General features: G+C 37.5%; 1 protein-coding gene across 3 annotated transcripts; it reads left to right on the plus strand.

Annotated features, from left to right (window-relative positions):
* The first annotated feature begins 12,884 nt into the window (after nt 1-12,884).
* On the plus strand, nt 12,885-54,446 carry LOC145982076 (uncharacterized). Of its 3 annotated transcripts, none has more exons than XM_083115671.1 (7): nt 12,885-13,140; nt 18,119-18,332; nt 20,956-21,165; nt 23,160-23,437; nt 41,889-42,163; nt 44,411-44,930; nt 53,644-54,446. In XM_083115671.1, the coding sequence occupies exons 1-7, from the start codon at nt 13,036-13,038 to the stop codon at nt 54,196-54,198; spliced, it is 2,157 nt and encodes a 718-aa protein (XP_082971797.1). In that variant the 5' UTR covers nt 12,885-13,035; the 3' UTR covers nt 54,199-54,446. The 3 variants fall into 3 exon arrangements, with proteins under 3 accessions (XP_082971797.1, XP_082971798.1, XP_082971799.1); XM_083115672.1 differs by having other exon boundaries at nt 44,411-44,885; XM_083115673.1 differs by lacking the exons at nt 41,889-42,163; nt 44,411-44,930; nt 53,644-54,446 and adding an exon at nt 29,410-30,616.
* Nucleotides 54,447-72,089: the final 17,643 nt, after the last annotated feature.

Raw genomic sequence — 72,089 nt, forward strand, 5'->3', positions numbered from 1 at the left:
TCCACACGGGAGTACGGTGCACTGGAGTTGTGGGTCTGGGCAGGTTTCTTTGCTTGTGGTTCCATTATAGTTTGTGGACTGGTAGCATCCTCTCCTTGTAATCAAGGGGTCCCGGGTTCGATATCTGGTGGAGGCACATAGTGGTTTGGATCCCACTTTAAACTGTAGGTCCATTCCCGATTAGCCTTATTGTGCATAAACTGCACTTAAAACACCAAATCAATCCAATCCAAAAGTTTGTGTACTGGTTTGCTCGAACCCACGTAAGCTGCGAATTTTTCAACCTGCCCTCGTACAATGTTACATTTTGTGTGTGGTTCTTTCATTAACTCAAACAAATATTAGATTTCATTTGCAATTATGGAAAAGAATGATCTCATACAACTTTCCATACTGCTAGAAAATACTAGAAAATATAGCACATTGTACAAATTTTAGAAAAAAGTCTCATTCAGGATTTCATACACAATGAAGTAATTGTAGCACTATATTTTAAATTGTTTCTACAACTACTTCTCAACCACAGCAACAGCAGACAGTGGTTACTAAAGTTATGAAGGGGTATCAGTCATACCGATTTCCTTTTAAAATCTGGATAAGAGTGTGAGTTGAGTGATGAACACCTCCTCCCTTTTATCATTTATCCCCGAATCCAGATTTTTCTTTTGCGTTTGGGGTGATAAGTGAGTATGATCAGGGTGCAATAAGATGCGTAAACAATTCAAGACAACTATTTTCATTAATTGATCTCGTCCATTCTGAGCATGTTTATAGAATTGGATTGTTCTGATGCTGGTGTAAAGATTCTGAACTGATTGTACTACATTTTGCTTCAATTCTTGAACTTGGGGTGTCTACCAGTCAAGAAAGTCATGGAAGTAGAGAAAAAGTAAAGAAATCAACAAGAAGTCAATAAAAGTCAAGGAATTGTACTTGTGGTCAAGAATTTTTGCTATCGCAATGACTGACTGATTGATTTAGTTTATTTTACTTCATTTTTCTGCCCCTGTGGCTAATCAAGAAGATGATGATGAATGGCAGTAAGATGAGATGAGTGAAGGGACAATCACAAATATCTATAGAGACGACAACATAAGCCCCACGTAAGATTATACTGGCTGCGAGTGCAGATGCCACCAGCTCCCTAGTCTGCCAAATACAATCCAGGTTGCCTTAATAGATAAAGCAAGTCCAATCCTCTTGTTAAATACAACTTCAGTTTTCATCTTAATTGGCCTTTTGGTAGAAGTTTTTCATCAAATAAATACCTATTTTCTTAATTGCTAATTTCAAACGTTACCAAGGTAGGGGACGTTTAAGAAATATGAAAAAAGGGCAGGAAAAAGTCAAGAATTTGGCTTTGTTATTTTGGTAGAAACCCTGGAGCTGCAAAATAAATCAATATGACCATCAACAATTTACCTAGTACTTGCATTCAGCTATACAGTAAGGAGAAAAGTGCTGCTATGTAATCATTAAAACCCCAAAAATGTAATGTAATGTAATGTCATGGCTGTTGGGAGGGGGAGACAAACTGGTCCATTGATCGATCTCCCCTGGAAATTTGCATCCTTCATTTCAAGTCACAAATAAGCAGAAAACTTGTTACTTTTATTGTTAATAACATAAAGTTAGTTAGTATTTGAACAGAATAACCATGAAAACTGCATTGATTGAAAATTCAGTGCAAAATACAAGAACCAGGTTATATGTCTCTATTCTGTCATTTAATCCAAAGAATAAATGAATCCACAATTGAAGGGTTTGCTGCAAGAAGGAGGTAGCTCCAATTTTTTAAATTATTGGCAAAGTGAAAAAAAACGTTTAGAAATCTGAAATGGAGAGTTATTTGAACAAAAGTTGTTTCAATACATTCTGTAGGTCTTTCTTCAGAATGGGGACAATATGTTCACCCAAAACATATATTCTAGATGACCTGGCACACGTTTTGTTGGTGTAGCTACCTCTTTTTTGCCACAAAACAGATGATCTGCTGATTTCTAGGGAAAAGACTGGTGCAAACAACTGATACCATGTGTAATGTTGTATTGGAAATAGATAAGAATACAGTTGAATAATGAAGTCAGAACAGAAAATAACACTCTTTCAGTCATCCAATTCATCCATTTGGCGCAAAACACAGGCAGCTCGAAGGAGGTATCTCCTTCGTGCACCAAACAAACAAGACAGTCAGCTCCATCTCGTGACTAACGCAGAACTGCCACTTGGAGCTACATATTTCTTGCACCAACTGAAAGCGGTGGTTTTATTGCACACAATAAGGTACAGAACACTAAAACCTCCAAAAGTGGAGCTTCCTCCTTTTTGCAGCAAACCCTTCAATAATTACAAAATTTAGTTTTGTATGAGAGGTCAAACAACATAAACTTCAGGAGTAAAATTTCCAGGTAACTTTTAAAGCTTTTTCTTGAATGATGTATGTTAAAATTAATAATAGTGGAATAACTGTACATTCCAGTAGACTAATTGTGTAAAATGTAATGAATATTAATTGTACTAGTTGTAGTGGATCAAGTAGGAGAGTATCCGCAAAGACACTTCTTTTCACATTACTTATTAACGACTTGCCTGATTCATTTGAAAATTCACACAAATTGCTGTTTGCAGATGACCTGAAATTCTACAGGAAAATAAGCAAACAAGATGACAGTGTTCAACTTCAAAATGATATTACAAAGTTAGAAATGTGGACAATAAACAATGATTTAACACTAACTATCAATAAATGCCATTTTGTAACATATACTCGAAAGAAAAACCCAGTTGAATTTCAGTATCAAATATACAACCATACTCTACCAAGAAATTTTATAGTCAAAGATTTAGGGGTTAGTTTTGATTCAAATCTTACTTTTAATAAACACGTAGAACAAATAATGAGTGAAGCGTTCAAGAACCTTGGGTTTATTCTTAGAATGGGGAGGGATTTCAAGAGTATAGAAAGACTAAAAGTTTTGTATTATTCATATGTAAGATCAAAACTCGAATATGCATCTGTTATGTGGAATACAGACACCAAAGTACAGTTTAGCAATTGAAAGAGTCCAATCAAAATTTCTTAGATTTTTAAAATACAAATTTCAGAAAGTTTACCCCACATTTGAACACTACGACAACCTAATATATGAAAGTCGGTTTACAAAGCTGTGTCATAGAAGAACGTTACAGGAAATAGTATTCTTATGGAAGTTGTTAAATAACGAAGTACATGCTGAACATCTACTCTGCCAGATAAATTTTCGAATCCCGTCGTCGGAAACTAGACTCAAAAATGAAGTGTTTCTTACAAAGAAGGCTAGATCGGAAATTAAAAAGAAATCTCCATTGTGGAGAATGTGCACCAGTTACAATAAATTGCTAATCAAGAATAACACCATTGACATCTTTTCTATGAACCTAAAGGACCTCGGTAAAGCCACTTTTAACACAATGACCTAAGCTTCAACACATAATTTCATAATGAATTGATGCGATAAAGTGTGTGTATATATATATAGAAAATAATTATAAATGTATTTTTATGTATGTGTATATATATAATATCTATCTATATTACAGAAATATATGTAATTGTATTCACTATGTGTCCTTCATATGGGCTCTGTAATTAGGTATGTACCTGTTGAGTTCAATACATAAATAAATAATAATAATAATAAAAATTGGAATGAAATACAGGGTCCGGCAGAGGAGTTAGACTGTTTTGAAATGTGAATAACACATAATTTTCAAAGCTACAGAAATACAGGTTATTGTATGCCATTTTAAGTTATTGTATGCCAATTGCCATGGCAATTCTTTATGATTTAAAAATGATGTCCTTCAAATGACTTCCATTTACGTGTACACGCATTCGAAGCCTCTCCCAAAAGTTGCGGACGGCACATTGCAATATTTCACCATCAATGTTTGCAATTTCATCTCTAATTGCAAGCTTCAGGTCTTCTAATGTGGGAGGTTTATTTATTTTATTTTAGATTTGAGGAATCCCCACAGACAAAAAATCACAGATTGTAAGGTCTGGTGACCGAGGAGGCCAGGGTATATCACCAAGCCGGGAAATGATATGTCCTGGAAGAAGTTGACGAACAACAGCTATAGAGGATCTAGATGTGTGAGCCGATGCTCCAACTTGTTGGAACCATATGTCTTGCTGATTTATCCTATGCCGAAGCCGACAAATTTCTGGTAAAACAAAAGATTCATCATTGCGGTATTGCGTTCAGAGTTCACCGCCACACAATCCCCATCTTCATCTTCGAAGAAATTCGGGCCGATGACGCCAAATGCAGCTACACCACACCACACCATACCATCACTCGTGAACTGTGAAGCAGCCGTTCATGAAGCTCCTACGGGTTTTCGTTTGACCAATATCTAAAGTTTTGCTTGTTTACGGATCCATTTAAATGGAAATGTGCTTCGTCACTCATAAGAATAATCGTTTCCTCAGACATTTGAAGCATCCGTTCAGCAAATCTTTTACGATTGACAAAGTCATCATCATGCAGCTCTTGCACAAACATAATCTTGTAAGGGTGAAATTTTAGATCCAGATGTAACATTCGTCGTACAAAGCGATCTGAAATCCCCAACGCTACAGCATGCTGGCTGGCAGACCGTCTTGGGCTCCTAACGATAGCTTCCCTTACTCGTCCTATGTTTTCTGGTGTCCTTACGGTTCGAACATGGCCAGGTGGTGGTGACCTATCCATAGCTGATGCTGTCAATCTGAAGTTCTGCACCCACCTGAGGATATTGTTGCAGCTTGGTACACACCCATGGCATGCCACATGAAAATGACGTCAAGAAAGACGCTGCTAAAAATACAGAACATTTTGTTCGCTGAGGCCTCATTTCAACACAGTCCAGCTCAAATTGTAATTTCTATCCTGTATGTATGCACCCATGCAACACAAATTCATGGTTTCCAGTCAGTAGCAGCTATCGGGTGCCAAAATTGGTAAGAGGCCAAGGACATTTTACTTATCTTTGTAGACAACTCTTAACATCAAGAGGCCGACTGGCCCCACATGCTCCCTCTAATCGCCACCACTGTTGCCAGGATAAGAAACTAATGTTAGGGACTTTTTGGAAGAACCCTAAAAAACAGCTTTGGATTTTGGATTGCCTCTTGATTTTTTTTTTGTATTATCTGACTTGTCTGCCAGCAAGGAATGTAATTGTAGGAATTTTAACTGACATGACAATTTCAGTTTTCTCCTGAGTGAACATATGTGTGTGAGATTCATGCAGGGGTGCACACAGAGGAAATTTATGATACATCCTGTGTCATGAATTTTGAAGCCCAAAAATAACAGAACATAAAGTAATAAACAATTTGAAATGTATTCTGCCATATTCTGTTATCTTAATACATAAATTTTGGAGGGATGGGCCTTTTGTTGCACCATGGGTTATGTTATAAACATCACATTTCGTGGAGAAAGTATTGGTGCTCGAATTAGTATTGTCAGTTTGCAGAGAAGTCTAAAAAAATTCTTACTCTTGCTCGCTCCACTCTTTATCTTGTAAGAGTTGCTGTTGCATCAAGTTTATAGTTATTCCTTAAAATAATTTTGTCTATGATTTTTTTTACCAATCATACCATGCCTTTAAAACCAAATAATGTGACTTCAATGTATGAGGGGCCATAGCAAATATTTTGGGATAACCCTGAGTCCCGAGGGAAAAAGCTGATCTAGCCACAAAACCTTCAGAAAGGAGTAAAATCACAGCTACTAATGAAAGCCTTGACGTTCTATTAAGTTAGCCATGTTGTAAGTTTACAAAGAAATAGAAATGCAGTGTCAACCAGGGAATGGGATATTATGATCCCACCAACTCCCCTTGAGTACTGTACCAATTGATTTTAGTATTTTTCATAAGACCGTGCTGCATGGCTGCATACATACAGGATAAAAATGTCATTCAAAACTTTTATTCTCAAATTGTTATATGGCATGTGAACACTGACGTACACAGAGGGGGGCTGAAGGGGTTACAACTGCCCCGAAATTGTGAGAAAATCAACATTTTCAAATAAATGCAACCCCTGACCTTCAAATGACCATTAATTGCCATTTTTGAGAGTGGGAAGTTATACATTTACGAAATATCTTATTGAGTATGCCACCCCCATAGAAAGTAGCTATGCAATATCCACCTTTACGACTTCAGCCCCTCCCGAAAGAAAATCCTGCATACGCCAGTGCGTGTGAATATGTCAAGACAGAATCTAAAAAAATGCTACCCGATTACTGAATTGGTGTATTTCGTGAAAAATATACAAAGCTGCCACGTTCTTTTTCTGCTGGAACCTCAAAAAAGATGCGCGTGGAAGTAGACTCGGTCTTTGTTTTATTGTGATTTCATCATGCTATGTATGCAATTACGTCTGTAACACATACTGTGAAGTTGTAGCGATTACTTTCACAAAAATGTTTTAAGATTAGGACCCTCAGCATTCTTCTAATAATAAACCTAAATGCTCTCGTAGTTAGGTTAGGTTCTGTTAGCATTAAAATAATATCGCTAAATGCTTTCTAAAGAAGAATGTTCTAAATTACCTGTACATTCATTCCCACTAATCATAAACTTTCATTTCTCTCGTCTTAATCTGTTCTTAAGATTTGTAATTTCCTCTTAGCAGACGAATTACGTGGCAGGAGCAAATTTGAAGTTTATTCTTACTGCTGACACGTACGTGGCAGCAGACTCGACCAATATTTTTTGCCTAAGTCGGGAAATTGCACATGACCGTGTTTTAAAATTGTTAATTCTCGATGTATTGATCTATGAATGTCTCAAATTTCTTGAAATGAGCTGTTTTTATTCCCGAAATGCAAAATTGGTCACAAGATAATGGGGAATTGCGATTTTTGAACAGTACACTATAAATACAAAAGTTGACGAATCTGGCAACTGTGCTAAGTAAGAAACAGTTAACAGATGACTGTGCAGACGACTCCTTTGCTTGGGTTTCTGTAATCCGTATTTGGAGATAATCTGTGATTCGAGTCTGTGAAAATGGAACTTCAAGTTGTACTTTTCTGGAAGTGTCTATTTTACATGGTTTTTTAATAATTGTGGACTTGAAAGTTATTTGTTATTAGAAGTGAAAGGTTCAGGATTCGATAAATACATACGTGATAGGTTTTGAACGCGAAAAGCGTAAGAAAGTGTGACTATCGAGTGCTACGATTGTGTTGTGACAGACATTTTTCTAGTTGTTTCAAAAGGATACCGGGAAACAATTAGATCGTCCCAACATGGAAGAAAGTAGTAATGAACTTAACGCAGCAAATGCTATGTTAGCTTTGGCTGACGTAACGGAAAACCAGAATGACTGGGCAGATATAAATGATCGAGAAGAAGACATGACGGATCACAAAAGCAAACGTGTTCCCAAAAGGCAAAGAGAGGAAAACAATGAAGTAGGCCAGGAAAAAGTAGCTAAATCACCCACATCTGCTATACCTAACTTTAATTATTCTAGAGATCAATCGGGACCATACATTGTTTTATTAGAAGGAGTGGATAAAAATATTGGCAAACTAAATGGGGGAAGTTTGGGCAATTTTTTTCGTAAAAACGAAATCCCAGTTGATCTAGTAGAGCAATGTGGACGAAATCGGGTGAGAGTCACATTTGCTAGTGCACAAGCAGCCAACACGTTCGTTAATGACCGAACACTACACACACAACTAGCCGTACTGGCCCGCGTACCCCAATCATTAGTTCAAAGAGAGGGTTTAATTTTTGGCGTGGCCATAGACTTAACAGAAACAGATATTCTGGAAGGAATTGATGCTGGTCCCATACAGGCAATAAGTGCCAAACGACAACAAAAGAAAATTTGGAACTCCGATGCGAATTTCACACTCAGAGATTCCACTGTAGTGTGTGTCACTTTTCGCGGAAACAGACTTCCAGAAAAAATTATATTAAATCTCGAAATCAAGGACGTACAACCTCGTATTAGACCTGTCTTGCAGTGCAAATGCTGTTACAGACTGTCTCATGGTGCAAATCAGTGCAAATCGAAAGCAAATTGCCCACAATGTGGATCCCCAAAGCATGGGGAATTTTGCAACAAACCACCCCAATGCATAAATTGCAAAGAACAACACAATGCTCTAGATAAGAATTGTCCAGCTAGGAGGGAAGCTCATGCCATACATACTCGTATGGCAATAGAAAATATTTCTTACTTTGAGGCTAGCCACAAAATACGGGGTACATATGTAGCCCCTCTCACAAAGGCGGAGGTATTACGATCACTACACGATCCACATACATACCCAACCTTACCTACCCTGGAAGCAGGTACCTCTTTTGGGGGACCACCGGCCTCTACAAGAAGAAACACTTATTCCAACATCGTGAGACAAGAACCTCCTACAAATAACAAAGCTAACTCTACCCAGGACTGTACACCTCTGGTGCGCCCTACACGTGGAAGAAGACGTAAGAAGAAAAATAATAAGAAAACCTCTGACACCTCGGACTCTTCTACCAGTGCCTCAGATGATGATATTTTCCATCCCTCACCCCCAATAGGATCCCGAGCCTTTCCTCCGCCTCGTAGTACAGGAGCTGGTGCACTTGGGAGAATTCCACCCAAGAGTACACCAGAAAGTATCACGATTCGTACGGACGAGAAGGTTCAAGGTCAACAAGGCCTAACAGAGACTCGTTCCGATAACACTTTACCTCCTATGCGGACATATGGTGCCAGAGACACATTATCTCCCGAACAGCGATCAATATATCGTTCTCTACTTGATCTTATTCCGGATCTATGGGCCTCTGTAGTTAATATACCAGAAATACACGAACAGGAGAAAATAATTAGAAGAATACAAGAACTTACGTCCCACCTCTTGTCTATTATGTCGGGTCGTTAATACGCCCCGATATCTTTCATATTTATCTCTATCACCTCCCCTCCCCTATCCTAAAAAAATGTCCTTGCCTGTTACTCTACAATGGAACGTGCGCAGTCTATCGGCACGTAAATGCGAAATTCAAGATCTGTTGGCGGATTACCGTCCACAACTTATCTGCCTACAGGAGGTGAAAGGTACTCATCATGAGAACTATCGGTTACCCCACTACATAATGTACGGCCCTCCCTTTGACCAAAATCAACGGGGAGTTGCTGTATATGTCCATGAAAATATACCCCATTCCGTAATTAACATTCCACATTCCCTCCCAATAATAAAAAAATACCAAGGTGAAATAGCTGCCGCCCGAATTAAATATGCTCATTATTTATTTACGCTTATATCTATGTACCTTCCACCACATCCTCTTTCTCAGAATATCCCACTCTCAGCCTTGAACGAACTTTTTACAATCATTCCGGGTCCATATTTGATAACAGGAGATTTTAATGCACATAATCACATATGGGGTAACTCTCGGACGGATCGGCTGGGAACCACAATAGAAAATTGGGTTACTGAAAATAACCTTATTATTCTGAATGATGGTTCCCCCACACATTATCCTCATAACGGATCCAGCCCGACGAGTATAGACCTCACTTTAGTATCACCACATATATTCAATAACATCAATTGGTTTAACGACATGGATTTAAGAGGGAGTGATCATACCCCAATTTTCCTTTCTTTACCGGCTAATTTATCGACTACAAGCACACCTGTACCTCCGGTTCGCCGCTGGAAACGCGATTCCATAAACTGGGAAAATTTCCGCAGTTCTTTCCTCCGTTTATATTATAGTGATGATTCGGCTTCAGTAAGGACCATTACATATACCCAATTCTTGCAAATGCTAACAATCGCACTCGATGACAGCGGAACGAGACAAAAGTTTTACTCTTTTGACCGTTTTCCAAAACTCTATTGGTGGAACCCAACCTGTGCCTCAATTAAAAAAAGAAAGAAAATATTAGCAAAATTATACGCCAGATATCCTATGCCGGATACCTGGCGAGAACTAAAGAATGCCCAGGCGATAGCGAAAAAAACATATATCAAAGCTAAACGTCAGGCATGGAAATCATATTGTCAGTCTCTTGACCTTAACGTGCCAATTAGTATAATTTGGCGGAAATTCAATTCTCTCCGACATCCCCATGTTTCCCATCCACGTCCAATTGATACTTCCTGGGAATCAGATTTTATGGATCTTCTCACCCCCCCATCCGTTCCTATGCCTTCCCCCTGTTATGACCGTGAACCTACCGAATTTACTGATGACTTCCCAGCTATTTCAGTTAAAGAACTAAAAAATATCCTTGATAAAATCAAATCCACGGCACCTGGCTACGATGGTATTACCTATGAAATTCTAAAGCACTTACCAGTTCAAGGGTTCGAAATTCTTGCTGCGATTTATAATTATGTATATCGCAGAGGAAGAATACCACGTGGCTGGACCCAACATATTGTGATACCTATTTTAAAACCAAACAAACCAACCATGCAAGCCTCTTCATATCGACCTATAGTTTTGATACCAGTTATGGCTAAACTATTCGAACGTACCCTCCAACATAGAATTGTTTGGACACTAGAAAAACGCCAATTTTTCCCATCCACACAATTAGGATTTCGCATCGGTCTTGGTAGTCAGGATGCTATTGCTACACTCACTGTTGCTATTCAAAATAGCCAACTCCTGAGACAATTTTGCTTCAGCTTATTTGTTGACATCGCTAAAGCATATGACTCCGTTGACATTTCAATATTATGCAATCTTCTTGATTCAATAAACATTCACCCGATTGTGGCTAAAATAGCTTGGAATCTATATCAGGAACGTATTCTGGTCTTCTGGTTTCATAATGATGTGAAGGGCCCGAGACTGGTTCGGAGCGGAATACCACAGGGCTCCCCTCTGAGTCCCCTCCTCTTTAACATTTACACCAAATATATACATCAAATACCAAGGGCCACTCAAAACATCATTCAATATGCTGACGATTTTTGTTTTTATCAAAGTACATCAGACAGCACACAAGGAATTTTAGAAATGCGCAACCTGATTCATACTCTACGTGTTCAATTATTATCTCGCGGTTTATCTTTTTCTGCCGAGAAATCAAAAATTATAATATTTAACCCTTATACATCAAACCGACACCCTAACAATCTGACACATATACTACAGATTCCGGTAGTATCTTCCTGTACTTACCTGGGGGTTTCCTTTGATAGAAAATTAGATTGGAAAGTCCATATTAACAAACTGCTAGCAAAAGGAAAACAAATAATCAATATTCTAAAAGGTTTGGCGAACACGAAATGGGGTGGACACCCGTCCATTATGACTTTGTTCTACAAAAATTGCTTTCGCTCTTTATTCGAGTATTCGGCACCCGTTTATGGTGGGACGATTGATACTTGGGCCGATAAAATAGACATTTTACAGAGACAGGCACTCCGTGTTTGTCTAGGATTAATGAAATCTAGTCCAAATATTAGTGTCTACAACGAGAGCGCTGAACAGGCCCTTTCATTTAGACGCCAGTATTCTACTACGAAATTTCTATTTAAAATATGGGAAAGACACAACCATCCTTTCAATAAAGCATTTGCAATACAACGACAACTGGGTGAAACTTTACCCTTGGATAGATCATGTTCTAGATATTATTTTTTGTATTGTTACAACATAGATAGAGAAGCATATCACTTAAGTTACACTATAGAAAATCCCTTGATTTACAATTTGAGGATTCCTACCGAGTCACCTGTCAATGTCAATTATGTTGATTTCGGTCGACATGAATATTATAAAGAAATTTGGCCAGACTATGACTTCATATACACTGACGGATCAAAAGATGACGAACATGTCGGCTGCGCATTCTACGCACCCTGCCAAAACATAGTCAGACAATTCTCCTTACCGCAAGACATGTCCATATTTTCGGCAGAATGTTATGCCATACACCAGGCATTGCTCTATGCCCGTGGAGCGGGATTTAAAAAAACTCTAATTCTAACTGACGCAATGAGTGTTTTATTTACACTCGATCGTTGTGGAAAAGATGCATACCGCATGCCCATTCTCCCGTCCCTGATCTTACAAACTACATTAAATCTCCGCCAAAATGATCAACGAGTGCAATTTACGTACGTAAAAGCTCATAGCAATCTTAATATATATCAGGATTTAGTGGACCAATACGCAAAAAAGGCAAAGAACACTCCTTTTCCTACTCCCCTTCGTTTATCCTATACTGATCTTCTACCCCGAGTTAAAATGAAACTTAATTCCCAATGGGAAGCTCGGGCACTTAATCAAATTGCAAATACGACTACTTATAAATGGTACGCAGAAAAAGTAGTCAGTCGACCCTGGTTTCATAAACTGAAACTTCCTCGTGAAGTGATAACTTTCACACTTCGCCTACGAACGGGACACGTTTGCACAAACGAACACCTAGCAAGACTGCATCAAAATCCCTCCCCTGCTTGTGATTGCGGAGAAAACAAACAAACGCCAGTTCATCTCTTCTTCCATTGCCCGTTAAGAAGCAAATACAGACACGCTCTTTTTAACTGTTTACACAGAGCCAAAATACCATTTCCCATATCCATACCATCCCTATTATCGTCTCCTTCACCGCGTACGATGTGGATATTATATAGTTTTGCCAGACAGAATGGTATTCAATTTTGAAATTTGTGTGTATGTTCAAGCTTCTGATCAGTACTAAAATACAGTGAAGTGTAATATTACAATATCTTTACGACCACAACTTACACTGACTTCGATTCAATGGTACTTCTGCTCACAAGTGTACTACATCGCAGACCTTTGACCAAAACTGCCATATACCCGGCGGTAAGGGTCACGAAGAAGAAGAAGAAGTAATCCGTATTTTGGGTGAATGTTGTTATGAAACAGGTTCGTTTTCAGAGGATTAGGTAGTTTCACGTACGAGCAAGTTACTTTACTACGAAGTTAGATGCTATCAATTTTCTTCTGACATGTGTTGTTTTTACTGCACATAAAACTTTACGAAGTATGACTCAAGAAGCATCCACAGCTAGTGCCGAAGGAAAGAAGGGGTCAACTATTGAACATGTCAAGATTAAAGAGAAGAAAGATCGTACTCTTCCACCCAGTAAGGTGAGTAGTCAGCACTACAATAATTAACTTTTTCGATGTAATATAATGAATGTTTCTGCACTTTACTGCCATGAAAACTGATTACCGGCCACAACCAAGTAGTTCTTCAGCTAAAAGTGTACGTCTTTTGGACTCGAACACTCGTTCATTTTCCACGGTGCTTGGCCAATAAGCTCTTGATTGAAGCCAATTAATAATTGTTTAATTTTGAACTAAGCAGCTGTAGTAATCTTCATGCGCAACTAGGGTGACAGTTTTTATTAAATGTTAAGTATCCCCGAAACGGCTGGAATTTCTTTATTTTCTTCTTTTTCATATTGGTACTTACGTATTCTGCATTCCTAAATATTCTGGAAGGTGCCATTTGTTTTTTTTTTTCATGCAAATAATCTCGACATATCGAGTAATTATTGTTTGTTCGTTTTCGCTTGCGTTATACTCAATATGGCGGAGAAATCTTGACTAGCGTTGTCGATGATCAGTGGTTAGACAGTGTTGCAACCTTCTTCATCGAAAAATACTTATGGTAGTAGTTTACTATTGTGGGGTCAGGTGACTCCGGCCAATTTCTAACATGCCTTTAACAGGGAGTCTATAGAAAAAGCCGGAGCGGAGGCGAGGCCGCGTTAGCGGTGGTGGGTCAATTGCCCCAGGGGTGGAGCCCGGAATCGGTGGGAAATTTCGACTCGAAAATTTCAAATGAAAATAGTGAAGAATAAATTCAACTGGACACTGTGCAATTTCACCACGCATCCTGTGCACGTCATCTTCTCACAAGTTCGTATTCAGAAATGATGCAAAGTTACATACATTCATTGACGTTACACTACTGTTACACAGCAGGAAAACCGCGTGTTTGGACCGGTAGTTACGTCATCAAGTGCACACATAATTTGGTTCACGTAGTAGAAGGACATTAATGGAACAGGTTTTGTGCATCGGAGAGACATTAATATTAAAAAAATAGATGATTTTCCGTGAAAATTCATTGAGTGAGGCGAAAAAACACTTCCCAGACCTTCATAGAATATACAGAAACTCTTTTTGGTAAGTACTTTCTCCTGTAAAATTGAAGAAATGTGTTTCGGGGAAACTTGAATTTTACTGCAGGCTCGTCTTGAAAATTGAAAATAACCCATTCTGGGGATTTTGCATGTTTGATGCATTGATGAGATGATGATTACGAGGGTCACTATTTATATTTTGAGCCTTGGCAACACTGATTGAAGTTAGGTGCGATTTGACGTTTGCACGGAATCGTCTGGCATTATTGACCATAACATACTTCAAATGTTTTGTCAATAGCTTCATTTGTGTTGTTTATGTTGCCTTGGAGATTGCGCGACAACAATAAAATGGAATTAACTTGTGAACATTTTCGTGCGATGATTTTTACGATTTTCAACGTGGATTATCAAGACAAGAGTGCATCGATCAACTTACTTCCACATTTGGCAATGAAGCCCCATCCTTTGCCACTGTGAAACGCTGGTATAACGAATTTAATCGTGGCCGCCATTCGCTCACCGACGAGATTCGCGAAGGTCGTCCAAAATCAGTTGTTGTTCAAGGAAACATTGATGCTGTGCAAAACCTAATACTGCAAGATCGTCATGTGACATACTGTGAGATTGAGGCAACCATAGGCATTAGTTCCACCAGCATATATAAAATATTACATGATCATTTAGCTGTGAGAAAGGTATGTCCTCGTTGGATCCCACACAATTTGAGAGAAACTCAAAAAGACGCTCGCTTCAATTGGTGCAAACAAATGCTCAATAAATACAATCGTGGTGCTTCAAAAGACGTATATAAGATTGTAAGAGGTGACGAATCATGGATATATGCATATGAGCCGGAACGTAAACAGCAGTCGACTGTATAGGTGTTTCAAGATGAACCCAATCCAACAAAAGTTGTTCGCGCAAAAAGCACATCGAATCAAATGGTCGCCTGTTTTTTCGGGAAAACTGGTCATGTGGCAACTGTGCCTTTAGAACGGTCAACTCTGAATGGTACACAACAATTTGTTTGCCAGAGGTCTTCGGTTAAATACGGAAAACAAACAAACGCCGTTGGATCATTCTTCATCAAGACAATGCTAGCTGTTACACATCTCGTCTAACAACCGACTTTATGAACAGTCAAAAAATCTAATTGATGGGTCATCTGCCGTACAGTCCTGATTTGGCACCCAATGACTTCTTCTTGTTCCCGAATGTCAAGAATAAATTGCGTGGACAACAATTTTCCTCGGCTGAAGATGACGTTGATGCATTCAAAAACCATATTATGGAGGTGTCTCAAGAAGATTGGAAGAACTGCTTTGACAAATGGTTCGAACGAATGCAAAAGTGTATTGACCATAAAGGAGAATACTTCGAAAAACAATAAAGCAGTTTTCAATGCCAAATTCCTGTTTTTTCATTGTTAGGCTCAAAATATAAATAGTGACCCTCGTACAGCTGCAGCAAGAGAATTTAATAGTATTATTTCACAATGTAGGATGTTTTATGGTAAGAAGGAATAAAAAAAGCAGTAAAAACGAGGGAGGTTAATCTGTAAAATTTAAATGATAAGCAAAAGGACAAACATAGGAGAGAGAAATGAAAATGAAAATATATGAGAAGGGAAAACCTTCTTGGCGGAGTGGTTGAATGAATACCAGCCTGGGCATGGATGTTCTTTGCGAGTGTCCATTCATGAATTTACTCAGGTATGAATGCACAATATAGAGAATGGCTCCAATTCCTTTTCTACTTCTTTTACTCATTAAATATGCAGTCCTGGTAGCATATCTGGATTTGGGGGTCACGTGTAAAAATTGTACACTTACGTCTATATATGTTGCAAAATTACGTTCTTCATTACCACTATCATTCACCATACATCAACATAAGGTAAAAATTACCAATACGTAGATTGTGTCCAATTTCATAGATTTTTGGTATACTAACTACATTTGGCCTAATCACGACTCTGTTGTTAAAATGCGGGGGTCACGTGAAAAAATTGTACATTTATGTATATATATATATATATATGTTGCCACAAACCATGCACGGGTAGCCCCACAAATTATTTCCGGTAAGGTTAGGTTAGGCAAGCTTAGTTAAAATTTTGTTCGTAAAACAATGCGATACAGCTTTTTAAAAAAAATAATTCTGAACTTGCGGTGGCTCAGTCGGTAATGCATCTGACTACCATGCTAAAGGTCCCGAGTTCGATCCCCGGCCGGTTCAAATCCTGAAACTTTTCTAATGTTGGAAGCTGCCCTGGCACCCACCCAGCATCGAATAACATGGGTACCTAGGGGAAACCCTAGGGGGTAAAGGTGGTCAGGGGTGTGTTGCTGATCACATCACCCCCACTCACGACAGGATGAAGAAAGTGTGGGGCATTACCCCCACACCCCCTATTTGCCTTCATGGCGTGGTGCTAAGCACTAGAGATGGCCAAACGGATCTGATAGTTTCGTGTATCAATCCCATTATAATATTACCACACCTTAAAAGGTATTATGACCTTCGATTACAAAGAAATTTTTCATTGTTAGTCCTACAAGATTTTTTTCAAGTGTTGTTCCTAAAATAATTTGCTACTCATCGGCTAACACACTCATGCACAAAAATAATCTTACTTGTTTAACATAAAATGTCAGAGGTGATTTTGTAAATTCCATTGAAACGAATATGTATTCATTCAAATGTATTGGAGATGGAAACACATAAATGTGAGACATTCCATTCCAGGATGAAAACTTTAACACATTTAACAAGATAGAAATGTTATACAAAAATTATAAAATTGTTCTACAGTTAGTTTTAAAAATTAAAATAAAACATTATAATATATGCAGTGTTATATAATTACAAAGTGTAAGACTAACAAGGGAGGTTATCTAAGTGTCCCCCTCTGATTTCCATGAAACTTGGCAGGTGTATAGAGGGGCCCAAAGGAAGAAATGTGTTTTTTTGTTTCCGCTAAAAAAAAACTGTTCTAGGGGCACCCCCCCTCAAATGTTAAGATGAGGACAAATTGAAGTGGGATCTGACCCCTGTGTCCCCCTCCGATTTCCATGAAACTTGACAGGTGTATAGAGGGGCCCAAAGGAAGGATACGTGTTTTTTTGTTTCGGCTAAAAAAAAACTGTTATGGGGTGCAACCCCCCCTCAAATGTTAAGATGAGGACAAATTGAAGTGGGGATGCATATATGAATTATATTTAAATTGAGAGTTGACAACGTTTTAAACTCGAAAAATCATTTTAAAAAAGGGTGTTTCCCAACCTTGCCTGGAGAGTGTTTTTAGACCATGCTGGTAGGAAATTCCTTTTTTTACATAAAAAACTTGACTATTTTGCATTTGAATCTACATATAACAATATTACACGTTATTGTATACAGTCTTTGAGAAAATGATTTAGTGGGCTTAGTTGTTGAATGCTTTCGTGAGTAGGTTAGGCCTGTAAGATTTGGTTGTGCCACTGTGAAATTCTCGGAAATTTCACAGATAGTTTTAAAACATTCTTACAGGTCATAAAAATGTTAATATAACTATGAGAATTTGCTGGGTTGAAAATTATGTGAGAGATACATACTTTATATATATTTGGAATATGTTCTCATGAGCAATTGCTCTTTTACCTGTTGATTACACTAGATAAGCTTGTTTGGCTGCCATAGTGTGCCTGAATTTTCCTTCCTCCTATTCATGTGTAACATGAAAAACAATACTTTTATGAGGACTTCTACATCTTTTTCAGGAACAAATATTTGTAGAATAGTTTTTGCTATTACCAAATGCTGGAATTTGTGTCAAAGCTTCCCAAACTATTAATAGTTTCTTCATCCTCCTTTACACCCTGTAAAAACCATTCAGCATACGGAAGTCAGGCCTTGCAATGTTAATAAAGTAGGACTTTGTGTGCTATTGAATGCATGTTTGTGATAATTACCAAAGTTTTGTGTTGCAGGTCGTGGTACGAAGGCTGCCACCAACGATGACGCAGGAAACCTTTATCGAGCAAGTCTCACCCCTCCCAGAGAATGATTACATGTATTTCGTCAAAGGTGACATGAGCCTTGGCCAGTACGCATTCTCAAGAGCATACCTAAATTTTATTCACCAAGAGGACATATTTATCTTTAAGGATAAGTTTGATGGCTATGTGTTTGTTGACCAGAAAGGTACAAGTACTTTTTAGAAGTTATTACAATGTAGCACATTGCACTAGTGTATTGTCTTGTTTGATGCCAGTTTTTTTTGTTTTTTGCATTATATTTCTTACCCATCTGCAGAACATATTCAATTGAAGGAAAGGATTAAGTGGCGACCCTTTACGGAAACACCCAAATGCCAACCTCATTTCTGGGTTCGATACCCGGTGGTGGCACATAGTGGTTCAGATTCCACTTTAAACTGTAGGTCCAGTCCCGATTAGCCTTACTGTGCATAAAGTGGACTTAAAACACCAAATCAATCAATCAACCTCATTTCCACGTAGTACACCCCAGACTGCATTTTGCAGGCTAATGAGGCTCTGGCGTCTGGACCCATGGCCAGTATAACCGTCTATGGGAATATTAAGTTAATAAATTTTGATAATTGATGGAGTAAAAACATATACACTGAAGATGTTTATGTGTTTAGTCTTTTGGGTAGTGGTATTTCTTTAAGGCACCATTAATTTGGATACCATTTCAAGTAAATCATGTTTGTGCAAGGTGTAAGGAAGCTTTCAGTCTGACATGACAACCCACAAGACCCACTTACCACTTGGAAAGGAATCATTTATTTATTTATTTATTGCAATTTCCAGTACAGCAGAAGCCATTTTAAACCGGAAAGACACAACAATAAAACAGTACCCTAGTGTTAAAAAGAACACACGAAACAAAATATAAACATAAACAAGCCAAGACAGTACCAAGGTAAACAGATTACTTTCACAATGCATTACTTATGTACAATTTTTTCTAAGTTGGTGATAAATAACGAATATGAACTGAAAATATCTACTTGGTTTGAGATGATATTGAATTGGTTCGGTAGCCTATACAACCTTTCGTTCTGGAATGACACGACTAGCTGCACATGTTGCTTGTCCCTTGTATGGATTATTTTCTCAATAGTGTGCATTGTAATTAACTCTGATAAACTTACTTTTCATTTTTCTGTGTAAATTTCTTTTGCGATCGATTTCGCCACCCATCTGGTGGCTTCGTCAGGTGTGTACTGTCTTGCTGCGGGCAGCGTGGTTCTTTCTTCTTCTGCTTGTGCTCGTGGTGGTGCTAGTTGAAGCAGTCCTTTCATTTTCTGCCGTTCCCGGGTGGGCGTAGTGCTTCCTTTCTTTTACCGCACAACGCGCTGCTCCACAAAAGCAGACGACGCGAGTGGGAACTGCTGCTTACAGCGCCAAAACCCCGTTGTTCTTTTGACTTTATTATTTCTGTTTGTGACCTTTGGATATTTGGGACATGAATACAGCATTATAGCCACTCTATTGTTTAAGCTTGTGATTTTATTCAGGCTATGGTTGTAGTTTGTTACTTTGGTGTGTAATAGGGTGAACAACTTTGAGGGAGATTTCCAACTTTTGCCACTGAATGTACAGGAGATTTAGTCGCAACAAATTTTGTGAATTTTTAGTAGTGCAGTGTCACTCCAGCAAATTTCATGGAATGGATAATATTAAATAAATGAATTAAGTTATATTTTATGTATGAGGCTCAGTCAATAAATAACTAGGCAGAGGATATTTCACAGTACTTACGTAACGAACCTCAGAAGTATTGTCCACCACTGTTTAGGCATTTATCCCATTGAGACACCAGTCACGAAATGGCATGCTTGTAGAACTCCTTTGGCTGCTGTTGGTACCAATTGCACACATACTCCTTGATGTCATTGTCCAATTGAAACCGTTGTCTACACAGTGCTTTTTTGAGCTCACCGTAGATGTGGAAGTTGCAGATCTGGACTATAAGGAGGGTGGCTCAGGACTTCCCACTTAGCGTTGTCGTGCAATAGGGCGAGAAAGGTGACTGGGACATTTTGATTTGATTGCCTTCCTGAGCTTGTTAACATTTCACAATACCACTGGGCATTGACAGTAGCTTTGCACATACCTTGCTAGACACGGAACGCCATCTAGCGAGAAAGCGTGTGCCAAACAGTTTCGTCACACCTGCACCTCCATTTCGGGCCCGTCAACCTATTTCTAACTACCATAGTTTTGGTGTAATATCCTCTGCCTCATTATTTATTGACTGAGCTTAATGAAATACAGATCACAACACGGAATAATAATTGACAAATTTTCTTAGTCTTAACCTATGCATTTGTCCACTTATGCTGCGGAACCAAGCATCTAGCATCAATCAATTACTGCAAGGTATGATGTCATTTCCACCCACCGAAGGCTAAACTTGCAATATCTTGCAGCCAATTTGAACTTGAAATTCGGCGAGACATACAAAACACAATAAAACTCCCGTATTTCATCGGAATGATTTAAAATTTTGCAATCTTGACTTAATGAAATATACAGGAGAAATAGAATGTAAATCCAGGAGGATACAAAAAAAATAGTTCTAATATGGGAGTTTCCAGGAAATATGGGGGAGTTGGTCACCATAGTGTGAAACCCCCATGTCGCTTTGGTGTTCACTCACCGTAAGCTATACTTTGACAATATTATTTTAACAGTTAGCTTTTCAGGTCTGTACACGGTGCATGCTCTCTGTCTGTCTGTCTCTTTCTTAATTTTTTTCCACTCACACACTCACTCATGCCAGAGTGTTGTTTCAGGGAACGAATATCCAGCTGTCGTTGAATTTGCTCCATTTCAAAAGATTCCAAAGCGGCGAGCAAAGAAGCGAGATGCCAAGTGTGGTACCTTAGAAACCGATCCCGAGTATGTCAAGTTCTTAGAAACATTCCAAGAGACACAGGATGTTACTCTTCCTTCCACCCAGGATTGCTTAGAAGAAATAGAAGCCAAAGAGAGAGAATTAAAAGGTAAGCATGTGTGATCAGTAGAGCCCGGAAGTTCAGGCATTTATTTTCGTTAAAATAGGCAGGCAAAAAGGCATTTATAATGTGGAAAATAGGCACTAAAATGAAAAAAAGGCAAAATAAACCGAAAAAAGGCACATTTGGAAGTCTCTTACTTTTATCCATAATTTCTGGCAAAATGTTAAAATCTAAATTGGGAAGAGCATTTCAATTTTTTCCGGCTTGATTGCACATAACTACAAGGTGCTTTTTAAGTTCTCAACATTCATTGCTAGTCGTCTGTCAGAGAGAATGTTTTTCATAATAGAAAATGATCTTTCACGAATTGAAGCCGCTTCATTTTATGGAAGAGCATCGATTACCTCACTGATTTTTTGAAGGTTGTTAGCATAATATATAGCTGCCCATCTCGTCAAGACTGGTTGTGGAGGTAAACTAAGCTCTATCGCAACTTCCTGAAATTTTCGGGTTTGAGAGGGAGATTTCAGAAATATCTTTTGTGTTCGAAATCAACCTGTCCACTTCAGCAGTCAATCATGCACAAGAAATGTTAACCGATAGGCAATATCCTGACTCAGCATGAAATACTTTTTTCTCACACTTTTCTCCTTCAGCAATGTTGAAACATGCATGAGTTCAATATTACTTAAATAAGGCAAAAATTATTCACATAGTAAACGGAAGAAAAATAAATGCCAACAACGTTTTTTGGGAGAAAAATAATTTATATACACATTTTTTTAAAAAAATTGTCATATTTCATTGAAAAAAGCAAAAAAGGCATTATAATTAAAAATAGGCAGTGGGATCCCAAATAGGATCAGAAACGTATATCCAGAAATTTTTTATCAATATATGCAGTAGATGAAAAGAGGCATTTTGCCAAACTTCCGGGCTCTGGTGATCAGTCTTCACTGTTATGTAACCTGAATCAGGGTACACGATATTCTTAATTACATTCTTCATTATTTGCTTGAGAATAGCATGTGAACACTTGTACTGTTGAGTGTTACACATCCGTTTTCAAAATTGTTAGGTATGAAACTTAACATGTTTTCCCAAAAGTCAAAGGTTAAAAAAATTCCACGGCTTAGACCTGGAATAGTGGAAAAAAAAATTAAATATCTTTAAAACTTGTAAAAGACGAATTTTTTTTAGCATGCCATGAAGAAAGGTACAAAAAGTTTCACTTTTTTCTCATTGGTCTTCTTGACTTGAGATATTTTGTTTAACAATATTATTACATTCTTGCGGTGGTTTAGTCAGTAGGGCATCTGACTGCCATGCTGGAGACCCAGGTTCGATTTCCAGTGTGGGTGATCTGTTGGAATTTTTCCAGCCTTGTCCCTGCATAAAGTGGCTCCAGGGTTCACCCACCCGGGATACCGATGGGGGGGGGGGGGGGGGTAAAGACAGCCAGAACATGGTGCTGATAACATCACCTCGAAAATGGCTGAGATGGAGAAAGTGTGTGGCCCTTCCCCCGCATCCCCTAAATGTGTCTCCATGGCACTGTGCTGTATGCACAAGAAACCTTTGCCTGTGTTGATTTATTTTCAGCATTGTCAAATAAACTTCATTCATTTAAATAGCATACAAAGTTGAAAGCGTAACACTTTTTATTACTATGTTCAGTGTTGGAAGTGGAAAATGTTCGAGGTGGTTTGGTCTGGCCTTAAGGTTAACGTGGGGGATGTTCCTATGGTTTAATACAGCGACAATGAGACAGCAGGGTGTGGGTGCCTTGCGAAAATTTTGCTAACTGGGGGGATACCATTCCCTTGCATCCCCCTTCACTTCAAGCACCAACTATGTTATAGCATTGTAGAGCAGGATATCTACTGATTGGGAATCCTTAAATTGCATGAATTGTCATTACAGACTTGGAAAATGACTATAGTTGTAGCCAGAAAATATAACTGGTATTTCCAGAGACTGGTACACACACATCTATTTTTCACAATCATGTTGATTTATTTTTTGCCTTTATCTTATAGCAAACAACGGAGTCCTAAAAGTAACCACTCCACTGATTGAATTTATTAAACAAAGGAAAGCAGAAAGACAGAGAATCAAGGAGGAGAAAAGAGAGGAGCGCAAGAGAAGGGAGCTTGAGAGGAAAAAGTCGAAAGAGGAAGAAAGGAAGAAGAGAAAGGAAGCTAAGGAGAAGGAAATCAAGGATAGAGAAAGAAGGGAAAGGGAAAGAAGAGAAATGAGAAAGGACCTCAAAGATAAAGATTCCAAGGAGAAGGGTGATAAACAGCCTGTTATGAAGGTGAGTGTTGCCTTAAATTGGCTGAACAATGTCTGTTACAGTGTGTTTCAAGTCGTGCAACTCAAACTTTGGTCGCCTATAATATGAAATCTGTAAGAGATATTTACACTGTTTTTTCTGTAGTATGTAGCCACATCCATTGAGATATTGGGTTGATGCATAAGTTCGTAACGTTTGTGTTTTGTATGGTAGCACTGCGGTGTTAGGAGTTTGTTTAATGTTCATAAATTGGGGTGACATTGTTGTGCTTGTGAATACACATTGAATTTTACAGATTTGAAGAAAGACTGTGTTATTTATGGGCTAAAGAACAATAAGTGTCCGGTGGGGGAAAAAATACATTTCCGACATATTCTCCTGTCAGAGTCTAACATAGGGGCAAAGGCAGCGGAGGCAGCTCAAAACATTTGTCTCTTGTACGGGGAGAATGCTAACTGGGAAAGCAGGGCAAGAAAATGGTTTTGTCATTACAAAGAGGGCATTTTTGACTAAAGCGTTTCTCCACATTCAGGAAAACCATCGAGCTTTACAGACAGTTTAGATCCACGAGGATCCATATCAGTCAACTCGAGAATTACAGCTGGGAAGGAATAACCTGGCAGTGACGTCACTCCCTGCTAAGTCAGCGTTGCCAACTGGTATGAAAGAAATCATGGCATGAGTAAGAGTACGAGCAGTAAAGATCGCGGTGCAAACTACCAATCTTCAATTTAATGTTAGCACTGCTAGATGAAATCGTCATAATGATAATAATACAATGATAAATAAATAAGTAAATAATAATAGAAACATTAACATTAATTAATTAAACAATTGCTGAAAGAACATGTTATATATTATTGCGTAAGTCAAGTCAAAACAGGAAAGTGCAAAAAACTTCACTCAAAAATCATCGCCGCAAAGCAACGATGCTGTTTTGTTCAAGGAGATTCTTCCTGCTGCCTCCGCTGTGCTTTTTAAATCTGAACCCTAATTATCTTACGATCATATGCAACGACCAAGGCGAACCCTTAAAATTAATATTTTCTTGCAGTTCCTTCATCAGTTTATCTATGGTGACAACAATGCCTTTCGTGTATAAATCATGGATTGTTCGGCGCACGACTGCTTCATCAAAAGAATGCAGATTTGTGACAAGTTGCTGGGCATCGGTCGGTTTTTGCCCGGCATTGTAAAAGGTTTCCCCTCTCGCACTCGCAAAACACTTTTGTCTTTCTCCTTCAAAATTCTCCACACAGATCTTTCACTGACACCTGTCACCAGAGACGTTCTGTGAACAGCTGTTGTTTTGTTTTCATCGCAATAAAAGTACTTATATACATTTAATTCTCTTGCATTGCTGTGCAAGGGCTTGCCTTTCCTTACGCCACCGCTCATTGTACAACAATGACAAAACCAGCAAAAAAACAACTCTCTAACAAAGAAAACAAAATAGCCTGCAATCACTCGCTCATAGCTGCGGGTTGTTTCAAAAGACTAATGTATCAGTGTGGGGGTTTGCACGCCTGCCTCATCCCTTTCGGAATGTTTTCGATTGGTTTGCATGTCATCTTCTCGTCCGCTCTAGCGAATGAGCCTTCGTTTCTGGGAGGAGACATAAAGATGGGAGATGACGTCACTGCCAAGTTATTCCTTCTGCGCTGTAGCAAATGTGATGAACTATGACCATTCAACCATCGTATGATATTTGCATTCCATGGGTAAAGTTCAGGATACCGCATGCTTTAAATGAAAACAACCAAATCGGCGAGTAGGCCAGGAGGACAGCATCAATTGCACACCCACACTCCACTAACATCCAGGAGCTTGGTTGGGTAGTTATTCCACATCCTCCTTACTCCCCCTATCTTGCATCCTCGGATTGCTACCGTTTCAGCTCTCAATACATCAATCTTCAAGGAAGCTCCTTTGGTGATGAAAATGCTCTTAAAACTTGGCTTCACAACCCCAAATCAGCTGGTTGCGTTGAATTGCAAAACTGCCCCATCATTGATACAGGACAATGAAGGAAAATATGTAACTGATTCATTTATGTCTATTGTTAATCTCAAATTAGTATAAAATAAAAATACTTTTGCCACAGTGAAAGGAACACTACAAAGTTATGCATCAACCTGATATTTTTTACATGAACTGTAAGAAAACCTTGTGGTACAAACAGCCTGTTGAGAGCCAAAGTTTGCCTTGCAGCTTTGTCATTGATCAATCCATGGTCAGCACATTCTGTCCCATCACTATTTTCTGGCTTTCGACACCAGAATCTGCAGCTGTTTCCTCCAAGTAATCTCCTATTATCTTGATGATGGTGGGTCAATAATGGGAATCGAACCTTTGACCACATGCACCAAAGCTGAAGTTGTTAACCACCAGGTTATGCCTTAAATCTTTATATTCGTAAAAATAACAAAATTATAGAATTATGCACTGTCACAAGCAGCTATTTTGAGAGATGTAAGATCAGTTAAATTATTGAAAATTTTACTGATTATCCAGTATACTGATATGCTTTATTAGTCTCTGTCTCCCTGATGGTATAGTGGTAATGATATCACCTAGTGATCCTCCACTAGGACACTACAGTTGTTTGTATCTCACTGCAAGTCCAGTGCTGACTAGCATATCTGAGCATAAAGTAGACTTGAAAACAAGCTTATTTGTTTATTTGCTTGCCTTGGTTGATACCAGTAAAAGTACCGATTAATCTGCCTCATCACTAACATATGCAGAGTGATTGAAAATTCTGAGAATTGAGCATGAGTTTATGACACCCGGAATTATTAATGTAAATTTTCTTCACAGACATGAAAAATGTTTTTGGTCACCCTCTAGCTTCATATAAAGTTTTGTATTAACACTTTAATACATCATCTTGATTGGGATGGTCATTCTATTTTCGACAACCAAAAGAAAAGAGAGGGAGGGATTCTTGCTATGAACTCTGTCCTGTTTCCCTTTCTTATAACTTGCATGTTTCGGGATAATTGATTAAATCTAAATTCCACCAACTTATCAGCATTAATATCAATTGATTATTTCTTGTTGTAAGGCATGTCCAGCAAGTAGTACCACTTTGGTAATAAAGAACAAAAGAAGTTAGGTGAACATAACTTTTTTACTCTGAAAGTACATACTTTGAGCATTGTATCTAAAGATATCTGTTTGGCTGAGTTCAAGTTTCATTTTTCGCCGTAGTTTTGATTCGCAATCAATTTGACAACCTGTCGGATGGCTTCGTCAGGCATGCACTGTCTTTCCTCTGGTGCTGTGGTTCCTTTTTTCCCCCGCTTGCATTCATGGTGACGCTGGTCGACGCGGGCCTTTCACTTTCTAATGCTCCAACGTGGTTGTAGTAGTTCCTTCTTTTGCCACACATTGATATTTTGGCGCTGTCAGTTCCTGATCTTGTCATCTGCATCTGTAGGATAGGCATTCGCTTTTGTTTGCATGTGCAGGCAAGCTTTTTTACAGTTGCTTAAGATCCGTGCTTGATTTTTGGCTGTGGAGGGTGTATGGGTTGGGTGGGTATGCATATTCTTGATGGCAGGAAGCCAGGTTTTGTTGAGGTCTGCAGGAGTGGTCACTAGGTTTCTTTTGACAGCCTTTCCAATGTGGATTTCACTTGCATGATTATTTTAGTACAGTTTTATGAGCTGGTGGTCAGCATCATGCTCCTGGAGCCTATCCTCTAGTCTGCACTTCGTCATACCTATACTTGTGCTTCCACAAGTGCAAGTGATCATGTAGATGCCACTTCTTGCATTGGGGTGGTTGTTGTATCGCTTGAAATTGGTTATGTGGGAAGCTATAGAGTGGAGGGGTGTGGGGGGGGGGGGCTGGTCCACTATCTTGAAGAAAGTGTGCCAAGTTAGGACTTTTTGGATTTTCTTGGTTAGATCCAAATGCCAAGGGAAGCTGATCCATTTTTTCTATTGTCTTTTTCGCTGGTTCTTTTTTCTTTTGGTTGCATCTAGGAGGCAGAGTTCCTGTCGGATGTACCCATTGTTGATGCCAAGGGAGATGATACTGTCGAATCCTCTCTGGAAGAAGTTGGCCCAAATGTTTTTTTTTTGTCGTGCGGAGTGGCCAGAAAGGTTTTGAATGTATTGTGTTCCAGGGTTGGGTTTTCCTGTATATGTTGGTTTTGAACTTGTTATTCTTTGTGCTTATGATTGAGATGCAGGTACTTGAGTGTGTTGTCCTTAGTACAAAATGGATATTCGACTACCGTCTCTGAAGAAGTATAATGAGTTTTTGCACAGACAACTTGCACGAAAGTTCATGTGCAAATGTATCATAACAGGTGATCTTGGATGGCACCTGTGTATCCTTCAGCCAACAGACTGAGGACAGAAGCATATGATGAGGGTATACCAAAACTTGTCTCTTGGTACGATAAATGTGTCAATCCCATGGGTGCCTATGTAGAAAAATAGCTCAAGGTATATACATTCAGAGTAAAAGGTTTGTTCAGCTAACTTATATCGTTCCTTTTTTTATCATCAAAAAATGGGTACTACTTTTTTTTATGTGCCTCGTAGTTTTAGATGACTCAGTTCAATTGGTTGATTAATTTTTTATGTGAGGGAGAGATGATATATTTAGTTCTCCAAGAGGAAATTAATTTTTATTATTCTATTCACTGAGTTTTAAAGGGACCATAAATTATTCACATAGTAGGAACTATTTTTTAAAGTTTAGTGTACAATGTTCATACAACTTATTTTTTTTAGGAATGGGACAGATTACCGTATTTACGCGTGCATGTATAATGCTCACTCTGGTTTTGGATGGGTAAAAGTGACAAAAATTATATCTCGTATATAATGCGCAGTACAATCCAGTTTCAAGAAATGGCTTTCTTAGTTGTAGGTGTGAATGATGTCATACCTATTCAATTGCTCATTCCTTCTTTTTTCAAAATATATACCGTTTCTTTCCGTGACTAATGTAACATTTATACGAGGCACATTCAGGACCTTCCAAATAGCAGTTAGCAGCACAAGATTTCTTCCATTAAGGAATTTACACTCTCCATGTGTGTCATATTATTTGGCCAGTAATACATTTTCAATATCTTTTTCCTTATGTTTTCTTTCATCCAAAGTACCATAAAAATCAGAATGTTTCTTCATTTTTTGATGAACTTATGTCAACCGTATTTCACATTAGTGTCGTTATCTTTTGTGGAATACTGTTTCCATATTCAGAAACTGCAAGATTCAAGCTTTACAATGATATATAACATGATACGGTTCCGTAAACATGAAAAATCAATGCAAGTGTCCCAAAATCATGGAATGACCCTGTATGGTTTCATGTTGGCTGTCTGAATTATTCTGTGCATAATACGCACCACAGTTTTTTTGGCCAAAAATTTTGGAAAAAAGTGTGCATTATACATTAAATACGGTAATCGGTATCACCCAATATAGGCATATTGGTGTGTCAGTAAAATTACCGATTATTTTACTGATCCGTTACATCTATAAATATCTTATAATTTAGTGTGAAATTCCACCATTTCGGTATAATTTTTATGGATAATCTCCAAGCCCTACTTTAAAAAAAAGCAAATGTCTGAATATGGAACTTATTTTGCACTGCAGTTACCTTGAAACACATTTATTAAGGGGGTAAATGATCCATTCAGGTTCTTCAAGCACATGGAACTTTATATCGTATCGGTAGAATATCAGTTATCAGTTTTGGTAAATTTTATATCAGTAGTTTATCGGTATCAGCCAAAATTTCATATCGGCCCATCCCTAATTTTTATTATAACAATTCTTATTTGGTACCTTGAATTTTTGGAAAGTTGGCCTTGGAAAACCTGGAATTGGGCCATATAGTACCCACCATGACATGTAAGAATCATGGCAGAAAGTTTCCAGTAGTAATACCTAACATTAAATCCTTGTTTTTCCTCTTGTTCATATCCAATACCCATTCCCTGTATTCCTATCCTTTTCCAGACCTATGGCGACTGTGAATCTGACAGCCAAAATGTGAACTCTTCTGACTCACAATGGGATAGTAGTTCAACGGAAGAGTCGGATAATACTTCATTATCTGATAATGAGCAGTTACCGTCAGTTACTTACAAGCCCTCATGGAAATACTCAAATGTCAACTATCAATCCAAGCATACGAAGGATACGTTTTCTATAAAATGTGAAGAGATTTACAATAAAGAACAGACAAAGAAGTTGAAGGATGTTCTTAAAGTAGATGCATACACCAACTGTACAAGGGATAGAAGCTCAGTAAGTACATATACCAGGTTGTCTAAGTTTTCGTATGATAGATTACCCACACACAGTGCTGTCAAAGGATTTGAAGGGCAAACTCATGCGAATAAGCAAAATCTCTGTTCTCCGGAGAGTTGTAAGGAAAGAGCATCTTGGACAAATTCTGATCAAAGTAAAAGAGTGCCCTTGCAGGAGTACGGATCAAAGGAAGGCTTCAGGCATTGTAGAGGTGTTGGCAGAGGAAGCCTTCCTCCATTCGACAGGTCATCTTCCTGTGTGGTGAGGGGCAAGACCAGATCTTTGAAACCGATCGAGAAAACTGATTCTGTCGCTCCTCAGGTGAATACATTTATAGCGTCAGCTAAGGCACCTCATTACTTCAGACAAGGCATGTCGTTCTCGGTCCCAGGGTCAAGAAACATTTTTGTCAACTCAAAGTTGTTGGAAGCAACTAAAGACGTAACTCCGGCCCGAGGTGCGTATCGTTCAAAGCCGAATCAAGGTTGTGCCAAACAAAATAGGCTGTTTCCAGCATCGACCAGCGAAAGGATGCCAGAATCGGGCTGGATGACTTCCTCATCTTTCTTCAAGATGTTCACAGCTTCTAAGACGTAAAGGGTTATCTGTGCTTCAGGGTGATAAATATAATATTAAAATTGATTTTCTTCCATTTACTTACAAGAAGAGTCTTATGCAAATTCACATATATCTTCAACTATAATGATTAGCAAAATTGAGAGAGACTTAACAATAGCACCCAAGTAGTTTATAGTTTACATTGTTATTTTTAGGGAATGGTGAACTTTGTAGGTAAAGAGTGCAAGAAAATGGTGATATCTATAGGAATATAGAAATGAAGAGCAATAGAAAAATGTATATTATTTATATAGTGGGCAACGGAAATGCACAGAAATTATCACTTTTATATATCCTTATTTTACTATGTACATGTAGGTTTATTGTTCCAAAATACTATCTCTAACACAGGCCATTGATACTCAAGAAATTTGGTTAGATCAAATGATATGGTGTTAAAATTTAATTATTTCAATAGTTGTTTTTTTTATGTAAGAAATATTCTAGTTTAAGAAATCATTACTAAAATTTTTAATGTACAAATGATGGATTCATTTTTATACCATGTAAGTCATTATTTTGCTATTAATGCCATTTTACATCATTTTCTTTTCTTTCGTAAATTGTACTTCAGTTCTGCATTAAATAATCTGTAAATTTTGTATAAAATTGATATAGTTCAGAGTAAAGAGAGCCTGTGTGATACAATTACACATGTGTGTTTATGTATAAAATTTTCTTTCATTGACAATTTTATTATAAAGCAATGCTAGTTGTTTGCCTAGTCCTAATAGGATGAATGCTTTTAGAAGATTGTTATCCTAAAATATAATACATTAAGAGTTGTAAAAGTCATCACAATCTCACCAAGGTGATCAATATATAACAAAACAACTCATGAAAACAAAATACTTATCTGATATCTACAGCATTGTTTTGTGCATGTACTTCCTGCATTGGATATAGATTTGTTCTTTAAGCTGATCTCGTCTTCAGGAGTCATACAGTAGGTCTTTACAGATCATCTGTGTAACATCAATATAAAAAATGTACTTTTTGCTGATTTTCTTCATTTGTTTTCACATGTATACACATGTTTCTTGGTCAAGTTTTCAAATTGATTTTTGAGCATCCACTGTTTACTGGATTTATTTGATCTACTGTTCCAATCCTCATTGTTTTGTAATTTGTAATACATTGTTTAGCTCATTCACGTGTGTATATGCATTCAAATATTGCATTTTCGATCTATAGGGTTTCACTTTAAAAATAACCATGCAGTGAGACAATGAGAATACTAAGTCATGGCCTCATCTATTGCCACACCTTGAAATAAATTAAAATTGTGCATTTTTCGTAATACCCACAAAGCCCAAACTCCAAAGAATATTGATAAAGTTTTGTGTGATACATACTCACATTGATAGCTTTGATGATGATGGCAGATTTAAATTAAACTACAAAAAATAATTAAAAAATTGTAGGATCAACTATGCACTTTACATGACCTCCAAATGGTTTAACTCCTAATGAAAGCAAATACCTTATATCATGAAATATGCCTGCCATCTACAAGTAGCTATGGCTAGAACACCTCAGTGGAATACCAAAGGCCTGAGTTCAATCCTTTTAGAACCATATATTTGTATGCATACAAGTCGCTATCGTCTAAAGTCTAAGTTTAGGGGTGATCGTAGATAGGCTATGACAGCCGTTGGTCACTCGCTTGCTAAGCGAGAGGAACGTTGTAGGAGAAAGGGTGTAGCCCTGAGGAACTACGTCTACACTCAAACTGCAAGGGCACTAGCCCCGTGAAATAAGAACACACTGACATCTATTTAAAAACACTACCCTTGACTGAACCGGCAGGGTGAGGAAAGACACAAGGAATATTCGTTTACCTGTAGCGCCGTTGGAAGTTCTCGTCCTTGGAGGTCCTTGCTTCGATGTGGTCCTACCCTGTAACAAATCACAACTAGGGAGCGTAACTCGGTTTCTCCCAAAGCTTCCCTAACGTCAACGTGATTTCTAAGCGATTACAACAAGATAAGGAAATCACATATTAATGTCGTTTTGAGATATCCACATCCATTTTATCACAACTTTTACAAACTAACTAACTCTCTGGCATCACAAAACCCGAAGGTTCAACGCCGAAGCAACATAAAACCTCCACCTCTTTCTGTCTTGCACACTCCCAATCCAGTTATTACTATCCACACCAAGTTCTAACAGATCTATTCTAACATTTACCTCCCATCCTTTTACAAACAAACAAAAAATAATAATAAAAACATATTTAAGCTTCTTTATTGTCAGATGCAGCAGAATTCACAACATTCTGTACAGTAGCACTATAAAGTTATTTTTTTCAACACTAGTACGTAATTAGTGTATTTGGAAGTTAGATTTCTATCTACTTATATTAAAAAAAATATTTGTAATTACCTCTAAAATATTTTGCTTATGTTCAATCATACAATGGGCATTATAGCAACAACAACAGGACACACACAGGTCTAAAATATTGCAGTTTTCTTCTAATGTAACAGCATATACTACACTTCTTTCTCTAGCGCATGGCTGCAAGTTTTAAGTTTCTACTTGCATTCAGTGCAGAATACATTAGAATGCTCACCACATACATTTTTTTACACTTCACGCAAACAATTGCACTCTTTCTGTTATTATTACGGGAACAAAGAAAGCATCTCTTTCGCTTTCCTTTTGTTGCTATGGGGTCATCAGAACGAGCAGCAATCACATCACAACGTAAGAGAGCTTCCACAGTCGACTTGGGTTTGTGCTCTATTTTCCATGTTTGGTAATGTCAGCTGCATTGCTAACTCCTTCAAAAAATATCTTGTGTTCTTCTTCACGTCTTTTCAGTAATGAGGATTTTGCTCCACAAAGAGAGTGAATGCATTCAGTGCGGCTATATCCATTACGTTCATCCACAGTGCAAAAGGCCAACGACGAGTTTTCCGCTTACATGAATAATTTCTAACCACCTGATCCATTTTATCAACACTGTCTTTTGTTTTATTGTAAGAACATATTATTTCTGGCTTTTTCTTCTGAGAATGTCCTTGTATGGCAACATTATGATGCATGGTAGTCAATAAGATAACAGCCCGATTCTTCTTTGGAACATAACTTACTAATGTGAGGTCATCCTTGAACCCAAATGATGATGAGTAAACTTTCGTTCATGGTTTGGCTTCATTGCTGTTGGTATTTGAGGTTTGTTCCAACTCAAGTTAGCCCTTTCTGAAGGAGTTCCTCAGCTAAAGGAATGGTGGTGAAAAAGTTATAGAAGGTAACATTTTTGGATAAGTTGTGCAATGACTTCACTAAGTCCATCACAATAGATTGTCCCAGATGTCTTTGTACAGGTTCTCCCTCCTTCCGCTCTATGTATATACTGCCATCAACAGCATAGCTAAACAATGAATCGCAAAGCCAGAAATTTTTTAATGCCATACTTGGCAGGCATATAATGTTTGAACAAACATCGTCCACGAAAAGGATGAAGTTGTTCATCTACAGTCACACTCTCGTTCAGTATGACTTGTTTTCGGCACATCTGAATAAACATGTCCCATACATGGTGAAAAGCAGCCAATTTATCAGATTGTAGGCGAGCTTCTCTTGTCCTTCTATCATCAAAGCGAATCATTCGACTTATATCTTCAAATCTGTTGACAGACATGCTGGCTTTGTACATAGGATTTGAAAGTTTATCAAGGAATATTTTCCTTGTCTCCATGTCCCAGTTTTCTCAACACCTGCTGGTAATAAAATGCCAAAAAATGCATTTAGCTCAGTAGTAGTAACATTTGCCAGGTTTTTTCTTTTTGTGAAGCCATGCGTGTCTCTTCAAAATTTGTGCAATATAATATTTCATCACATATTTCTTCCGTAATAAAATACTCCCATGCATCCTTTGGCGTGGTAGTTATAGTACCTGGTGCAGGTCTAGGGGCATTGTGAAGCACATTGTGTTGACGAGTTTGTGCAAAAGGTTTAGGAACAGAAGACCGCATTGTACCATTTCTTCCGGTCAAAATAGTTGAAGCAACAGCTTCTGAATCCGAAGAAAATGTTTCATTCTCACCACTGTCTAATTCATTTTCAGCTCAACTCGATGTTGCGGAGCACATGTCCTGGGTGTTTTCGAAGCATCCTTCTGCATCACTGTCCTGAATACTTTCTTCAGAGGATAAAACTCCCTCTTCAGCAAGCCACTCAGAGACAAATTCACTAAAATTACCATCTTCTGGATTCACAGAACGCTCATTCTTCCTTTTTTTAGAACTCCTTGTCACTGGTTGAAACAAATACCTTGAAGAAAGCTCCAAATCTCCAAATCACACTCATAGGATGAACACTCAACACTAACACTAACCTGCCATGATTCAAGTTTTCTATGCATCATTGATATTACATAAAATAACTTATTTTGCAGCAAGAAAGGTGACAAGTTGTAAATAATATTGGTGATGCACAGCAAAAGGGCTACCGGAAGATACATGACAAATAGTATGTATTTCTACTTCTTACAGTAATGCGGCCAAATAGGAGTATATCGCTTTATAGACGAATATTATGAACTAGATGTGAATTTGATTTATTAGCGCCATCTATGAAGCACCTGTAAAAGCACGATGCTCAAGTTGAACGAGAGCAACATGCATTGCTATGACAGAACTAGTGCCTAACATTACAAAAAATGTATTATTTCTTGTTGGGGTCTTAATGACCCCATGTATGGAAACATGGGGTAATGATACAAAATAACAAAATTCACAAAAATTGTTATTGGTACGGGGCTATAATTTCGTACGTTAAAAGAATACATTCAGATGTAGGATGTCATGAACACTGAAGAACTGATGCACATTTATTGTGTCAGAAGGTGCTTTAATATCTTATGTGGGGTTTGAGAGATCCCACAAATGTGTTCAATTATTACGATTTAACTTCAATGTGAAACAGAAAGCGATTCAGGAGCTTACTACATTCGCTGAAAATCTAAAAGCAACTAAGAAGGAGATTTTCTCACGAGACCTATTTAAATGAAATTCGAACTATTGGCCGTTAAGACAGTTGACTTGATCGCGTTCTTTGGCAACGGCGATTCTGATTAAAAATGCTGATTTACTGATTCTCATACTGTGTCGGCCTAATGCAATGTCAGCGGTTGTTTTCCAACTTCGCTGAAGGTCGCTGTTGTGATTAGCTTTTAAGAAGCTCTTTTTCAATGCTTCAGTGGGACCCTTTTTATATCATGATTAGCTTATTTATTTATGATGCCAGAGTCCTAGGTTCGACTCACGCCTGTGGTGTGATATGCTATGCACATTACATCAGGTGAAACAGCTTTTCTTAACATTTTGCTTTTTGGGGCCTTATTTTGATCCTATGAGCTCTCAGATTTATGACATTTTCTATCTATATCTCTGAAACTTTGCAGCACAGATTCAAAGTTGTCACTAATGTTTATTTTTCTCTTTAATAACTAGGAAAAATAAATATGAGTGGGGCCATGAAACTATGGTATGTAGTTGCATAAGTGCCCCAAAACAGCCAGTGAACATGAACTTGTTATTAGTTTTCTAGCCAGTTGAACATTTATGGACCTCAATTTTTTGTATTCTATTGTATTTTTCTAATATTTGCATCAGTTTTCTGTTACTGTTGGCTAATCATAATGCTGCTGATGAATTGTGGTTAGGTGAAAGGATGCTCAAAAAATTCGAAATTACATTCTATGATGTATTGTAGAAAAAGTCAAAGTAGCCAAATGAAAGCAGAAATAAGAAAAGAAGAAAAAAACAGCAAGGAGGCATTTTTATGCAAAAATGCACAAAATAGGCACTATTTGTAGGCACTATAAAATGCATTATCTGTCTGTAGACAACGTGAAAGTAATTTGATACATTAAAGCTTATGTTTTTTTTACAAAAAGATCTGAACCCTTGTAATAATGTATTGAAAATTTGTGATGTTTCTGCTTTCTGTAATTCGGTCATAAGAATGCAAACATTCTTATATCCTTAATACAATGTCAGTGCATGCATAAGAAATTATCATAGTGTATGTAGTAGAAAAGAAGAATACCAGGAGTGAATTATTACAAGATAAAAGTACCTCTTTTTCATTTATTTCAGACAGTTGTGTGTTCATAAATAAGATATATATGTAGAAGTACGTATAGAATATCTTTATTAGATATCACAACACAAGACTTGAAATAAATATTTTATATGTTCTAGTTGAAGACAAAACATCGTATCTTACTTTCAAAATCTCCTAGTATGAATATTTTTGTTGTGATATATGTAGTGGTTTTTCCCATACTAATGAATATTTTGAGATGTTGTTACAACATATAGAGCTTGAATAATGAGGTTCATATTAAATTTTAATGGGACATATTACTTTCAAACACAATGATCATGCATCCAACTGCATGTCCCATGAATTTCTGTACAATGAAAACAAATGATTTTGTGAAGTTCTTGCCGAATGTGTGTTCCAATGTAACAACAGAGAACAAGGTATGTGTTTCTTCCACAATAAGCTGGTTAGTTTCTTCGCTAGGTAAATTTTAACATTGCTTGAAAGATAGCTGTCAGATAAATTTTATCATTAGATATTAACTAGGTTGAAATGTTTGTTTCATGTATAGTGTGTTTGTAGGTATGTATGTGTGTGTGTGTATATCGGGGGGATCCAATATGTTAATTACACATTAACCAACCAAAAGCCAGGCCTAGGTCCTCAATAGATTCATGTGCAATGGAGTTTTGTTTAGTGATTTGTGTTACATGTATAGTATTTTCTATCACCTTGAATTAGAAGTAAAGTATGATTTCTGTAGATGTGGGAATTGAAAATAATACAACTCCCTTCCGCAACCCCTCCATACAGTTTGTATGATAAAGCAAATATTGAATAAAATATGTTATTCAGAATTGGTCAGATAAGGTATAACGATATAGGGTATATTGATTAGAAAATTAGAAATATTAACTTCCATTAGTGTATGAAATAAATTGAATGAATAGTACAAAAATACAGTCTTCAAGCTGGCTATACTTCATTTGAGTAAGGGTGAACTAATCATGTGAAAGAACCTGCAGATAGCATGCACATATCATCAAAATCAATTATTTAATTCACCCAAGTGAAAATTAAATTTAATGAAGTATGTAGTGTTTAATTACTATTTGCATGGTCTAAATTTTACATTAATATTTTATATTGATTTGTGAAGGTGAACTAGATAAATAGTGAGTTTTCATTTTATTTTCGGGATACTTACATTAAAATCTAGAATACATATTAGATATCAATATATGCAATAGTATTATTAATTTAATAGAACCACATTGTTTTTTCGTATTATTTGTAATATTAAACTCTTCTAATATTGAAAATCAAGTTTCTGTATGGAAAATTGACTCAACTTTGTGCGAGCATTGGTGTGAAGAAAATATGCAGGAAATTAGGTACTGTTCAATTGTGAATAACTATTCTACTTTTATTATAAATCTTTTACTTTTACATTGCACATTTGTTTAACGTGAAAGATGATTCACAAATAATCAGTAATTTAAGGCTAAATTGTATATTTTAGTTTAGTGCACAATTTCACAGATATATATTTCAAAAAAAAAAACAACAACTCAATATGCTGACCAAGGCAGAAATTTATTTTATTATATACATTTGTACTTGGTACATAGTCTGAAGAAGACCTTGCTAGAAGGTTGAAACGTTACGTTTAGTTTGTTTTATAATAAAATAAATTTCTGCCTTGGTCAGCATATTGAGTTTTTCATATCATGGAAACAAAGCTTAATGGTGTTATAACATATTTCACTCTAACAATGTATTTTGTTTAGGAGCAGTAGCATATGCTCCTGTTACCTGGTGTAGTGCCTGTAAACCAACTTTTTTTCATACATATACTACTCCAAAAAAGGAACACCAAGGGGACAGAAGGAAATAAACACAAAAACAGTTTCACCAGTGTTTATGAAACACCAATGAGGTATAGATGCAACATGCAATGAAAGTGAACAGCAACATTGCAGAATAGTATACAGGGTGTCCACAAATCGGAAAGGCACGAGACCCCAGCAGTTGGAACTGGAGAATGAGAGCACTCAGACCATCAATAACATGTGCGACCACCTTGAACAGACAAACAGGCACGACATCTGGTCTAAGTGCTCTAGATCAGATTGGTAATCAAAGCTGCAGGAATATGGGGCCACTCCTGAAAGAGTGCATTCCTCAGGTCAGGAAGGGTCCATGGTGGTGGGTTACACTGCGCAAGTTGTTGCCCAAGAGCATCCCAAACATGCTTGATAGAATTCAGGTCCGGCAAGCATGCAGCCCACTCAAATACAGGTTATGTCTCTGCTTCCAGGAATTCTGACAATATGTGCGCAGTGCAGGTCATTCATAAACAGGAACTCTGGACCAAATGCTTCACCGAAATTGTGATCATATGGACGCAGAATGTCGTCATGATAAAGCTGTGCTGTCAAAGTTGCATGTTCCACGATATGGAAGTCCGTTCTGTCATCCAACATGCCTCCAGTCCACACCATGATGGAACCACTGCCATAGGAAGGCCGCTGCATGAAGTTAGAATGAAATCGCAGTGCTGGCTCGCGCCAGACGAATTGCCATCCATAGTCGGACGACAGGCTGAAGCGTGATCCATCTGAGAACATTACTCGCTGCCATTGGTTCGCACCCCGTCCGATATGTTCCTGACACTATGTGTATCGTGCATGTTTGTGATGAGCCATCAATGCCACACACACCATCAGCATCCTGGCTTAGATTGAGGTGTCTGCAAACTGTTTCACGGCAACACACCGTCCTGTTGCATGGAAAAGATCGTTATCCAGTTCTGAGCACGTCTGATGCCGGTTCAGTCTTGCGGTGAGAGTCAGTAATCTGTCATCTTGTGCAGATGTCACTCTTGGACAGCCTCCTGAGCTATGTCTCCTTACAGTGGGACCATGTTGGAAGCTATATCACAACCTTGATATGATACTTTCGCAACATTGAATTCCCTGGCCACTTCCGCTTGCGACCTTCCCACTTCCAATTGTCCGATTCATTTCCAGGTGCCACCAGTGGGTTTCACTTCTCACAACTGTACTGTACTGTTTCACGGATCCAATGCTACCACGTCGTCTGATGTGCTGGTACCACGTGTTGGTCCCTGTGGACGATAAGGCACTGTTCACAGCACCAGTGTTTGTTGTTGTGTTCGTACCTGTCTGCCATGCATCTGTTCCTCCCGTCATATGTGCCTGAGACCACGATAACATAAAGTTGCTTAGATTTTGTGTTTGTTTCCTTATTCTATTCCCTAAGTTTTGTGGAGCAATGCATATGGAAATTTCTGGGGAATTTGAAGTTGTTGGGACTTCTTATTTTTGTTTTACTTGCATGCTGATTTATTTATATTATATCTAATTAATATACAATGAATACATACAATAAATAAGAATTGATGTAATAAATCATTTCAAATTTTCAGAATTCGCCACTGTTTAGGAGGTTTTCAAGATTCTTACTGTTTTAATAGATATATATACAAATAGGAACACCTTGAAAGGCATTTCAGTACCTAAATCCGGTTCTAAATCTTGTAGAATCAAGAGTAAATGGATTTAAGTTGTTCATTTACATCGGAACGCTGATTACACATCTCATTTCCCCCATCCTTACCTGAATGTTAGATTTTCCTGCATTTTAATTTCTTTAGTTGCATCCTTTGAGAAAAAAACATATAATGAAGTTTCACTGTATTTACGTGTCAAATGTAGTTTTTATAACTATTGTAAATTGCAATTAGAACTGTGTGCATGTGAATGTCTCTTCATCAATTTCACCCTCATTATTGTGATTGGGCCTCCCCAATAGTGTAGTGGTAATGTTATCCAAGGGAGCTGGGTTAGATCTTAGGTGGAGGCACAATACACAGTTGTCTGTATCCCACTTTGAACTGTGTTTTCAGTCCTGATTACCTATCCGAGCAGAAAGTAACTTATAAACTTTTCCATATATGCAATTGGCCAAAAGTGGCAAAAAAGTGATGTAACATATGAAAGTCACATAAGAATCTTGAAATTATTGTTTTGATTGCTATTTTAATCAACCAAAAAAAAAAAGATAAGAATTGTTTTAAAGATAAAATTATGTGAAATTAGAAGAAACATTTACAAGAATGGAGAATATATCCAGTAGCCAAGAGAAGATAACTTAGTTGTGGGATGGCGCAATATCAAAATTAGATACAATAAACTGTATCAGCACATGCAGATAATAAAAGGGGGGGGGGTGATTATCTCTATGTAGATATAGTAATTGAAAAATCTGCAGGAAAAGTATGTTTAAATTTTTAAAAAAATGTCAAATATTGTTATTGAGTATGTGGATTTGAACAGTAATTTGTAGAACTCTAAAAACTATTCCTGTCATTTAATCTAGGTACATTAAAGTCTGATGTATCTTTGTGATTACATTATGGCTCATGAAGCTGCCTGGTTATTAACAGGGAACAGATTTGTATGTAGTAAAAATGTGCTAAATATGTAAATACATATTTATGTAGTTATTTTCACCAAAATATGGAGTTAAACATGGACTTAAAATTGTAATAATTTAAGACACTACAAAAGCTACATAAAACACAGTCTCGACATTGTAACTAATACCGTGACTGTCTTGAAGAGAAACCAGAAATGAATCCCATACATGTGCCACAGAATCGTTGCTTCTGGTGCTGCTGTGGGGTTAGCAATGGGCTGCTCGACTTATAACTTTCTTCTAACATTGCCAAAATAACATTTATAACAACCAGGAACCGGTGCTTCAACCCTCATTCTCTATTGTTGACAATAGACAATGGTAAATAAACGTGAATTTCAAGTATTTTGCAATAGCAAAAACAAACAGTTGGGAGGTGTAAAGTAAACGATTGTTCGGATGACAGAAAACTTGTAATTAACGCAATTGGATGACATAAAGAAAGGTCGTGAACTTTCATTTGTTTAATATTGATTCGGAGTCAGTTATTTGCAAGAAATTCACCCAACTCTCTCGGTCATATGGGTACATGTAGTTATTGCATGAATATGGAGTATATGTTAAAAAATGTTGTGAAATATGGAAATAATATATAAAAATAACTAAAATATGAGCCCAAACCTAATATATGTACAAATATGGAAAATAAAGACTGAACTTTTCGTGTCTACATGCCATGATGCACAAAGATAATACAAAAAATAATTGATTTCAGCTTTACACATAAATATGTATTTACATATAAGTCCTTTCCCTGGTTATCAGTATATAATTTTTATGATAGGGTGTTGTTAAATAGTACTTTCATTAGTAGCTTATTGAGAATCTTATTAGTTGTGTAATTCAATGTGTAGACGTGAAAATAGTACATACGAGCATTCAGTATTTGCATAATATGAGTTTAGATAATGAGGCTTTGTTACCATTTCATTGTTGGACAGTTATGTTTAGTATCAATATTACGATAGTGGTATAACGTTTTACGTGTTTTGTTGTTGCAGCTCTTGAAGAATCCAGAACGAGAGAAAGAGAGAGAGAAAGATGCACCAGAAGATGCTGATGAAGCTGGAAATGAAGATGCTCCCCCAAAGGAAGTGAAGAGTAAACCACGAGGTTTCAAGGAACTGCCAAGCAGAGAAAGAGATAAAATGCGATATGAGAAGGATAAATATGTAAAGAGGGAGGAAGAAAGGCAGAGGCGAAGGGAAGAAAGTCAAAAATTGAGAGACAAGTTTAAGGAGAGGGAACGGAAGGATAGATATTCACATGAGGAAAGGTGGGTTTGATTAACCTTCAAGTCCCAGCACTGTATCTAGGGGATTACATTTTTGTACTGCTACATACGTGATGGTCAAGTTGGTAGGGCATCCAACTGCCATGCAGGAGAGGCGGATTTGATTCCTAGGGTGGGTGATTTAAGGTTGGAATTTTTTCAGCCTTATTCCTGCATAAAGTGGCTCTGGGGCTCACCCAGCCTCAAATAAATGGGTACCAATGGGAAATCTTAAGGAGTCAAGACAGCTGGAGCATGGTGCTATCACATGACCTCCAAGAATGGCTGAGATCAAGAATGTGTACCTCCACATGCCCTATATGTTCCTTCATGGCATGGTGCATGGGGAACGTTACCTTTTTTAATCTTTCTACAACATACATGCTCTTTACGAGAACATGACATTATTACATTGTCTATACTGAATAAAAGAGGAAAGATTAATTTGTTCTTGTACGTGGGCGTACCCAAAAGAAACCGAACTAATTTTTTTGTGAACTTATTTATTCACAATTTAAGTACAAACCTTCAATCCACTTGCATTAATACACTTGTCCAATCTTTAATTCCATTTTTCAAAACATTTTTTAAAGTCATCTTTTGTGATGCGTGACAGCGCCTCCGTCGTTTTTTTCTTCACCTCAGCAACATCAGCAAAATGCTTTCCTTTCATGTCTCCTTTCATTCTAGGAAACAAAAAAAAGTCGCATGGGGCAAGGTCGGGTGAGTATGTGGGGTGAGGAACAGGGGTCATACCATTTTTGGTCAAGAATTGTCGTACAGACAGGGCTGTGTGAGCGGGGGCATTATCATCATGGGAAAACCAGTCACCCGACTGCCACAAATCGGACCACTTCCGCCGCACACTGTTGCGCAATCGTTTCAAAACTTCGCCGCACTAAAATTCCAAGTTAGTCCCGACAGCTCCACAATTTGTTCAATGGTCCGTCGTCGATCTTCATTGATGATTTCACGAATTTTTTTAACATTGTCATGTGTTCGGGCTGTGGAAGGACAACCAGAATGAGGTTTGTCATCAATTGACATTTCACCATTTTTGAAACTGAAAAACCACTCAAACACTTGAGTTTTCCCGATAGCATCGTCCTTGTTTGCCGTTTTTAACATTTCAAGAGTTTCTGTTCCACTCTTTCCGAGCAAAAAGCAGAATTTCACCGTTGCACGCTGTTCCCGAAAATCAGCCATTGCAAAAACTACGATCACACAAAACAGCTGTCACTCTAAACTCCACCGAAACGTGTCCTGACCTGCTTCAGCGACCTCGGCTTTGCTCTATGCGCTCCTAGCGGCAAAACGCGGTACTACAAAAGCTCTGCCCACCACAAAATTAGTTCGGTTTCTTTTGGGTACGCCCACGTATGTGTGTTGAATTATCAATTGTGATACCAATAAATTTAATCCGTGGTCAGCTAACGATTTTTCCAATAGTGTTCTGCATTTGAGTTCCAGACCTTACATATGATTCTCATAATCTGTTAAGAAAATAATAGTAAATATAAGCCTGCTAATATCCTGTTCTATTGAGCAAAAGAAACAGATTTATTCACAGGGGTGGAAAATGATCAATAAAAGTAATTTATCTTGGTCTGTAATTTTTCTTAAGTTCAATAAATTCAATGCTTTTTTTTTTGTTTGTTTTTGTGAATACAATAGGAGATATTTTTTTGTAATCACATTTTGGTGATAAATGACAATTTACGAGAGATATGGCAGATTCTTTTCAGCTTAGTTAAGGATAAGGTCTTTATAATTTTCTCTAACATTGTAAAAACTATTATTGTACTGACTAAGTAGCACACTTATGAAAGTATTTTTTGAGAGCTGGCTTTCCATGGCTTGGAGTCCATCGTTTCTTCCTTTTGCTCTTTTGTTTTGTCAACTTTGTTTAAAGTGCAATCACCTTGATTTTGTTAGTGCAAAATGAACACACAAAGAACATTAATGAAGATATTTCCTTATCTTCATAAAAGTATTAGTTTTATGAAGATTAAAAAAGTTTGTATTGACTGACTATGAGGACTTTGGTTGCCAGATAATTTTTTTAAAGGTTCAATTTTGAAATGCTAATTTATTAGTAGGTTGTAATTAAATTTACCAGTAATTACTATTTGGTCAGTGGTATTGGTATTTTTGTTCAGTAATTTCAGCCCACTGTCTAGTTTCTACCCATAATTAGCATTGGGATTTAAAATTAATTAGACCTTGGGTATAATATTTTCTATATTGCAGGCTGAAAGATAGGAGTGAGGGAGGAAGGGATTTTAGAGATACGAGAGCTAAAGCTGGAGAACGTATGACAGATTCCGGAAAGGCAGAAAAAGTTGAAAAGGAAATGGATAAACCAACTCATAAAGGTGACGATGACCAAAAACCTAGTGATGGCTCGCAATGCGAATTCAAAGATGAAACAGACGAAGCATTAGGAAAAGTAAGTGACTCAAGAAAAACTGACTCGGAAGATGAGGATGTAAGTGAAAAAAGTGAGACCGAAAACAAAAAGGATGAGCTGGGTAAGATTATTGAGGAAAACCAAGATGCAAGTGTTCGTAACGATGGCGAGTTCAGCGAAGATGAAGCTGGCTGTGGCAGGAAAGATAAAGATGGGGATGATGCCCAAACGGCAGATGAAAAGGATGACAGTTCGCAAGGTCAAAAGGAGGAAGACCGGAAGGATCCGAGGACTGAAAGACGGATTAGGAACAAGGTGGGTATGTCTCAGCAAAGAGCAGTACGGACTCTTACGAACAAGGTTAGTCTTAGGCTCAAAGTTTTCTTTCACTCTTATGTTTATTTATCTTTATCAAGTGGTGTATTTCTTGGGCAGTTTTCTTCATGCATGTTCATGTGGATCAGGGCTAAATGCTTTTTGTTATGCTGAAATGTGTGAAAACTGTTCTCTGCTCTTTCATTTGTGTTTAGTTATGTGGTTATGTTACAGTCATGCGCACATTTTCTAGGCTTTTTAAAATTCTGTTATTGGTTTGTTCTTATGTCCATGTGCCAATTTACATAATTTTGTTACCACTAGGGCTATTTTTTTTTCAACCTCCGATAGAGCATGAAATCATAACCACAGTGAATAGCAAAATGGGTTTATTGACGAAAGTTACGTACACGTGTAATCTACTTTTCAACATAATAACCAAGAAGATTCAGACATTTATCGTACCGATGCATCAGCTTTCGAATACCCTTTGCAAGCAAAAGAAGGTGCCGCCTGTCTGTTGAGCCAGGTCTGGGATGTAGGGAGGGTGATCAAACACTTCCCAGTGGAATTGTTGAAGAAGGTCTTGGGTTGACGCAGCATCATGCAGTCAGGCATTGTCATGAAGCAAGACAATGCCTTAAGACAGCATGCCTCTCCGGCTCTCAGCTCATTCGACGGTGAAAATCCGCTGCATTGTGCCCCTCTGCCTGTAGAAATCGTATCACAATACGCACCTTGTGCTTGGCGGGAGAGTCTATTGTAGCAGACATCTCTACATTCCCGTTGCTCAGCTTCAACTGAAGCATTGGCCTTGGCAGTGTTGGTGGTTGTGCCAGGGGTGAAACCAATCACGCTGCGTAATGCCCTGCTTCCTAGCACTTCACCGGCCCCCGTGGCGGCACCATCGGAGGTTGAAAAAAAATAGTCCTCGTATACAGGGTTATTCATAAGTCAATGTCACATTTCGGAGTTTTATTGTGAAATGAGTACATGACATATCAGCATGAATAATATAAAAAAAGAAAGACAATCTCAAAAAGTTTGTTTGTCATATTACAAGTGCTCAATGTGTGAACCTTTGATTACACGGGAGACATCCAGGCGATAGTCCAATTCTGCCCACACCCGCACCAGCATGTCACGGTCTATCGCTGCTGTAATGCGAACTTGGAGGTTGTTCAAATCAGCTGGAAGCGGTGGAATGAACACCCTGTCCTTCACATATCCCCAGAGAAAGAAATCACAAGGTGTGAAGTCTGGGGATCTTGGCGGCCACCGAAACAATGCGACGTCATCGTCACTAATGTGTCCAATCCATCTTCGCGGTAAGTTCTTGTTCAGGTACGCACGCACGAGTCGATGGATGTCGGGTGGGACCCCGTCCTGTTGGAAAATGAAGTTACCTCTGTCTGTTGTCACTTGGGGAATAAGCCAGTGTTCTAACATATCCAGATAAATGATGCCAGTCACTGGATTCTGCAAAGAAAAAGGGCCCGTAAACCTTGTCCTTTGCCATGGTGCAGAACACGTTGATCTTTGGGGAGTCGCGCACATGCTTGACTGTCACATGTGGGTGTTCGGTTCCCCAAATCCGCACGTTGTGACAGTTAACCTTCCCCGACAAGTGAAACATAGCTTCATCACTGAAAACGAGTCTGTCACCAAAATTATCATCGTCTGCCATTGCTGCCTGCATGTCCATGGCAAATTTTGTGCGAACCTCCTTGTCACCTTCTGTGAGTGCCTGTACAAGTTGCAGTTTGTACGGTTTCATCATCAGTTGCTTGCGAACAATATGCCACACAGTCGACTGAGACATTCTCAGCTGCACACTTGCACGATTTGTCAATTTCCGAGGGCTGCACGCAAACAACTTACGAACACTTTGAACAGTGGCACCTGATAGTCCCGGCCTTCCAGGTCATTTAGGTAGACACAGACACCCTGTGCGCTCAAAAGTTTCATATCGCTTCTTGATGGTCTTGCGATCTGGTGGATCCTTCTGATCCAAGTGCGAAATCGCCGCTGAACAGTCACAGTAACCTCTGTTTTCGCAAACTATATCACGCAAAATGCTCTCAGTTACCTGAGAACGCCATATTGTACACTGCTGCCGCCTAGCTGCCAACCGCATCACCACAACATGCACTGTTCACGTGACACAAACTTAGAGAGTTTCTGATTCCATACGTACATGATTTGGACTCGCACATCTCATACATCACACACACGATGTTCCCCAAATGTGACACTGACATATGAATAACGCTGTATAGAGTGGAACATCGATTTTAAGTTTTTTGAGGGGACAAAGATGAAACAACGTAAAATGTGAGAAAATGTAAAATGAAGGAAAGTTTTATAGCATTTTGTTCTATTGGGACCATGAAAATTGAATGTATAATGAGGGAAAATGTAAAGGGAGATCCACTGTTTACAGTCCCCCCTTTAGAGTGCCAAAAATTAGCAGCCAGAGGGATGATAGAAAAACCAGGGTAATTCTTCTTATCATCCCCATTTTAATATCACTCTAGTCAGGATCAGGTTTCTACTTTCTGATGGAGTTTTCTCCCCCGTGTTTGCACCACACCATGAAGGCATTTAGGAGGTGTGGCCCCACACTTTCTTGATCACGGCTGAAGGAGTTTGCAAAGTATCCAAAAACCAAATTAACTGATTTCTTGTGAAAAGTTGAACAAAAATATTTTTTGAAGACAGATGATAGTTTTTTTTTGTAACAAATTGTGTACATAAAGCGTTGTTTTATGATTGAAAAAGGTTGTTAGACAAGTTTTGAGATATTCAACGCTGTTTAATGGTAGGTGTACTCCATTGTAGCCAGAGATAGGGGTGTCTGTGTGCAATAGTGTCAAAGAAAGGGGGAGTCTCACACTACCAGGTCTGGACTGTAGGTTGGATACATGACTAATTTAACTGAAGTACTTGTTAAATAAATGGGCTGAATCATTGTCATGGTGCTACAAGATTCTCCACAGCTTTGTTCTTGGTTGTCTTTCTTAAAAGACTTGAGAGGCAGGCTCATGTAACATTGTGCACTTTCTGTTTCTTGGTTGGTTTCCAACTTAATCTTCACCACATGCCTGCTGGTTGAAAAAAAAATCATTGCCTTTATTTCTTGGCCTCTTGACCATGATGAGTCACTGTCACTATAGTCAGGTCCAAAAAATTATCCCCACTTGCAATATTTGTTTATTTCTTCATATATTTCAACTTAAATCTGTTTCAATGTCATAGGAATGCCAATATTATTTATTTTAGAAACAAGTATCAATTAACTGGTGACTGTAGATAAGAATGCCTGTTATTGACATCCTTTCACACAGATAATCGACGTGAATGACATCATACATACACAAGAATTGAATTGTATTTTATTACGTATATGTTTGATGGCAATGTTGTAGATGGTTGTGCTTCTTTTTATTTCTGCCAAACAATTTTATTTCAACACCCCAGAGTAATTTTCTTGCATGTGGTCCTGCATCTGGACAAGTACTGACTCAATCTATTAACGCATGAGAGTGGAAGCGAAGGCATGGAGGGGAAAATGTGGCTGCAGCTACCATCCGTTTGCATCAGCGTGCACTGCTTTGCTCTGCCCATTCGCTTTCTCCCCTTCACTACCACATGGTCTTTGCTCCACGTATTCCCAAGATAAAGAATAGGTAGTTCTCTATGAATAAACTTCAAAATTATTGGTTAAATTAGGTTAGTTTTCATTCTCATGTGCTTTCAATAAAACCTTTGGGTGGGGATATTTTTTTGGACCAAACTGAAACCAGAAATCTCAGGTTTGAATCATTGTTAAGGCATGAATGTATCTTGTGTTTGTCTCATTATTCGTTTCATCATTGTGATTAACTTAAGAGGTAGGAAAGCAAATAGAGAATATCTGAAACAGAAAGAGAAGAATATATAGAAACTTTCCTCAAATTAATGTAGAGGTGAATAATAAGAAAACATTCTGCAAACTAATTCCCAGACCCCCCTTTCCGTCTGTAACCTTGTAACTTAATTAAGTATCATCTCTAATATTTTATTCCATAGCAGCAATATTTTTCTCACTGCTGTGAACCATTTTCTGCCATTCATATCAGCTCTTCTAAATCTTATCTACCCACCTCCATGCCTAAAGCCAAATTTGGCAACTTTGGTGTTGACACTACCTATATAGGGGCGGCTACCAAACTTGTAGAACCATAGTTCTTTTCTATTTACACCTTTCCTACTAAACATGTCGCAAGTAATCCTTCTAAATCAATAGGTATTGTCAATGACATTCCATTTACACCATGAGGATATTGAAGAATGAGATTGTAGGTATAATAATCTAATATAACAGAATGAAATCACTGTCTCTTACTTAAAATTAACTGCTTTCTGCATCCACAAGGTGATTCAGAATTTGTATTACACACTTCTAGAGGTTGTAGAGGGGACATAGTAGATCAAGTTTTGATAAGGAACCCATGTCCGGAAACGTACAGTTTTCATACTACGCATATGAAGTGATCACATAATTTCACATCTCCCGCTTCACGGTAGGCAACCCACATTGACGGAGGCCAAAGTCGTCAGTCACCTGATGTCATATGTGCTGTTTCCAACGTCCGGTGTGCTTCGACTTTCCACAATGTGCAGTTGCACATTCGCCAGCACATGTGGTTCCAGCATGATGGTGCATCAGCACACTTTTCCCATGACGTCCGACATCATCTCAATCAAACATATGGGGACAGGTGGATAGGTCGCGGTGGACTAACTCCTTGGTCCCCACGATCGCCGGATCTAACTCCTCTTGACAATTTTGTATGGGGCCACATGAAGTGTCTTGTTTACGAGACTCCTGTAGTGTCGGAGGAAAACCTGGCTGCAGCAGACACGATTCAGCACACACCAGGTATTTTTGAGAGAGTGTATGCAAACATCCTTTGGAAGTACACTGTTTGCAATGAACTTCAGGGTCGCCACATCAAGCAGCTCTTGTAGTGACGCAGGTAAAGCGGGAGATGTGAAATTATGTGATCTTGTCATCTGTGTAGTACCAAAATGGTACATTTCCGGACATGGTTCCTTATCAAAACTTGATCTACTAAGTCCCCTCTACAATCTCTAGAAGTGTGTAATAGGAATACTGAATCACCCTGTATACTATTACAATAATCATTTCCGAGCTCTTATTTCTGCTCTTGCCCACACTAGATATCATCTTTACATACATCCTTAAACTTGTTAGAAGAATGTAGGTGCTGTTGGAGACGAAAAAAGTGTCCACCCATTGGTAGAAGAGAAGCAAAATTACTTTGAAGTGAAAAGTGGATAATTTAGTTTCTAATTTATTTTGAATTTTCTTCTTTTGTTATCAACAATTGTGAACTATCACACCTATATAGCCATCGTGGCAAGGAAATCATAACCATTCAAAGTAAATAGCACCATTTTGAATTGAAACAAAAAGTGACCCACATGCATATATGTGGTCTCAATTTATATTGTCAGATTTTGTATAATTCCTGCATGAATTACTTAACCTTCCTGGTTGGAGAAAAAACTGTAGCAATGTTTTCTTACACATTTCTTCAACCATGATGGCGTGAAGAATATGCAATCCAAGTTTTTCTGTTGTCTATATTTAATTTTAAATATAGTACCATTTGTACCTTAGTATTGTGCCTTCTTGATGGTGCAGTGGTAGCGTCAAGGGGTCCCGGGTTCACGGATCCCACTTTAAACTGTAGGTCCAGTCCCGATTAGCCTTACTGTGCTTAAAGTGGACTTAAAACACAAACTCGATCGAGTCAATCAATTGTACCTTAGTATAGGAACAATGTCCTAAATAAGGAAACTAACAAGCTGAAAATTGGAGAATGTGTTCTATGGATAGCCCTGAACAACGTACCAAAAGTCCTGAAAAATCCCATCTCGGGAATATGTTGCAATCTTGGAAAAATAGGTTGTCACACTGGTTTTTTTATTAGAAGTACGAAAGTAGGGAGCCGTTGTGGCCTAGTTGGTAGGACATCTGACTGTCATGTGGAAGCCCTGGGTTTGATTTCCAGGGTGTGTGATCTAAGGTCTGAATTTTTCCTGCCTTGTCCCTGCATAAATGGCCAAGATCAAAGAATATGTGGGGCCCTATCCCCACACCCGTTATGTATGCCTCATGCCATGGTGCAAAGTGCACAGGGAACTTTACCTACATTAGTAGGCTACAGCATCAGATGTAAAAGGTGGAAACATGCAGTTTATGTAGAATTCTGTGCTTGATTGTCCTGTACTGTTTTAACACCATCTTGCACAGATTAAATCGAAACTATACTTACAATACACTATGGAGAAGGAAATAATTTGGCGTTACAGTTTTTTTGTTGTTCAAAATCAGTTTCTTACCTTGCCTAGTCATTGGATGAAAAACTTAACCTAAACACAAGTATTATAGGATTAAAACAATGCATAAGCAATTGTAATCCACATAAATCAAAAGATATATCGGCTTAGTAATATTGTTGGATTTTTTATTGCAAATTTAGCACATACCACCACTCTAAAAATGGTAGGAACATGCAGTTACACAGAAGAGACAAACTACTGATTTCACACAAATTGTGATAGATTGTGTCCAAACAATACTTAAAATAAACCAGTAATATAAGTTTTCAATCAGTATTCTAGGTGCATTCAGTTTTCAACCATACCAACAAAATCCTGAGATACCAATGGCAGATTGGTTAGCATAGCATGCTCCGATGCCAGGGGTCTCAGGTTCGAATCCCAACCTGGGCATGGGTGTTTTTCATGATTTTGCCCTCTATAGTGTGAAAGCATGTCAGTGCTGTAGATGTGCTTATAAACAACTCATGCAGACCATATGCATATGCATACAGAAAATACTTATTTTTAAAAAATTAATAAACGTGGGAGTATTGCATATTTTCATGAAATGCCAGTAAAACTGTCTTCATAAAAATTTTTTAGTCATATTTTGTAATGTAAATAACAATTGTGCACTTACTGTTCATACGCATCAAGAACCTTTTATCCTTGAATAGAAATTTTCATGTAGAACTCTTATGTAGTACCAGGTGGTTATAATTAAAGTGACGGTGTTCAGAGTGGTACAGCACGGGCTGTAATGAGAGTAGCAGTCTGAAACTTCGTAGATATGCTAATGAAGCAATGCGCTCGCAAATTATGCAAAAAAAAAAAGTTCCAATTCTTGCTACCAGGGTAAAAAATGGCGCTGTAAGCAGTCAAAACTTGGTATAGTTACAGGAAAAACACTATAAATCGCAGAAAACAATACTCTTTGTAATAAAATATCGCTACAATTTCACTATTCGAATTACATGAACATTACTAAAGGAAAAAGCAACAAGCGTCACCAACCACAACCAGGGAGCTCACACAATGTTTAGGCAATGTCACCACGTTTTGACTGCTTACAGCGCCATTTTTACCCTGGTGGCGAGAGTTGGAACTAATTATTTTTTTTGCATAATTCGCGAGCGCATTGCTTCATTAGCATATCTATGAAGTTTCAGACTGCTACTCTCATTACAGCCCGTGCTGTACCACTCTGAACACCATCACTTTAATTATAACCAACTGGTACCTGCATATGTGCACAGAAAGTTTTTAGGAGAGGAGTGCAGTTCCAGGTTGCTAAAAAGCATCTTGAATGCCATGTTCCTCATGAAATTAAGAAAATGAAGGAAAAATTAACATCAATAGGAAGGGGGTTCTGACCCCATAACCTTTCCCCTTCATCCGTGCATCTTTTAATTCAAAAAAAAAAACTGGGTAAACCATGATAAGTGCACTGCATGCATTCTTGTTTTCAATTTTTTCCCCACCTGAACTTTATCAAAATACAGGGTTAATCAAAAAGAAGGAGCAGATTTAAAAATGTTATTTCCAACAAACATAATCCACACATCATTGGATAGATTAAGGTTCAGTGGTTTGTTTGTACGACAATTGGTTTCATTCGTGTACTAACAATGACATTTTTTTTCTCGTTGTGTGTGCTAAAATTTGCAAGGTGGGAATCCATTGTAGATTCAACAAACAGCCACTTCGTCATAAGCAAAGTTCAAACTTTGAACCTTCCTCTATCCAATGATGTGTGGATTATGTTCCTGTCATGTATGGTTTGTTGGAAATAACATTTTGGCCTGGTGTGATAGATAGTTTAAAGCACTAGACAATGAGTGCCCAATTGATGTGTAAAAATGTTTTGTACACATCAGTACGGTTTTTAAAGCAGTGAGATTTGTAGTTGTTACTTTCATGAAGGGTTTTGGCCCTCACCCCTAGTTAGAGGGTGTGTACATGCCTATGACATAACTGTTGTAAATGTAGAGGTTTTGAGATTATATACCTTGGTCAGGTATAACATTTGTACGAAATCAATCAGTGTGTTTCTCAACATCAGGCTTTGGATCTACCACAATAAAACTTTTGTGAAAGATTTATTGTAGAAAAATTATTTTCTTTAATACTGTTTCCCTCAAGTTTTCACTTTTCATAGTGTGTTTTTCTTTTACTTGATGTTGTGTCAAATGGAAAATTTGCAATAGACAGTAATATCAGTGCACTAAGATTAGCGTAGCAGATGTCTACATGTCTAACTGTTTCTTATGTTGTCAGATGAGTAACAGCAAAGTTTTAGTCTTATATACTTCTCTTTCTGGTTGCCATTAGTGAAAAACCATAAGCATTTTTATATTTTCAGGATCGGCCCTCTATGGAGATATATCGCCCAGGCATGGGACGCCTAAGTATGCTTCAAAAGAAAGAAAAGGAGAAAGAATCAAGTCATAAGGCAGCGGAAGGTCAAGATTCAACTTCAAATTCTTCTAGTCCTTCTCCGACACCGTCAACTACCAAAGGAAATCAGGGTGATAGAGGAAAGGAGGAAACCAGGCGAGAGGAACGATTTGACAGGCTAGAAAAGCGTGAGACGTACGTGAAGAGAGATTATGATGATAGAAGGTGGAAGGATGATGACAGGAGATGGAAAGATGGAAGACGGAGGGAACCGTGGAAGGATGAGGGGAAAACGGGGAGAAGAGAAGGCGAGGATAGGAGATGGAAAGATGGGGGAAGAGGGGGATGGAAAAGAGATTCGGAAGATAAGGGTTACAGGCGAGACTATGATGATAAGTGGGAATATAGGGGGAAGGTGCGTGATGACCGGAGAGAGGATTTCCGGAAGGAAAAGAGTCCGAAGGATGAGATAGAGGTAAGATCCATGACGTTCAAGCGAAGTGTGAGTCGTGAAAAATAGATAATTTATTGTTTGCAATTGTTTATCTTAATTCATTCCATTCAAATGTGCAGTAGTGGAAGAATTGTAATTTTGAGTTAGTCTTGTAAATATTATAAAGCATAAAGTAGTATGTACTTATATGTTCAGTTGTAGGTTCAAGTGTGAATATTAAAATAATGTGAGAAAGTATCACATGTTGTGCGAGTTCAAATATTGATGGTTTTGTGTATCAGTTTGCCGTAATAAAAATTTAATTTCTTATATAACACTACTTGATTGTTTGTAGAATTTTAGGAGTGCATTTTTTTTTATGTGCATGTTCTGGTAATATATAAGTTTTACAGCTACAGTGACCAAAAAGTGTGCAGAAAGAGTTATCACTGTTACAAGAGTGTTCTTTTAATCTGAAGCTACAGTCTTAAAAGAAACACTTGTAATAACAGTATAATCCCGAGTCATTTGTACCATAATTGATTAATAACTAGGGGTAATGACCAATAGATGTGCATGCTTGCACAACAATGATAGTGTATGTGTATGTTTTCCAAAGAGGGTCAAGGAAGGCATTTTTTCCAGAATGGTGTTGCTCCCTCTTCCTTCTCAAAAGCTGCTTGGATCTGAAATGTGGGAGAGGTGGCTTTTTAAAACTTACACTAGTCTGACTTGTTTAAGGCAAAGTAATATATTTTTTTTTGCTAACATAATATGTACAATGAGAATAGAAACGTTTGTTGACATTTGAACAGTCCCCCACCACGTTCAGTGCTCATGTACACCCAACGGCGAAAGAAACAGTAGGCAAATTGTCCACCACCATTTTCATTTGGTCTAAATTACACAATGTGATGACAATGAATTGAAATAATGACTTTAATAAGCAGAGAACAATGCCTGCTTCGAACCAACATAGTTTCATTCCTTAAAATAACACAGGATGTAGAATAAAGAAGTAATGAAAATAGCGGTTGACAATTTGCCTACCATTATCTTTGCCGTTGACTGTACTAGAGCTTCTAGAATAATTTCTGGGTTTAATAAATTGAATGTTAATGGTAATGATAATGGTTCTACATTTGCATGCAATGTTAATTGAACATTATTCATTGTCTAGTGCTTTAAATACGTATAATTTAAAGCTCTAGACAGTTAATGCCCAATTAACATTCCATACTAATGTCTGGGTTTGGATAAAAATACTTTTCTGTAGCCATCTACACTAAAACTCTGTGGTGCAACAGTCCTTTGAGGACAAAGACCTGCCAAGTGGCTTTTTTATTGGTTGAAACGTAGTCAGCACATTGAGCCATTTTCTTTGGACATAATATGGTCAAAAACCTTGAAATTTTCTCACAAATCAAGGTGTGCACCTATCTTGTGTATTTATATTCATGTCACCTGATTGATGTAGTACAAGATAGGGAATGCAATAAACAAAATTTTTATCCATGATCATGCGGAAATTTGCATTCCTTTCCAATCAGTGCAGTCACCTGGTAACATACATTTATTAAGGAGGTCAATGAACCATTCGGAATTTTATATCAGATTGGTAGAAAATCAGTTATTGGTATATTTTATATCAGTACTTTATCGGTATTGGCCAAAATTTCCCTACTTTATTGGAATTATTAATTTTAAGCACTTCTCATTAATGTTATTTTAGATAGCAATACGGCCTTGTTAATCTAGAGCAAAAGTATTATTTGGGCTCTTAACTACAGAATTAAAATTGCTGTCAGTATTCAAACAAATATGATTACTGCTGTCATTCAAATAATGTCTCTCTTTGGTAAATGCTGTTGCTATTTAGACACGCACTTCAAAAATACTAGGGCACATGCATTATATGTACATAAAACAAAATGGCACAATATTGTAACATATTTATAGATGCATCCTATCCGTAAAATTATCAGCAGTATTACCCTGATTAGTGTGGCCGCGGTGGCTCAGTCGGTAACGCGTCTGACTACCATGCTCAAGGTCCCAGGTTCGATCCCCGGCTGGTTCAAATCCGGGAACTTTTCTAACGTTGGAAGCGGCCCCGGCACCCACCCAGCGTCGAATATCATGGGTACCTGGGGGAAACCCTGGGGGGTAAAGGCGGTCAGGGGCATGGTGCTGATCACATCACCCCCAATCACGACCGGATCAAGAAAGTGTGGGGCGTTACCCCCGCACCCCCTATACACCTTCATGGCGTGGTGCTAAGCACAGGGGAACACTTTATTACCCTGATTATGCCTATATTGGCTGATATCAAAGAATTCTGATTAATCTGCCCTATCCCTACAATGAAGTATTGGATGCCATAATCATTTTTTAAGTGCAAGATCAGAGTCGAAGAACAAATAGTTTGCTATTTTCACTGATACTTTTGTCCGTAACAGTATACGAGGTGGTACCCAAAAAAAAAACGGAATAGTGCTGCGCTGGGCGGAGCATCCATAGTACGAATTTTTCCCGCTAGGCAAGCATCGAGCAACTCATTGTGAGTTCAGTACACTAAGTGGCTTCGCTCGGGAAGGTTGTCTGTGGTCACGGAGATTTTTTTCGTAAAAGCAGTTTCGCTCGCACCTCATTTTTTGTGATGGCCGAGTAAGAGAACAGCATGACTCTCTTGCCCCATGCCCCTTACTCACCTGACCTCGCTCCGTGTGACTTTTTTTGTTTCCTCGAATGAAGAGGGACATGAAGGGACAGCAATTTGACAACATAGAAGAGGTGAAGAAAAAAACGAGGAATGAGCTGTCAGCCATCACAACAGATGAGTTTCCAAGAATGGAATCACAGATTGGACAAATGTATTAAGAGTACTTTCAAGGTGATAAGGTTGTTTTGTAAAAAAAATTCCGGTTTCTTTTGGGTACACCCTCGTAATTTCCACCCAATACAACATAAAACTCACCAGTATGTCAACTATATGAAAATAGTCAAGTGATAATAAAATATGCAAAAGGATGTGCCCAGAAGCAGTGGCGGCTAGTGTACTGGCTTATGGGTGTGCATCTCAGCCTCACCTCACCTCACCTCACCCTTACCAATTTAAGTATACATAATGATGCTAAATCCATTGGCAACTCAAGTTATGAACACAATGAGACTGTTAGAGTTGTATTTCATGAACAAATTTAAAAATATGAATTTTTGCAAATTGGGAATACCCTGGTGATTTTTTCTGTTGATCACAGAAAGAATGATGTTATCGGGTCTCTTCCATGATCTGTAGATAATTCAATAACCTAATTATATCATAATATCATCGAACCTTAGAAATCTCAATCTATTATATCGATAATGGCAAAATATTTAGTAAATACAGTGGAACCTTAATTTTACGTTTTTCAGAAGCCAAGCTTAAAGAACTTAAAATGATGAACTTAAAGATGTAAAATCAAGGAAAATTTTACAGCATTTTGCTATGTTGGAGTCATCAAGATTGAATGTATAATGTGGGAAAATGTAACATCTGGGAATGTAAAAATCGGGTTTCATTGTACTTCCTTCCTCACTCTGCTGGTGATAATGAACAAGGAGAATAATAGCTGAATAATAACATTTGTATTCACCAAACAAGGAAGCTTGTTCATGTTTGGAAAGTGAAAGATGCTGTTGATAATAATTAGATGTAAGCAAGTTACTATTTTTTAAAAAAACTTGCTTGTCAAGGTTCTATTAATTTCAGATGCACCTGCCACCATCCACTTGGGGACTTCAGCAGTGAAGCAACTCGTTCCCAAGTGGATAGTGGCAGAGGCCACCTAAATTAATATAACCTCTGCAAGTAAGTTTCGTCGAAAAAATTAGCGACTTGCTTACGTCTAATGAAAGAAGCCTAGCAGACTACCACGTGCAGAAAATCAGATGTAAATCAAGTAAAAAGTACATAACAGTACTCACTCAGTTCACACTACCCTATTTCATACTTAAGAATTTATCTTACCATTCTGCTGTATTCGACTTTCATTAGTAGTATTATTGCAGTCACTGTATGCTTTGTAGCTTGCTTTATAGAATGGTTACAACTACCCTCCATTGCTTTGTTGTTAAAAAATTCAACAACGGTAAATATTATGTCTGCTTGCACTGTGCACAGTTTTTCCTTTAATGATGATGATGATAACCAGTTGACACTGAAAGACCAACGGGCTTTTGACAGTACTGTACAATTTAGCAACCCAGGAGCAGTCAAACAATATTAGAAATTTTGCAGCAAGCAGTAATACAGTGCCACAGGGGAATTCTTATCTTGGGCAAGCTGTACTAAGCACAGTAGCTTATTCTTGCAATGTAAGATGATGTTTACAACAGCAGTTGTTTTCCCCTCCTCTTCCTTCCCTTGGGGCTTCCCCAATGGTGCAGTGGTAGTGTCGTCGCCTTTAAACAGTAGGTCCAGTCCTGATTAGCCTTACTGTGCATACAGTGGACTTAAAACACCAAATCAACCAACCTCTTCCTTCCCTCGTTCCTTTCTTGTGCAAGACAGAAAAATGACTTGCTGGTTATTATGCCCCTGCCAAGCTTGGAAGAGAATGAGAGGGAGAAGATAACATCGAAATGTCAATTTGTTAAATCCCTCATTTTGCAATGATGTGTTCGTTGCCTCGACTCCGGAACATGGTCTTGAATGGAATGTGATTGCAACACCACATGAAGGAAGACTCATTCCAGTGCATGGCTTGTGGTTGTAGCTCACAAGCCTGATGTGTGAATGAAAAGGTGATGCCCTAGTCAGAACGTTCTATCTGAACCAATTGGCTTTCTCTACTCGCTTGCTGCAAACCGTGTCATAAAGTGCAAGTGAGCCTCTGTCAACGTGAGGTAGAAACGTTGGTGAATCATGAGAAGTGGTGTGGGAGCATTTGGTGTTTTGAAGGAGATGGTGTTCAGTGAATAAGTATAATAAAAATTAGTTGCACTCCAGATTTATTTGGGTGTGCACATGCAAATAGGCACAAGCTGCCACTGCCAGAAGGACATGTTCCAACCTCAAGTTCATGCACCCCTTGGCATAAATCTGGTTCTGACTATAAGGTAAGTTCAAAATTATTTTATTATACATTCTTCATGATACATTTCAATTCAATGTTAAGTGACCTGACTTTCTGTCTGGTGCAGGGATTGCACAAAGTTCTAATTTTCAGCAATGTACATGGAATTTATCATTAAAATCATTATGTCCAATGAAAGAGAATTTCTTGCATTATCTTACCAACAAACTACAAGAAGCCTGAAAATAAAAAGCCCCAAGAAGCTTTTGGTATTTAGCGGATATCACGTCCCCAGGGTCAGGCTAGAAGAAAGGAAGAGAGAAAGGGGTAGATAAAAATACATGGACAAAAGTGGCTGCTGGATCACAAGCAGTTCCGTCAAGAAACAGAAGCAGAGGGGAATATTCTCCCTGGGCTTCGGACATGCAATGGGGACCCGGGAGGCAGCTAAGGAAGTGGTTGATAGTCAGAAAAGGATTTGCATATTCATTATGCTTTTCATAATATAAATATGTAAATAAGCAAATTGTCACTTCAAGTAAATAAGTGCTAAGAAGTCCTATTATTGTTCTTTGTTTATGGAAGGTTAGGTTGTGAAGTGGAAAAAAAAAAACAATCTGGGAAATGTTTCTGACATGTAGGCCATTGAAAATTTATTCCAGTTCCTTCCAATGCATTGTTCAACCGTTTGATGTTAGCCGAACTTGAGCTCGATATAAATGAGGAGATGCGATTTGTCTATAATCTTTTAACAAGAGACACTTGATTTACTGCAGCTCTTCTGAAGTATGAAGCACAGTTTCGTTTGATGCTATTTGAAAAAAATAATGTTTGGTTGGAAATAAGTGGGTGGAAAAGTATCAAATTACAACTACAGAATCGCTTTCTCATTTGGATTTCACAGCATATTGCTAGAATCAGTGACAGTAGTCGAAATGTACATGATTCTTGTTAAATCGTTTGAAGAAATGTTTAGAGAAGAAGAATGAAAAGGTCAAATCTTAATTCTTAATTAACATTTTTTTTGAAAAGGAAAGAAGATCTAGGTAAGTGAAGAATCAAGTATAATTTAATCAGCCCCAAAACTGAAGATGCTTTTTGATTGATTGGTTTGGTAGGTTGCTCTTCTAGAGAAATATCTCGCCAGAGTCAAGGAATCTCGGGTAGCTTGTTCATGTTTACAAGTACATTATGTATTTATTTATTTAGTGCTCATTTTACATGGCGGAAATTGAGACTCGTGCCTTGTCTTACACTCAACTGTAATATTCTAACATAATTCAAAGGACATAAAAATTCATAACATGATTCACATATAAACACAGAAAACAATGAATATACAAATACCTTTCACAACAGACAAACCACAGTTATAAAAATATAACAATTCACAGACATAAACAAAACATACATAGTAGATAATAAAAAAGGAAAGTTAAAAATTGTACTTACGTATGTGAGTATAGTGCTCTTATTGTAGAACGACGTTTCAGAGATTGACTATCTCTTTCCTCAGGTTCGTATAAAAAAACAAAAACTAAGTACTTGGCATAGTACTGCGTCAGAAATGTAATATGAGGATTGTGGTTAAGGGTTGGTTAGGGTACATTTAAAATATTAAGTTTTTGCTATTACAAGTACGTAAAAACCAAGTCGTTCCCTAAAAAAAAACTCGTATAGTAGACCTATTCACAGGTAAAAAAGTTAAAAAAGTTAAAAATCTAAAAAACCTGCATAAATCTCAATGCAACCTGCAGGTTTGGCCTTTCCTACCCAACTGTGCTTATCTATCCACATGAAGGTCAATTCTCCACGAATGTTTCCCCTCCCCCTAATTTTCTCGTTTCCCCTTATTACGTCATAAATCCAACGTGAATTCACGTTCCTCTCTTGCAGCTTGCATAACTTCTGGAGTGACGTGGAAACCGATATTGGGTTTAATCTTCCAGGCTTTATCCCATTTTTTGAGGAAGTTGATCCACCCTTCTTCCAAATTTCCTTCCTCCCTATTAAGATTATTCTTCCCCCCCCCTACAAATACTCGCTGTTTCATACACGTTTCTTCCTAATTTCCTCCCCTCTTTTCTGATTATCTCTCTTTTTGCGATTCCATGCCCACTTTCCAAAATGTGTTCTGAGAGACCCGTTTTGGGAACTTTTTCCCTTATGTCCTTTTCATGCTCGCTCCATCTTTTACCCATATTTCGGCCCGTCTGTCCTATGTACTCCTTCCCGCATTGGCATTCTATTCGATAAACCCCCTTCTGTTTTTCCGGTATTTCCCTAGTTGTCTTCCCTTTCTTATAATCGGTGAAGTATTTTTCTACATTCTTTGGTGCTTTCATCCCGCAAACGATTCCATAATCCCTCGTTATTTTTCCGATTTTTTCCGATACGGATTGGTGGTAAGGGATGCCAACATACTTTACCCTCCTATTTTCGGTTTTTTCCCCTTCTTTTTGATCCCCTTCTTTCCTAATAATTTTCCGTGCTCTCTCCGCTATCTTATCCATTTCTCTATTTGTGTATCCGTTTTTTAATCCTGTTTTTCTTATCCACCGAATTTCGTTGTCTTTTTCTTTTCCATTATTGCATAGTCTACCGGCCCTAATAAAAAAGTTAAGGAATACGTTTTTCTTTGTTATTTCGGGGTGCGCCGATTCCTTGTTAATATATAAGTTCCCCGATAGGGGTTTATGATGTACTCCTGTTCTAATCCTATTCCCTTCTTTCAAGATACTAAGATCCAGGAAATTGATTTTTCCATCGCTTAAGTTTTCCCTAGTGAAGTTTATTCTTTCGTCTTGTTTTTCTAATTCTTCAAAAACCTTGTTCAGTGCTACCCCCTTTCCTATAATCAAGATATCATCAACGTATCTCCCATAATATTTAATACCCATTCCTGTTTAATACCCATTCCTATGTGGATAGATAAGCACAGTTGGGTAGGAAAGGCCAAACCTGCAGGTTGCATTGAGATTTATGCAGGTTTTTTAGATTTTTAACTTTTTTAACTTTTTTACCTGTGAATAGGTCTACTATACGAGTTTTTTTTTAGGGAACGACTTGGTTTTTACGTACTTGTAATAGCAAAAACTTAATATTTTAAATGTACCCTAACCAACCCTTAACCACAATCCTCATATTACATTTCTGACGCAGTACTATGCCAAGTACTTAGATTTTGTTTTTTTATACGAACCTGAGGAAAGAGATAGTCAATCTCTGAAACGTCGTTCTACAATAAGAGCACTATACTCACATACGTAAGTACAATTTTTAACTTTCCTTTTTTATATTCTGGATTTGTGAGTAACACGCGACAAACCTAAAAAATGACATACATAGTAGGCCAGGACAGTGTTTTTGTATAAAAGTATGTAGCATCATTCAGCAAAGCTTTTTCTTAATCTCTTATAAATACATATTGATTCTGATTTTCTTGTTTCATGTGAGAGTGCATTCCAGCCTCTAACCACAGAAAGCTGGGCCTCCCCGACGGTGCAGTGGTAGCGTCGTCGTCCTCTTGTAATAAAGGGGTCCCGGGTTTGATACCCGGTGGAGGCTCATAGTGGTTCGGATCCCACTTTAAACTGTAGGTCCAGTCCCGATTAGCCTTACTGTGCATAAATTGGACTTAAAAACACCAAATCAACAACAACGGAAAGCTGAGATGTGTCATTCAGAACCTCAATGTGGAGTGCTGAGGTCAAGAATTGTTGTTGTTCTTGATAATGTGTGTTCACACACTGCTGATTGCACTATCTAGACAATTCAGGAGTCCGATTGAAAATGTGTAGTTACCTCCACCCCTTTACCAGTGTGGCTACTCACCGGGAATTTCTTGAATTCTGGGAATTATACATGAATTATTGGCTCCGGGAATTCTGCATGATTTTTTTTCCTTAGATGTGAAAAATTGCAATTTTTATTAATCCAGATCCCATTGAATTTATACATATTTATTAATACCCTGAGGCAAGATTTTCACAGTTTAGATTTTATTTTTATCGAGGAAGAAAGAAAGAAGAAAGCTGCATGGAAAATGAAACCGAATTCTCTCAGTCCTTTTGGTTTGTTAGTGTCCTTTGCAGAACAATCTGTCTGACAGACGGAAGATTATTGCAAGATACCTTGAAGTTGATTAGGTAAATTTGGGTTTGAACTTCTTGTACAATTAAAATGTTTTCGTAGATTTATATATCCCATAAGATTTGTGACTTGTGTTTGTAGATGTATCTCGAGTCAGTATGTAAAACGGCATATGTAAATTCCATGCCTTAAATTAAATATTATATATATATATATATATATATATATATATATATATATATATATATATATATATATATATCTTTTAATTGAACTGAATTAGAATTTTTGGATACATTGGAATTACACAGACCCTTTATAATGTTAATATACAGGGTGGTGCAGGGAACAGGAAAAATTTCAATTGATGTAAAGGCATGAATAAACAGAGGGAAAAATACATTTAATGCATGGAAATTCATGTACAGAGTATACATGATTGAAATGCACTAACAATCACATTAACTATGGCAATTACATGTCACTCTACTTCTTGAAGATTACATCGAAAAAATGTGTTCCGCTTTTGAGATGTCCCCACAGACATGCATTATTCTTTGTACGCTTCTTCGACTCAACTGTAGTGCCGATGCATATTGTAGAACTGAGCGGCAACTGAACTTGATGGCCACTCGAATTGATTCCATATCCTCTGGGGGCACGTACCATTCAAATGCGACCTGGGGGCATTTTTTCAAGGCTGAACCAGTTGCTTTGAAATTACTCACCCAGGTTGTAATCGTGTGACCCGATGGGACACAATCATGCCATCCTAGCTAGTAATGCTGCCGAAATACCCTTTGCGCTGCAGTCACACTATCACCTTTCTTATAAAACACTTTCACAGCGAACACACATTCCGCACCTCTCCAATGCACCATCGTTACTAAATGCAAAGCCTTCTCAATGATGTTACATTAGTCCCAAACAAATGTGGGCACTACAGTGTTGTTAACCCTAGATTCAAAATTTCCCAGTTCGCTGGAGGTAACATGGAAGGTTGAAATAGAATTTTTGGAAAGTTAGCCTTGAAAACTGAGAATTATACATGAATTTTATTATGGTCCCAGAGTGACCATCCTGTTTACAGTCCTAACCTTGCACATAGTGACTAGCATGTCTTCTTGCACCTGAAGAAATTGTTTGCATCTCAACGATACAGTGAAAGTTAGGTTCAACTGGACTGGCTGAACATCCAGGCAGTGAGATTTTATTCAGAGAATATACAAGAAATTCTTCCATGGTACCAGAAGGGCTTGGAAAATAATGCAGTGGATATGTATGTGTTTGAAACAACTAATACATTTGCACTTCTTTTGTTACTTTTTCTACAACTAACCAACTTTTACTTTTGAAATGCATCTCATTTTACATCATAGCTGTCTAAATTAGTTTGTCTATCTGACTGTGTAAATCACTCATACAAAGTAGCTTATCTAGAAGTACAGCACTACAAGATTTGGCAAACTTACTGGTATATTTTGGCAACAATTTAGAAATCAATTAGTGTCCGTTTGTGTATGAGTGAGTGGGTTGATAAATAAAAATATGGTTAAAGATATTGATTTGGAACATATAAGAGTCTAAAACTGTGGCCTGCAGTCCCTTAAGTAGAGTGCCAAGCTTGAGTTATTCTCTATTACATGACTTACCATATTCTGGAGCTGTGGAGGTCCAGTTGATAGGAAATCTAACTCACGATTCATTCCCAGTATATCCATCCCAAGGTCCAAGGCAGAATTTTTTTTGACACCTCAATAAAACCGCCTCTACTTCTTCTCTTTCAGAACATGCATTACACTCAGATTTACAGCACATCAATTCATACAAGAATAGCTAGCTTCCTCACATGCCAGCTTCTCCAAGAGCAAGATAGAAAGTGAAACCAAGTCTGAGTCTTGGTAGACATGAGAAAAGTCTGAAATCATAATCTCCCTTCCCACTTGAACAGACTTAGGACTGGCAAAGGGTACTTGCAAGTTTTGACCAGTTAATAAATAAACAACTATATTTTTTGCAAGTAACATTTGGTGTGGTTAAAAATTATGATTTCAATTCCTAAAACAGCAAGTGTCATAAAAATGAAACACAATTCATTATCAGCTTGAAAATATAAAAATTGTAAAATTCGCAAAGATTGTGGAAAACATGGTTAAAAATTACACGAAAACCTCTGTACTTGTTTTGCTTGTTTGGCTTAGTAGGAACCTATCGACTTTGAGGTTTTACTACTTCATTTTCTTAAGTGAGGTATGCACAGTGTATAACATATGCAACCACCTGGCTAGTACAGAAATTTTCATATACATGAGATAAACAGATTAAAACAAAGAAAAAAGTTAATTTTGTCATGTATTAATTACAGAACATTGCAAAAAATAAAAACTGAAATATGAGAGTGTAGTTCTGCAATTACAAAACTTACATTTGTCTACAAAAATACAACGAACCTGTATCTGGAAACAAAAAATATTAGGACATAGTAATACAATATCTCCTTCCAACCAACAAAATGTAAATTAATTGTAAACTTACAAGTATCTTACATGAATATTTGACTATACAATCAACACGAACATTAAGGGCTAACAAGTGCCCTTATATACCTGAACCAAGTTGTCTATTTGCAATCTAAAATATCTTAATATATAAACTTAATCCACAAGTTAAATTCTAAATTTTAAATTTTATACTAACCAGTATATGTCCTTCAAGATGCTTAAAGCTGTGGATCCAATGACCTGTAAAGGAGAACAGATTTGAAACAAACAGGATACAGTAAATGGTAATCTTTAAATAATAAATAAATGACACATACTTACCAAGATTTCCTCCAGGAACTTGAATATAGGTGCAGAGGTAGAAATTAACCTGAAAAGATAAAGCAAACTTTAATAAACAGAATAAGGTTAAAGATGGCAACGTGTCTGTCTGACAAGAAGACATTGCAACACTGCCAACCCACAGATAAACAATTCTGCCAACCCACAGATAAACAATTCCAGTGTTCATCTAGAGATCGGCTACTATTCCCCCTTCCCACCTACCCTTATAGTAGGCCCCGCTCTCAAGGTGAGCGCTGGAAGCACCCAGACGTTAACAGGTCACTATCTTCTTGTCGGACAGACACCCTGAACTAAAAATAACAAAGTATTAAAAATACTCACCAAAATTCTAGCCAGAACTCGAAGATACTCGCAGTGGTAGAAATTAACCTGAAACGGGAGAAAATATTTTAATAAAGAGAATAAAGTTAAAGATGGCAACGTATCTGTCTGAAAAAAAGACATTGCAACACCGCCAACCCCCAGATAAACAATTCCAGTGTTCATCTAGAGATCGGCTACTATTCCCCCTTCCCACCTACCCTTATAGTAGGCCCCGCTCTCAAGGTGAGCGCTGGAAGCACCCAGACGTTAACAGGTCACTATCTTCTTGTCGGACAGACACCCTGAAATAAAAATAACAAAGTATTAAAAATGCTCACCAAAATTCTAGCCAGAACTCGAAGATACTCGCAGTGGTAGAAATTAACCTGAAACGGGAGAAAATATTTTAATAAAGAGAATAAAGTTAAAGATGGCAACGTATCTGTCTGAAAAGAAGACATTGCAACACTGCCAACCCCCAGATGAACAATTCCAGTGTTCATCTAGAGATCGGCTACTATTCCCCCTTCCCACCTACCCTTACAGTAGGCCCCGCTCTCAAGGTGAGCGCTGGAAGCATCCAGACGTTAACAGGTCACTATCTTCTTGTCGGACAGACACCCTGAAATAAAAATAACAAAATGTTAAAAATACTCACCAAAATTCCAGCCAGAACTCGAAGATACTCGCAGTGGAAGAAATTAACCTGAAACGGGAGAAAATATTTTAATAAAGAGAATAAAGTTAAAGATGGCAACGTATCTGTCTGAAAAGAAGACATTGCAACACTGCCAACCCCCAGATGAACAATTCCAGTGTTCATCTAGAGATCGGCTACTATTCCCCCTTCCCACCTACCCTTATAGTAGGCCCCGCTCTCAAGGTGAGCGCTGGAAGCACCCAGACGTTAACAGGTCACTATCTTCTTGTCGGACAGACACCCTGAAATAAAAATAAGAAAATATTAAAAATACTCACCAAAATTCCAGCCAGAACTCGAAGATACTCGCAGTGGTAGAAATTAACCTGAAACGGGAGAAAATATTTTAATAAAGAGAATAAAGTTAAAGATGGCAACGTATCTGTCTGAAAAGAAGACATTGCAACACTGCTAACCCCCAGATGACACTTTCCAGTGTTCATCTAGAGATCGGCTACTATTCCCCCTTCCCACCTACCCTTATAGTAGGCCTCGCTCTCAAGGTGAGCACTGGAAGCACCCAAATGTTAACAGGTCACTATCTTCTTGTCGGACAGACACCCTGAAATAAATATAACAAAATAGTAAAAAATACTCACCAAAATTCGAGGCAGAATTCGAAGTCGTTTCTTGATAGTAGAATGGTAGAGTTGGGTCTCGTACATCCGCATATTGGTTTCTCTCCTCACAGAACCTAAGTAGAAGTTACATGCTTTCATAAATATTGTTTAGTTCACACCAAAAAATACATTTTAGTTATTATCATTGTAGGAAACACAGAATAGAACTAAGCTGATGATGTATTGTAGTACCTTGATGATCAAGATATCTTACATGGTCAGTCTGCAGCTATCAAATTTACAGATATTCGATACAAAAATCAAGTAGGAAGATCAAAATGTGTATGTCGACATTACCTTTCAAAAACTATGGGTGCAAGTATATCACCAGACATGATTCTGTCAGTTTGACAATGTCAATTCTGACATGACCAATTATCATTTGAGTAATTATAGAAACTATACTGCAAGGCAAATACTCCCTTTCTGGCCAAAACTTAACAAACAGTTTGTTGGGGATGCACGTTCAGCACATTGAGCCCCATTACCACTGATAATTGGATTTCTAATCCAGACTTTACTACAGTTTCATTCAAGTTCTTCCTCTAATAGGGAATCAAACCTTAGGTGAAGATGAAGGCCCTAATTATTTTGTTACGTGTAAACTCATCCAATGTTGATAGACAGAAGAAATTATGAACTCCTCATTTGCAGTCACTCATGTAACACTAATTGAATGATTGGGTTGTCTCACTATGTGCTGCATGCAGTGAGGTTGTTCTATTGCTGCATTAGAATTCATGAACATTACATCAAGCAAAGTTCTCAATGTTTCAGCACCTCAGAACTGATCTGCCAACACGATGAGGGAGGTTGGGTCACCTCGATGGTGCAGTGGTAGCGTCGTCGCCTTGTAATCAAGGGTTCCCGGGTTCAATACCCAGTGGAGGCACATAGTGGTTCGTGGACTTAAAATGCCAACTCAAGCAAAAAAAAAAAAAAAACGATGAGGGAAGGGACTAGCTAGGAAATTAGAATATGTGGAAGAGCACAAGATATTCAGTTTTTGTAAGTTAGGGAAACAAGAAGCTTAGATATAGAACTGTAAAATCAGAATTTTGGTGTGTCGTAGAAAGTCGAGAAAAGAGAAAAGAGAAAATAGACAATAATATTTTCATAGTCAATTATTGTCATGCAAATGGAAATTTATTTGAAAAAATATAGACTCAAAATATGCAACAATTGAAAGAGCTTACATTGCATACTTTCAGTATCATTTTCTATAAATTTTGCCTGCCTCTTTTTAGGAGTGGTTATCATGTCACCCAGAGTCACAAAAGAATACACATTTAAATTCTGGATGATGAATAGATTGTGGGAAGCACTATAGTAAGCAATAAATAACAAAAATTAAAATATAATTTTGAAAATTGGTAGCATCAATACACACCACTTTGTATTTCAATTGCTGTGTTTTCCTATAATGTTATACATTATACATTGATAGTGCATTACATTATTTAATACCTTATGCTATATTTAGAGTAAACACCAAGTAAGAAAAATGCCATGTGCCACTTTATCGGAATATGAATATCCTGGAAATTATGCAATTGTGTAATTTTTCACTGTTTTTGCAAAAAGATATTGTGAGGAGAAATGGATTTTATGATTAAATGATTATCTCATGAAGAAAGTAAATTCTGTTAAATTGATACAGTATAATTTAATGTAAAATTGTATGAAAATTTATAAATGTTATTATCTACTTTGAATTTTTACAATTTCCTATTATCGGTTGATCAATGTGAGTAGTATCAGCTGAGCTGTAACTAATGGAGGTACCATTCATTATTCATTTATTTGTAATGAGTCATGATCATATGTAGATGTGCCCTGTGATAATGGAAGCAACTATTTTACCTTTCCACTTTATTCTAAAATGCTTGTATCCACATGTACTACTTTTTTTCTCCCTACATTTCAAACTGGAATGGTTCTTACAGTGTTATCTGATGCCTACATCTGAATTCTATAAACTGTACCAAGATTTTATCCTCCATTCCAATATTATGTGGTACTTATGTCGTGAAGAACAATGTTGAACTCCCGAGTTTGAAACTTTTTTTTTTTTTACACCTTTTAACATTACAGGGTGAATGCTGCAACCGAGACAGTTTTTAAAGAACTTAAAATTAGCTTATATCTTTGAGTGTAAATTCTTGTCAATCCTTATGTCTACAAATTAAACACATGAATGCTGTCTTTTTGGGTAATGTAGCAGTTGCATTCCTCAAGGGTAAATATTTTGAATCTATGAATCTTTAGGATAAAATTATGTCCAGCAGTGATATGGGAACAAATTTAAATGAACTTTCCATCACTTATAGGTAATTTATACCTTGGGAAACTGTGGAGCAAGGCCTTGCATAACAGTGGGTAAGGGGAGAAAGCAAGTGGGTGGAGCAAAGCGGCACACAGCTGCAGTGTTGTTTCCCCCTCTATGCACTCACTTCCCCTATCATACTTTCATTGTCCAAGCCCTCTCAAGTCTCCACTTGTGCAGACACATGTTTTCAATTTCTTGTTCCAGAGATTCCCAGGGCAGAGTATAAATTTACTGTTTTTACACTATCTCAAATCTCTAAAATAGTTATTAATCCATTTCTATATGAAGCATCGAATTAAATTATATGAAGAAAATGCGTTAAATTGTAACAAGCTACCATCTACTTTGAAAGGAAAATATAATGCCCACTTGTAAGTGCAAATAGGATTTTTTTTATTTTCAACTTCCTGTTTTATAGAAATAAACTATGCACAGTGTCAAAAAATACTTAAGAAATAAAATTATAGTAAGGCAAACGATAATACAAAAATATCTTAGTAACTGAAAATATTATGCAAGAGGTTGCAATTGCAAATAGACAACTCGTGGCTATATACTGGATGTCCTTCACCTGAAATTGAGAGAAAAGTTTGAAAGTAAAGATAATCAAAGCATAGTATTCTTGTAAATTTCTATAATTCTAGCTTCACTCTACAGTGAAATAAAAAGAAATGACAAGATATGCAGGAAAGATACCAATACTGATTCGATTCTTCATTGAAATATATTTCATTTGAATGAGAGGCAACCAAAATTCAGGATGACAGATATTTGGATTTAAAATTTTTCATTATGCACTATGAAGGCAACAGATAATCTGGAAGTTTGGATTATTATGATTATTCATATAAATATAATCCAATTGATAATCTAGATGATTGATAATCCAGATATGTGGAAATGAATAAATGCGTATCTGATATCCAAATTTCTAAAATCCAGATGAGTTATATCTGTTCCATATGAAGCAAGGTGTAATTTTATTGCCATCTCCCTGAAGTCAAATTTAGTCACTGTATTTTGCTCAGTAATACAGGTATTACTTATACACAATACATCTTTTCAACAATATTTCAATAAAAAATTGTCTGTATTGCACATGACTTTTTCATTGTTTCTTTTTATTATTATTGTTTTAGAGCACCTATGTCATGGAATGGGTTCAAAACTTTACATAGTGATTTGAAGGGTTATGTATTTTTTTTAATGACTTGCTATAACTACTTACAAAATTAAATCTGTCAAGAGAAATGTCTGCTTTCAGAGGAAGCAATGTATTGTGTTATTTATTTTGGAATGTATAAATGTCATTCTAAATACATACAAACTCCACAACAAGCATGGTTGGCAAATTATTTTTTTCAGGGACTGTTCTTTGGCATCAGGGAAGAATTTGAGAAATATTGTAAATGTTTTATATTTTGATCATCACAATTTGCAATAAGAAAATATGTCTTTCAATTGGAGAAACAGAAATCCGAAAGGAAAATTATGTATCTCCTGAGGGAATTTATTACTCTCTTATCTGGTATATGAGAGAGATTGAAAAGTGCATTCTTTCTCTTATCAGAGACTACCTTCCAAGTTTTGAACAATTCTGTAATATTCTATCTTTTCTAGTTCCATTCATGTTACTTTTCTGCCTCTCAGATTAATCATTATGACCCGATTGGTGAAATGGAATTGATGATAGGACAAATACATCCGAGCCTTGTCAACAATTTGAACCCAAGACCTCTAGCTGTTTGGCATTATTAAATATTTTTGAACTGAAGATGTGTTGATTTCACATTATTCGGTTTTTTTTTTCTATTAATGCATATTCTTTACTACGAATAATTGTATTTACATTTTGGGACAGTATCCTACTTTTTGCTGATAGTGGCCTGGTATCCGTAAGAAAACTTAAATGCTACAATCAGTTTTCCTATCCAATTATTTTCGATCTTTCCTAAATATTATTTTCCTTGTAGTATCTCAGGACACTCAGAAATTGTACTCACTCTTATTCTTTAAAAACCACAATCT

This window comes from Lepisma saccharinum, chromosome 30 (genome assembly GCF_977018435.1).
Source record: "Lepisma saccharinum chromosome 30, izLepSacc3.1, whole genome shotgun sequence".
NCBI lineage: Eukaryota > Metazoa > Arthropoda > Insecta > Zygentoma > Lepismatidae > Lepisma > Lepisma saccharinum.

What these genes read in the sequence shown, in the direction of transcription:
- LOC145982076 (XM_083115671.1), top strand. Translation starts at nt 13,036, where the DNA reads ATGACTCAAGAAGCATCCACAGCTAGTGCCGAAGGAAAGAAGGGGTCA. An exon ending in AGATATTCACATGAGGAAAG is followed by an intron (nt 42,164 to 44,410) that starts GTGGGTTTGATT and finishes TCTATATTGCAG; the next exon opens with GCTGAAAGATAGGAGTGAGG. An exon ending in TACGGACTCTTACGAACAAG is followed by an intron (nt 44,931 to 53,643) that starts GTTAGTCTTAGG and finishes TTATATTTTCAG; the next exon opens with GATCGGCCCTCTATGGAGAT.